Source organism: Danio rerio, chromosome 14, assembly GCF_049306965.1.
Source record: "Danio rerio strain Tuebingen ecotype United States chromosome 14, GRCz12tu, whole genome shotgun sequence".
In the NCBI taxonomy this organism is placed as follows: domain Eukaryota; kingdom Metazoa; phylum Chordata; class Actinopteri; order Cypriniformes; family Danionidae; genus Danio; species Danio rerio.
Window position 1 is genome coordinate 43,236,543 of NC_133189.1, and position 69,714 is coordinate 43,306,256.

Below are 69,714 nucleotides of genomic sequence, written 5' to 3' on the forward strand. Positions count from 1 at the left end.
TTCTTGCTTTTTCTAAGAAAAGGTTATTTGAAATTTTAGACCCTTTACTAGCATTTAATTTGCTTTTTAGTTAGTTAAATTAGTTTTTTTGATGGATGGATGGATGGATGGATGGATGGATGGATGGATAGATAGATAGATAGATAGATAGATAGATAGATAGATAGATAGATAGATAGATAGATAGATAGATAGATAGATAGATAGATAGATAGATAGATAGAAAGAAAGAAAGAAAGAAAGAAAGAAAGAAAGAAAGAAAGAAAGAAAGAAAGAAAGAAAGAAAGAAACCTGCCCTTTGGGTTATTCAATACTTTGAACTCAGATTGGGATCTATTTGATCAAAAAAAAAAAAAAACATGCTTATCCTGATCCCATCAGAAGGATTCAGTTGATTTTTTTTAACCAAAAAAAATAAAAAGTTTTATTTTTTAAGTGAATAATTACAAGCTTAAGGGTTACAGATGTCATTTAAAATCCTTCATATTTAAAGCCATATGAAGCATTTTATGTGTAATGAGATATGGTAAACAACAACAACAACAAAACAATATCAAAGCATTATTGTTTAGTTTAGTTTAACATTAGAACAAGCTAAAAAAAAATGTAAAAATGTTTATTTATTGCACAGTTTCTGTTTCTACCCATTAAAACAACAATGGCTGTTTGTGGCCACTGGGATTTTGCCTACCTGTCGTTCTTTGCTAAGCCAGTTAGCGACATATACTGTTGATTCCATTTAAAGCTGTGGTAAACAGGGTTTGGTAATTCCTGAAATTTGCTATTTGGATCACATTGATCCAACCTAACATTCCTTTAAAAATGTTATTAAAGTAAGATAGATCAGTTAATCCTGGATAGCAAAACATGGGATTTCCAAATCCGGACCAATTTGATCCAGATTAATTTTTTTTTGAAAAACTGGGCCCTGATGTATGAATAATTTCAGGCTTGACTTCATATAAAATTAATTTATGAAGTTGAACACTGTAAAAAATATCCGTAGAGCAGTTTTCCATATTATGTGATTCATGTATTTATTTTTTTTTTTTCATGTTTATTTGTGCTTTTGAATTGCATCGTGGGACCATGATCTTTCTTCTAACAAATTCTAACCTTAAGAAGTTTGAAAAATAGCGACTTTTATTAACATTTTTAATAGTTTAAAATAATATATTATCTGGGTCAGTGTCGAATATTAAATTACAAAAACCCTATGATAAATTGCAAGTATATGTTCAGTTTTTTTTTTTTCACTTTTTCTCTCTACATTATTTCTTATACATTATATTATTTTTAAACTACTAAAATGCTAATAAAAGTCACTTTGTGAAACTGTATTGAACTGTATTAAAAAATTTTATTTTCAACATCAAAAGTCAACAGAGCAGAGATCAGCATCCCATAATGCAATTCACAACCGTAAATAAACGAAAAATGGATTGTGAATCACAAAATATAGAAGCTGTTAATTAACAGATATTTTACAGTGTAGTACCCGACTGAGCCTATGTTATTAGTATGATTGTTATAATATCTTAGAATGTCATGATTGATCAACCAGAATCAAGTATTTCAGAGCAATAATTGGGTTTAAACTAGAGTGGACTGTCCAAAACTTACCTGAGATTTTGAACCACTCAGCAACATGTTTGAATTGTTCTTGAGGATTTTAGTGAAGAAAGAGTGGTCAGAACGGTCAATTATTTTAGCACCTGCTATTTTCCAGCAGCTTAGAGCTCTGCTGTGTTTTGTAGATACCAGGAGGAGACTTTTTCTCAGTTGAGTGGATCACTTGCTGCAGCCTGTTTATTGAGCTGGTGGAGACAAAGGGGAGCTAAACTGTGATGGAGGACACGAGGATGTGTTGGACTACTTGATGTGATGCTATTGAGAAATCAGAAATGAACAAAACTCTGAATCCATTGACTGTATAATACATGAATGTGCTCCACGCAGGTTTCTGCATCTCGTTTATATACACTATAAATACAGCTACGCTAATTATTCTCTTTATTCTCTATTTCCACCCGGGGATACTCATCCCGAGGCCCTCAGATAATGCAGTGCCACTGATTCGATCCAAGACCAGCAACAAGATGATCCCAAGGTTTCCATATCCTGGACCAGGCCATATCCTGAGCAGCTGGTGGTCATAGAGGAGTGAAGAGCATGAGACTGATTCCTGTGATGACCCAGGGACAGACGAGTCTTCGCTGAGGTCCAGCTTCCAGCCTCCGGTGCCTTGACAGCAGCTCTACACAAGATGTTTGGCCAGAGGAGCAGTGGCGTAGCGGACGGGCCCGCAGGGCACGCACCGCGGGGGGGCCCGGCGTGATTAGGGGGCCCCGCGTCGTCGCGATTTTCAATAATTGAAAATCCAGCAACCGCAATAATCAAACTCTTGGGAACAACTGTGGTCTGAACCAAAGTTCACCGTTCTGTTTTCTCTGAACACCTCTCAAGCGGTGGACTACTTCATTCTGATTGCTTGCCGCCGAACCGCATCATATCGTAGCTCAAAGTTGACTTGATTTGATTTCTCCTTGACGCTCACACACCGGAGAAGACGCGCCGCGCTGTTTCTCGCCGCCGGTTCTCATTGAAAATGAATGACTTCTGGCTACTTTGACGCTCTCGCCGCTTACGGTTTGTGCTCGCTCCTCAGTTTGTAAAGGCTTCCCAGCGTTGTAGCTCCACCCCGCCTGCCTTCCCCGCTCCTTAATTTGTGATCACTCTTTAATTTGTGATCGCGTCACCAATACCCCCCCCCCCCCCCCCACACACACACACACACACACACCCTCCCCCCATCATCAGGGTGCCCCGTCAGTGATCCTTGCAGGGGGGCCTCCGCATTTTGCGCTACGCCACTGCAGAGGAGAAATGGTCGTGTCCATCCAAACTTGTTTTTTTTTAATTATTCACTTTCGCCAATTAGTGAAGTTTTTTCCTCGCCACTGTCGCCACTGGCTTGCATTGTTCGGTATCTGTAGAGCTGTGCATCGATAGATTTGCTCTTCAGTGTTTGGACTCTCAGTAGTAACTATTAAACCACACTGAAGTGAGCTAAACTGAACTGAACTTAAACATTGAAAACTGAGCTACACTGTTTCAATTTACTATGATCTTCTATGTGAAGCTGCTTTGACAATCTACATTGTAAAAGCGCTATAGAAATAAAGGTGAATTGATTGAACTTCTGGGAGTTGTATTTCATATAGCGGCATATGTGCAGTTTTCCAGCGATCTGCACAGGCTAAAAAACAGTTATTAATAATAATTAATATTTAAACCTGCTACAAAACAAATAACATTTAATATTCATTATCTTTCTTTCCACATAAGAAAATGAGCTTCAGATGTAATTAGAAGAAATCAACTGCAATTCTTTGGCTTGTTTACATGCATATCATTTATCTTTTGGACCAAGAATTATTCATCAGTTCGCAGGCCTGTCCTAAAGCATTGCCTTTATTTATTTTTTGTTTGCTTGTGCTCCCTTAAACTGTAATTCTGTAGTCTTTGTGGCTTGTATTGTCCCACCAACAAAGGGGCTTAAGCTCAGTCCCTGTGGATGGACAGAGAAAAAGCGGAGACAGAAAATGTGGGAAGATATATGCAGCTATTGTCTGAGTATTTGTGCGCTCAGGCACTCTATTCCCACAAGACCAAAGCCCTTGCAGTGTGTTCTGTAATGTACACATCAATAAATAATGCATTGCAATGTTTGCACAAGCCCTGTTTAGTTCTTACTACAGACTACAGAGTCAATGGCAAGTCATTTAGTAATCCTAAACACCTTGGCTCTTTGAGATAATTGTTATTGTACCAGGCATTTTTATATACACAAACTTTTCTCTCTGTCCCAAAGTACCATTTGTGGTCTATTTGTTTACCATAGAACTTAAAAGGAAATAAAATGCTTTTTTTAATTTACAGAATATGTTTTTTTTATGTTACACGTTTTATTTCAAGTCCCAGCAGGAAGCAAAATGTTATTTTATTATTTATATTGATATTTATTTATTATACATGTTATTTCTATCTATCTATCTATCTATCTATCTATCTATCTATCTATCTATCTATCTATCTATCTATCTATCTATCTATCTATCTATCTATCCGTGAGCTAGTGTCCCACCAATGACCAATGGCAAGATACACCCATGTCGCACTGTTACCAGTGTGATATTGTGCTTATATGACAGTTCGACAGCATTATCATCTATATAAAAAAAGAAAATCAAGCACAGATTTTTTTAAAAATCCTTTTTTAAGCCATTCATTCACATCTGGAGCTGATGGTCAGAACAGCAGAAAACTTTACTTAAAAACACGTCACTTTAGAGTTAGTATTTTAATGATTCTCTAGCATAATGTCAAAAGTGATAACAAAACAGGTAATTTGCTCACATTTTAAGATTATAAGGCTGAGCGGCATGAAATGCCATCAGTCTACAGAGACTTCCCAGTATATCTCTGTTGCAATCAGAAGATCACAATAATTAACCCAGCAAAAGCCAAAGCAAAGCAAACAATAGCAGATTACTCTAATTACAGCACTATAACATACAAATAAGAAAGATCGACCCAGAATGTAACTTACCTGTTTTGAAATGATTTGATAAGCTGTAGTTTGAAACTCCAAAAGAGAACGCTGAGTTTTTCTTCCCTAAGGACTTATGTAGTCTCTGTTGTGATCTTGTGGCGCAACCATCTTTGCTCTGCTCAGTATGCTGTCTCCAAAAATATAAATATTTAAAGTATGCACTGTCCTTATAAATAAACTGCATAAATGCAATCTAAACAACTACATCCTCACCTAAAAAAAAGCCTCAAAATTACAATATGTTGTCCAACAGCAGCAATATATGTCGAATTGTAGAGTGTCTCTCTGCTTGTTGCTGGCTGTATGTGGGCAGGCAGAGTAATACACAAAGGGTAAAGAGGCTGTACGGGTGCTGATATTACTTAAATATCTCACGGCTATCAGCCAATCAGATTCGAGAACCAGACAGAACTTATGTATAATATATATATATATATATATATATATATATATATATATATATATATATATATATATAGTTAAAGTCAGAATTATTACCCCCCCCCCCCCCTTCGAATTTCTTTTTTCTTTTTAAAATATTTTCCAAATTATGTTTAACAGAGCAAGGAAATTTCCACAGTATGTCTGATAATATTTTTTTCTTCTGGAAAAAGTCTTTTTTGTTTTATTTCGGCTAGAATAAAAGCAGTTTTTAATTTTTCAAACATCATTTTAGGGACAAAATTATTAGCCCCTTGAAGCTATAGTTTTTATCGATAATCTACAGAACAAACCATCGTTATACAATAACTTGCCTAATTACCCTAACCTGTCTAATTAACTTAATTAACCTAGTTAAGCCTTTAAATGTCTCTTTAAGCTGTATAGAAATGTCTTGAAAAATATCTAGTAAAATATTATTTAGTATCATTGTGACAAAGATAAAATAAATCAGTTATTAGAGATGAGTTATTAAAACTATTATGTTCAGAAGAAAAGTGTTGAAAAAATCTGCTCTCCATTAAACAGAAATTGGGGGAAAAATAAACAAGCAGTCTAATAATTCAGGGGGGCTAATAATTCTGACTTCAAGTCTTCAACTGTGTGTATATATATATATATATATATATATATATATATATATATATATATATATATATATATATATATATATATATATATATAAAGAGAGAGAGAGAGAGAGAGAGAGAGAGAGTGAGAGAGAGAGAGTCACTCAGCTGTTATTGCTAAACTACTAAAAATATGTTGTTAGGCTGTATAGGCTCCAGTTTAAAGACCTTTTTCTACAGCTAGTATATTGTTACAACATGTTTAATTATTTTGTCTCTTACTGTTAAACGTCTGAAATTTCTCACTTTGAATGAACCACAATGCACTACTACATTAAGTACAAAAAAATAGCCTACTGTAACAATAGGAATTGTAAAGATTGCTAAAAACATTGTATGCCTACTGTATCCTATCATTTAAATGTATTCATTCATTCATTTTCTTTTTGGCTTAGTCCCTTTATTAATCAGGGGTTGCCACAGCAGAATGAACGCAGCAGATGCCCTTCCATCTGCAACCCAACCCTGGGAAACACAATTTAGCTTGCTCAATTTACTTATAGCGCATGTCTTTGGACTTATGGGGGAGCACCCAGAGGAAACCCATGCCAACAAGAAGAGAACATGCAAACTCCACACAGAAATGCCAAGTGACCCAGCTGAGGCTCGAACCAGCGACCTTCTTGCTGTGAAGTGACAGCTCTACCCACTGCGCCACCCTAATTTAAATTCTTTAGTATATATTTTTCACACTTTTAAAATTGTTCTCCATAAAAAATGGAAAAGCGATGTCCTGGACAAAACTGTAATAGCTAAATGGTTTGCTATGCTATTTTTTAGATTGTATTTCTATCAGATAATACGCATTCGTAAACCCTCTGTCATTTTCAAAAAATTCTCAATCTTAAAATTAGATTTGTGTGGAACTTATCTCCAAGAGTGGAAGGCAGCTGTATTAAAGGACAAGCCCCCATCACTAAAGCCAAGGGATTGAATCTCATCTTCTGCTTCATTTTGTTGTTCTCGAAGGATTTTAAATAATGTGCCTCAACCCATCGGCCTTTACCGTGTTCACCGGGATAAATTCCCGCCGCTGCCGCTCCTCATCACAAAGAAATCGCTTCAGATCCGAACACAGGCGGCACTGGCTTTCATTTGTAATTGGTTTTAAGCAGTTGGTCAAATTCAAGCGAGAGGTTATGTCTTACCAAGCCGACTGAGTGTCTTGTGAGACGGAGAAAAAAAGTCTTGTCTGAGAATTGCAGATTGATGCTACAAATAGGCTGCATGATCTTGGTTGGCAGACACAATGGCATAATTAATTATCGCCAACTTGAGCTGTGGATTTAAGTCTTCACATGATAAATGTCTTCATGTTTCTACAGATGATTATTTGAGCCTTGTTCCGATCACGTTTCTCAATCTGTAAATAAATTTGATGTGAGACTTGATTTGGTCCCAGTCCAGATCTCATTTAGTTTCATTGCACTCTAAAACCTTGCAAAAACATAAGGTGAGCAAAGTTTTACCGTCTAGCCTGATTTACTGTTTTTACTTTCTTCTGAAAGTCTCTTATTCTCACCAAAGATAGTAGTAAAATAGTATTATTTTTATGATAAATAATTATGTTACTATATTTGATAGGGGAGAGTGGGGAAGAAAGTAACATTTTTCATAAAAACCTAATTTTAAAAGATAAAGCTTTTAGCAGGAATATATTTTTGCTGTGGTTACTAAGAGTTCGGTACATTTAGCAAGTGTGAATGTGTCTTCTGAACTTGGGTGCACACTGGTAAACCGACCGAGTCTGCCTGAAAGAGGGGGTCTTGGGAATGAGTTCACGCAAACTCTGGTCCGGTTCACTTCTAACATGAGTACAATAGTATCAAATAACGAAAGTGAACCGCCATCGTTTTCATAACGTTCATTTGTGTGTGTGTGTGTGTGTGTGTGTGTGTGTACGTGTTTTTGTGACATATCAGGGCACAAATCTGCATAATGACATGGGTATGACACAGGTATTACAAAAGGAGGTGAAATATGAGGGCATTGGTGACGTCCTCATTTCTCAAAATTCTTATAAATTCCTCAGAATGAGTTTAATCAGAGAGAAAAGCTGCACACATTCTCCTGTGATGGTTGGGTTTAGGGGTGGAGTGGGATGAGGGCAATACAATATATACGGTTTGGACAGTATAAAATTAATGGAAACCTATGTAATGTCCCCACTTTTCACAAAAACAAACATGTGTCTGTGTGTGTGTGTGCGTGTGTGTGTGTGTGCGTGTGTGTGTGTGTGTGTGTGTGTGTGTGTGTGTGTGTGTGTGTGTGTGTGTGTGTGTGTGTGTGTGTGTGTGTGTCTGTGTATCACCTACCTTGGTGACAAGCGAGACTGACCCAGTGCAATAGTGATAATGTCTGCTTGCAGGGGCGCTGCTAGGGTGGGGAAAGGTAGGTCAATTCTGAAGGCCCACACATTTTTGAGGCCTTCAGAGATGTTATTTCGGGCCCACAACCACTCCACGACCACTCCACCACCCCCTCCGGTTCTGGGGTCACCACAGCGGGCACATGTATTACTCAGCGCATGCCCTTCCAGCTGTAACCCATCACTGGGAAACACCTATACACTCTAATTAACACTCATACATTAAGGACAATATAGCTTATTTCATTCACCTAAACCACGTCTTTGGGCTTGTGGGGGAGACCAGAGCAGGGGAAATCCAAACGAACATGGGGAAAAGGCTCTATTTATTTAATAAAAATGCTGCACAGTAAAATGCATTGTTTGTTATGTATTATATTTACTTTTATATCATTATTTGTATTCAGGTATGGTAAACAAGAACCAATTTTATTTCTAATACACAAAATGTATGTATTATGACGTGTACATGAGATACAGATAAGTTTAATACCTTGTAATATCAAAATCATAGAAAAAAGATCAAAATTAATTTGTCGATTTGTACCGGTCCAAAAACTATATTTGGGAGGAAAAAGGTAAGAACAAAGAAATACATTTTCAGTAAGCCCGAGGAAGGTGAATGAAAAGCTGGCAAAAGCCTGTCTATTCTTTGATAGTATTAATCATTAAAGGTGTTGCTACATTCCTCTATATGAAGTAAGTATATTGCCAATGTTATTATTGATGTTATGAGGTGACCTCTCCCCAGGCTGTGTTCAGTTTTGTGTGTCTCCACATTTGTAGCGGGCGGTTTTATCAGAGGCCAGTTCTGTGCTTCATGTCTGAAATAAGTTGCTCAAAGCACCGAGCACTGAGCCAATTTATGGAAAAACTCCCAGTCACAGGCCTCCATGGTTTTACACCAGATTTCACTCAGTTTTCATCATACTCCAGATTTTCGGGGATCATAATTTTTGAAAGGATTGAAATGATTTGATGAGAGGATTAGTGAACGGTGACAGTCAGCTGCTTGAACAGAGTCATTTATGTGCACATTGTAATCATATTCTCATGTGAATAGCAGCGAAAATGGCAATACAAGCATGCCGCTCAATCAAATCATAATAGTGAGATTTCACTGATTGACATGCTATTATTTCTTTGAGAGAGTATTGATTTTTTTTTGTTCATATTTTCATGCATTAGGCCATTCATTTAAAAAACAATAACATTTTGATTTGTGACTAAACATGATGTATTACACATGGCAAGTCTGTAGTCTATTATTATTATTATTATTTTATTTTTATTTATTTTTATTTTATTTATTTATTTATTTTTATTTTTTATTTTTTTATTTATTTTTATTTATTTTTTTTGTGGTCCGGAGGCTTCCACGGCACTTGTAATTGCAATGATATGAACAATAACAATGGCATGCATCAGTTTAACAGTATCAGTCTGAGTATCATTCGCTTTGGCTGCACTGAAAACAGTGTCTTTTCTACATGATGACAACAAAAAACCTATTTGAATGGGAGTTCAGCTACTGTTACACTGTAAAAAAATTAAGTCAGTTAACAAAATCAAAAAAAACATAATTCTTATTTCCTTTTGCTTTTTTTTCTTCACTTAACTTTTGAAAACATCAGCTGCACTGACCTTAAATTATTTGTCAGTAATACAGAAAGCATTTAGTTGGGTTAACATAAGATTATAGCAACACGGTGGCTCAGTAGGTACTGTAGTGCTGTCGCCTCACAGCAAGAAGGTCGCTGGTTCAAGCCTCGGTCGGGTCAGTTGCGTTTCTGTGTGGAGTTTGCATGTTCTATCCGCATTTGCTTGGGTTTCTTCCGGGTGCTCCAGTTTTCCTACAGTCCAAAGACATGCGGTACTGGTAAATTTTGAACTAAAATGTTAACATTTGTCTCTGTTTTAGTTTTAATAGAGCTATGTTTGTTTAAATTTTTTTGTTCACTCAACTTCCGACATTTTAGGTCAGTGCAGCTCATGTTTTCAAAAGTTGTGTACCTGTACACATCAGTGCCAATGGTAGAGCGTTCATGGTGACCCGAGTTTGATCCTTCCTTTCTCCTCTCCCCATGCTTTCCTGCCTACTATACTGTTCTATCCATTAAAGGTGAAAAAAATGTTGAGTACACAAGAAAAAACGGAAGAAAATAGGATTATGTTGTTGTTTTTTTGTTCACTTAACTTCAGGCATTCCAGTTCTGCAGATAAAAAATGTTCAGTTGGCACAACTTAAAACTTTTTGTTACAGAGTAGTTCACCTCTCCATTATTCAGTCATTTTCTTTTCGGCTTAGTCCCTTTATTAATCTGGGGTTGCCACAGTGGAATAAATCGCCAACTTATCCAGAACATTTTTGTTCAGTTTTACACAGCGGATGCCCTTCCAGCTGCAACCCATCTCTGTGAAACATCCATACACACTCATACTACCCAATTCACCAGTACCGCATGTCTTTGAACTGTGAGGCAAACCGGACCACCCAGAGGAAACCCACGCAAATGCAGGGAGAACATGCAAACTCCACACTGAAACGCCAACTGACCCAGCCGAGGCTCAAACCAGCGACCTTCTTGCTGTGAGGTGACAGTAGTACCTACTGCACTACTGCGTCGCCTTCACCTCTCCAGAAAACTAATAATCTTATGTGAACCCAACTAAATGTTTTCTGTACTACTGACAAATAATTTTAGGTCAGTGTAGCTGATGTTTTCAGAAAGTTAAGTGAACAAAAAAAAGCTAAGGGAAATAAGGATTATGTTTTTGGGGTTTTTTTTGTTAAACTGACTTAATTTTTTTACAGTGTATAGTGCTTGAGGGTCAAAGTAAAGTACATAAAGTAAAAGTATATGTAAAAAAAATATTAGCAAAAAATAGGCTTGGGCAGAAAGACTGAAACTATTGGTGTTTCATACAGTTTAGTATCACATCTTTCAAATTATTTATTTTATAAACATTGGACATAATAACATTGAAAACATTAATTTTTACAAACTTTCAAAAGTTTTAAACCTTTTACATTTTCAAACTGCTATGTTAAATGGTTGGCAATATATAAAACATTAAGATCAAAAAGGAAGTTTGCAGTGTTTATGCCAGTAACAGTTGCATGTTTACTTTGAAACTTTCCCATAGACAAACTACCTAGCATTGCAAATATTTAGACCTGATTTCTGGACTCTGCACCCCCAACCACTGCATACATAAGCTTTGAAAAGCAGATAACACATGCCAAAATAAAACATGTGACTTTCAGAAAATGTTATATTATTTTAATCAATAACTTGGTCTAGGCTATCTAGTGGCTGCACTATAACCTCACAGCAATATGGTCACTAGTTCGGGTCCCTGCTGAACCAGGAGGCCCTTCTGTCTGGAGTTTGCATGTTCTGTCTGTGTTCCTGTGGGTTTCCCCCAGGTGACATGGTGTAATTGTGAATTAAATAAATAAACTGGCCGTAGGGTATGGATATGTGTGTGAATGAGAGAGTTTATGGGTGTTTCCCAGCACTGGGGGTTGACAAGTTAGTGTACTCTCAGTGCTGGGTTGCCGATGGAAAGGCATCTGATGCATAAAAAATATGCCAGAGTAATTGGTGGTTCATTCTGCTGTGGCAACCCCTGATGGAGCAGTAATTAAGCCGATGGAAAGCGAATGAGTGAGTGAACTTTGTCTAAACTGGTAATCTGCTAATATAGAAAGAGCTGACCTAACATATTTAAAAGATCAAGTGAAAGGGTTCAATAGGTTTCAAAAGCATGCATGTGTTGAGTGCAAAAACCAAACAAACAAAATGAGTCTAACACAGACTCGTTGCGAATATGTGCCCAGGGCTACAATTTTTTTTTTTAGAAAACCGCAATTTGTTTTCATGCAGATGTTTGCGCAGGTGTTCACACAGCACCGAACATAAGCATAAAATCCACAAAAACATCTTAAATGTGTCTGTGATCCATAACCAAATTCCCCACACGCAGTGTCAGTTTGCTCAGTAGCTTCCCTTGTATGGTGTAGTATCTGGTATGTGGAGCAGGTCTGAGTCCAGCAATGGACAGTTCCGGAAACAAGGAATAAAAAAAGGGCGGTAAAGTCATAGCAAGACCTTGACCTGATAGCAAGGTCGCATATTATGCACAAGCTGGCAGGCTTCTCATGATCACACACAAGAAGAACAATTAAGTGGCACATATTCTATGAGAAAACATACCCCATTAACTTTATCGAGATTCTCAAAAATGTAGACAGTGGTGTGTGATTTGCATGTAGATGTAGTCAAGATGATCTAGTGAACATCAGAATGAGAAAAAAGAAAAGTGATTTAACTGACTTGGATACAAGAAAAGGGCATCTACTGCAATTTCCATGCTTAACCGTATCTTACAGAGCTTACAGGGAATGAATATCAGAGAAAAAATATCCAGTGAGCAGCAGTTGTGTGGGTTAAAATGTCTTGTTGATGATGGAGGTCAGAAAATAATGGTCAGACTGGTTTGAACTGATAGAAAGACAAAAATAAAAGAAAACTTGTTACAACCGAAGTCTGCACAGTACAAATCTGCAGTAACTGTGTGCTGCTATCATGTCAATAAGGACCAAAAACTATGAGAAATGTTTTCAATATATGCCATTAAAATGATGGCAGTTAATAGTAGACCTAATGTGGTCAGTGAGTGTATTTACTGTATTGATTAGTGTCACTTTCAGGTAGCCTGTCACCAGTGTTCTTTATTTATAGCTTTGTAAAGGTTTTATTAACCATTGTGTTTGACCAGGAAGTATAGAATATCAAATTTAAGACCTTCTGCAAAAAAAAAACGAAAGCACTTTTGTCAGAGATTATTGATTGTTTGAGCTTTTAAACATTAAACATTTCCCGTTAATCAGGTCACATGTCTAAAGGTTAGTGATAAAAGGGACAGCATTACAAACACACAGCAGTCAAGCCAAAACTGAAGCTGCAGGTTTGTACCGTTTCAGAGAGTTGTTTCACATCTGTTTTTCATGATTTATTTATGGCCTGCTTTTGATTCTCTTAAAGCCTACAGATAATAGAAGACTTGGAGCAAACTTTTTCTTTGTCAAGAAGAGCAAGGTATGTGATCACAACACTTACGTCATCCATTTTCTTTTTTGTTTGTTTCTACAGTCAGTACATCTCTAACATTTATTAATCTAATAAAGTTCATGTGTTTTTTTTCTAGATTAACATCATCATAATGTCCGTCATAAATGTGCTATTTTCATTTACTAACAATGCTTTATTGTAAAATGTTATCTAATGATCGTATCTTGTATCATCATATGCCTATTTTCTGCCAAAAACACTTTATTTTGTCATTTGTCAGTCATTTCTCGCTAGATCATGGGGATTCATCGGTGTACAGCAGTTGTGCTGCTGCTCCTTTGTGCTTCATTGTCCACTTACGGTCAACCAGCAGAAATAAGGCGCCGTTATGAGCATTTCCTCACCCAGCATGTCTATGGAGGCATAACTGAGCAGACATGTGACAGAGTCATGCGTCAGAGACGCATCACACGATTTCCAACTGGCAATGACTGCAAAGAAGTCAACACCTTCATTCAAGCAAATGGTAACCATGTTAGAACAGTTTGTACTGGGGGTGGAACTCGACAAACTGATAACAGAGACCTGTACATGAGCAACAATCAGTTCACTGTTATTACCTGTACACTGAGAAGTGGGGAAAGACACCCAAATTGCAGATACAGAGGCAAAGAGTCTAGTCGAAAGATTGTTGTGGCATGTGAGGGCGAGTGGCCAACACACTATGAAAGAGGTGTTATTGTTTAGTCATTGTAAGTTACTGTTCATCTCTACTCTTCTCAGTTTGTCTTGTCAATGCATAAATTACTTCATTGTTAATTCATTTATGTGCATCATGTGTCAATGAACAAGCAACTTAACATCCACAAAATTGTATGAGAATACGCCTTGGTGCCTGGATATGCAGTAAAGTAGTTTTTAAAGGGGACCTATTTTGCCCCTTTTTACAAGATGTAAAATAAGTCTCTGATGTACATATGTGTGTATGTGAAGATTCAGCTCAAATTACCTCACAAAGAATGTTTTATATTTCTTTGAAACTTCCCCTTAGGCTTTGATCCAAATTGTGCCGTTTTGGTGACTGTCGCTTTAAATTTAAAAGAGATTGTGCTGTTTTCAGAAGAGCTACGAATTCCTGTGTGTCAGTAAAGTGGCAGATTCTTCAAAAACAAGATTAACTTCCTATGCTAATCAGGGAGAGATTGTCAATAGTGGGAGGCACTTACCCCCTCTGATGGTATGTACTATGAGAGAATGTCAATCAAAGTGTTTCTGCTTTTATCAAATGTGACTATAAAAAATAAAATTAATAAAACTGTATGATTAGAAGCTGTTTTTTACTGTCACTACACAACTGCGTTTAAACCCCTTAAGAAAGAAAGAAAGAAAGAAAGAAAGAAAGAAAGAAAGAAAGAAATTATTCGCTTGATTAATTAAATAAAAATGAATGGTCCAGTTTCTCGACCTAATGCATGTCTGTCTGTAATATAAAAAATGTAAGAAAGTGCTCTGCAAGTCTTTTCGACTTGACTTGACTGTCATCTCACATCTTTCAGACTTTAAAACTGTGTGTGTTTATTTGGTTTATGAGGATAAATGTAAATAATAACATGGGTATTAATGTATGCATGTTTTATGAGCACATTTTCTTGTATCCTTAATAAGTGTTTGCTGAAATTAAAAATAAAAATGTTTCCATAGTAATGTTTCTCTCGGTGTTGAGCTAACGCAAGGGAATAGAATATAAAGAATAAAAATAATTTCAAAGTTTCCATAAGCAACAAACAAACGTGTGCGTGTGTTTGACTGTGTTTTACGTGTGCTACATATTATAAGTTTCATTAAGCTAAATATAAATTTTTGAAGGTGTTGTAAGCTAATGATGATTACATGTTATGTAAAAAAATACCGTTTTGTAATTATGCGATGATTCAGATAAGAATTTAACGCACCATTGATTTTTTATTTTGTAACAATTTAATTGTGTGATTTACCTTGATGTGGTCAACGATCGTGTTCGGCGTCTTTTATTTTGTAACAAAATAAAACTGAACTTCCTGTTTGTGTTCGGAAGGCCAACGCTGGCTTCACGTAGCCACTGAACGCGGATTCAGACAGACAGCTGCTGCTGCTCACCTCAAAACTAACCACAAATCTCACATATGAGCTTAACTGAAAACTAAAAGAGATAAATAGACCCGTTTCAGCCGAACGCTCCATTTAAAAGCTTTTGTTAGAGCGTTGTTAGCTCTGTATTCTTATAAAACACCGGTGAAGTTGCTAACAGCTGACTGCTAGCTAGAGCTAGTGGTCATAACATCCCGAAACAGCAGCAGCAGTAGCATCATCATCACCATCTCTCCAATTCATGCTGCCGACCACTGAATTGAATAAATCTTCCTTCATTTGGACCATGGTGCCTCTTCATAACTGCTATTAAAATCATAAAGTAGCACTTAAAAGCCTGCTGTAAGTATTAAAAGCCAGTTCTGATGAATGTCCATTGTCTGGTGTGTCCCCCCTTGAGCTGTTGTTCAGTTTTGTGTTGTTTTTGACAGCTGTGAAAATGATCATTGTGGGTTATGATAGTTTTGGTTAATGTAGGATGAAAGTGACACCCTGTTTCTCATATATGTTTAATATATGTTTTTATTCTTTACCCAGGAGTGAGTGATGATTGTGTGTTGATGCCTCAAACAAGAGGGTCAGGACAGAGGGAGTGAGTTTGTTACCGTCCCTTGGTGGATATCTCACTGTCCTGGACATGATGAGCCCACGGCGGAAGGTCACCAGGACTCATAGTTTGGGTGGAGGAACGTTAAGCTCTCTTGGACATGAGGAACCCAAAGACTACATCAATGAGCTCTCACATGAGGTGCTCTGCCACATATTCCGGTCAGCACAGCATCTTAACATCCCAATCAATGCTAAAAGTGTACATCCTATATTGCGCTGGGTGATATGACAGAAATATCAAATCATAATATACAGTGCTGAGCATAAATGACTACACCTCATTTTGAAAATGATTTTTTTTTTATCTATTTCTCAGTGGATATGGGTAATCAGCCAATCAGATTCGAGAACCAGACAGAACTGTTGTATAATATATATTTATTTATGTATAATATATATTTATTTATATATATATATATATTTATATATATATATATATATATATATATATATATATATATATATATATATATATGGGTGCATTTGAACAAAACCAATTTATTAAACAGATTTATTTGTTAAAACAATATTCTAGTCACAGAACATCTTTAGAAATGGAAAGATAATACATTTACATTCATGCAAAAAAATTACAAATTACAACCTTTCGACAAAATTGTTAATATTTTTTTGTTTCTCTTGATTTTTGCTATTGTTTCCTAATATATAAATTTGGGCTACTAATTTTTGGACTGTTATTGTAAGTTATTTTGTTAGATAAGCACCAGAGTTGGCTTCAGTACTGACTAATATAATGTATATGAACAAATATAATATTGTGAAGCATCCTATTTAAAATATTAATTTAAATTAGATATTTTGGGGAGTTTACTGTTTAGCACTGTAAGTCATCTCATATCCAGATCACAATATTATACCTTTTTTTTTTTTTTTTTTTTTGAAATTTCAATAATTAATAGCTTATATTTACTTAAATTATAGCTTAAAGTTACTGAATTATACATGCTCACATTTCCTTTTTATTTCGAACTTCAGGGAAATGTTTTAATAAACAATGTAGAAATAGAAAATAAAAAAAACTTCATAAACAAATGATAACAGGTTAAACATAAAAATATTGCAAAATAAAATGTAAAATAAAGTAAAAAATATGTGTTCAAGATTGCAACTCTTTCACAATCTTGTTATTTATGTTTCTTTCTACATACCCACAACTGCATGTAATATTGTGCACCTATGCAAATTATGATAAAGTATTACCAAAAACAATGTACTTTGTGAAAATGATAGAGTATAATATAAAACGATAGACTTTTTTATTTTTTCCATACAGTATACATATCAGCATATTGCACAGCCCTAATCCTAACCATTTCCTTATGTTAGCAATTCCATTTTTTGACATTATTGTCATAGTTAGATTCAAATTGTTGTAATTTTTCCTTGAATTATGATGCGTAAGTCCATCTCCCCACAGATACTTGCCCATGCAGGACATAATGTGCATGGAGTGTCTGTCAAGGAAGCTGCGGGAGGCGGTGACTCTGTATTTGCGGGTGGTGAAGGTGGTGGACCTTTGTGCTAGCCGGTGGTGGGAGTACATGCCCTCAGGTAGGCTGTGCTCTTAAATGGAAATTGTCACTACTAATATCATAGCTGGATTTCCAAAAAACTCATTTCAAGCAGGTTTTATTTATGGTATGTTCACATTTTATTTGCTATAAAAATGAAAAATTTTTGCCGTAATTCCCAGAAATTTGCAGACAATTTTGGGATTAAAAAAAAAAAGTATGTGTATATATATATATATATATATATATATATATATATATATATATATATATATATATATATATATATATATATATATATATATATAATATCTTATTTACCATTTTAGGTAGCATTCTATGTTAGGTGTGCAATCTGACACAATAGCCCCTTTCACACATACAGACCTTTCCCGAAATTGATTGGCAATTTTCCAGAAAGGTCGGAAAAAAGGTAAATTCATTTCAGCAGTTTTCTGGAAATAGAAGTTGTAACATTACCGGTGATTTGCCGGAATGCTGCTCTGTGTGAACGCAGAAGGAAGATTGCTGGAAAGAGCGCGTTCACATCTAGAACACACTGACGTGAGGCGTCTACATTAGCCAATCAGAACTATCAATCGTGTCAAACACACAGAGCGCCCAATGCATGCCACAGGATGCGTAATCCAATCTTTGCAGGTGAGACGTCATTTTTCGAGAGGCACTCAAATACATCACGTGCGTTTAAATGTACGTATTTTGTATTTTGCATTTAAATTAAGAAATTAGCATGATTGCATATTGAAATGGACTTTTTGTTGATTCTGTGAAAAACTCAGGAGTCTGGCTAGTGTGGTACACTTGAGTGTGAATAAATGTGAAAACAGAAAACTGAACAGCTGTCCCTTGTTTCACTTCCAAATAAACACTGCTATGGATGGACCAACGTATGAGGGCAACATGAAACAAAATATCTTAAGCAATCAAAACTGATGTCATAAGATGTGACCACAAATAGGACCGAATGCTGAAACGGGGGTACCATGTAGTTTTCATTCAGAGTTCTACACTGTGGTAAACAATTTGATTCCCATGTAAATCATAGGCCACGTGTTAAAAAAAAATAAATAAACTATTTGCATGTTTGAGTATTTCTTTGTCAAAAATTGCACACTATAAAAGATTATTTAATTCTAATTATTGATTTCAGTTGTATCTTTATATTTGTATTAAAAAATGACACCCTAACTAGTTGGTGCCAGATGGTTTCTCTGATATATAGTTTAAAGAGATTTAGCCCTTTTTATAATTTAACTTAAAATAATGTGCAATCCAAGCTATGACTCTGCTTCTGAAAGGTATCATACTTATGAACCTGATATAGTAAAACACTGACTGAGAGTCATTTTGAAAGTTTCTGTCAGACTTGATCACTCTATCATGTGTTTGTGTATTAAAAAAATTTCATTAGACTTTCAGTCAGGGCTTGGTGAGTGATCGAAGTTGACATTCAGAATCTATATTCAATCATAATTTTTCCAGGTCAATTTTTTCATGTACTTCCCCTACCGCATGTGGAGTCACGTGACCCTGTTCTGTTAAGGCTGATTTATATTTTGTGTCGAATTCACGGGTATGGTCTTTGTGAGCTTGCATACCCACCCACCTCTCAAAAAATGTTACTACAAGGCGCATGTTTGCATTACATTCACAGTGATTGGAAGCTGATCCAGGGATGATTTTCTATTACAATAAAATTATTATTTACATTACAATATTTGTTTTCCAGAAGATTCAAGAAATGCACTATTTAAAATATTGTTTACAGAATATACAAGAGTTTTTTTTTATTTAGAAGTAATACTGCTTATTTTCTACTTTTAATATGAAAAATATTAAAAATGTATAATTTTGTTTCCCAAAGTGCAAGTTATTTATTTTCAGTTTTATTTAAGAAAAGAGTGACTGTTGGTTTTAGGCAATGTCTGTTTTAATTTCAGTTTTTCAACACTGATGTTTATTGAATAATCATAGATAATAGATCAAGCAATTAAGTATTCATTCATTCAAAAATCTCTTACTTGTAATATGTGAGCATATTTACTGTACAAAACTTGTCAGTGAACTATAAGGGCAAAAAAATCTAAATGAATCAATAAAATAATAGTCCATTAACTGTAATAGAGTTAAAATGTTTAATTAATCAAGATTTTTATTTTAGGTCAAATTGCCCAGCCCTACTTTCAGTATAGTTAGTGTTACCATAACTATTGGATACTTAAGACTAAATTGATGCATATATCTATTGAACAAGATAGCCAGACTGAGTTTCGCCATGCAAATATATCAGTGTATTTCTGTATGAATGATGTAAAATTATGTGAATTATTTTTTAAATGGTAGTCCAAGTCTGTGAATCTAACACAACACCTAAAACCATAGTATGTATAGTTTAAGACACACCTACAACAGTGGCCAAATTAGTTGAAAATAGCTCTGAGCACAACACTTATCAGAAAAAGTATTTTTATCTACTTTTAATATTTGGTATGTTCACCTTCTTCAGCAATTAAAGCAGCACATCTCTCCATAATAGTTTCAGTATATTGCCTAAGAGCTTCAATATTAATGTTATCCAATGCCAAAGGCAACAGCAAAAAAAAAAGCCTAGCTTGCATGTTTGTTTGTAAAGAGAATACCCTAAATCTTCTCATGATGTCTTTATTCTATGGCATATAGAGCTTAATAATAACTAGGCAGATATTAAATTTGTATGATTGGTGCATAAAAAAGCAACTGAAATCTCTAAAAATATGTCAAGTCTTTTAATTATTATAGCCACCGCTGTAAATGCTATAGTTTAAACTGACATGTGTATATCTCAGGTTTCACAGACTCCAGTTTCCTCATGCTGATGAAGAAGATGCCTGATTTGGAGCAGCTGTATGGTCTTCATCCACGTTACTTAGAGAGAAGAAGGGTCAGAGGTTATGAGGCCTTCAGTATTCCCGGTGTTTTAGAAGCTCTGCAGGCCTGTCCCAACCTTATAGTGAGTCCATAGCCATTTCATTTTATGGAGAAGGTTGTCAGTTATCTTTGTTTTCAAAAATGAACCTGATATTTGCACTTCCAGGGTGTGGAGACGTCGCATTTGGAGCTGGTGGAGGCCGTATGGAACTACATGCCTCAGGTTCACATTTTAGGGAAGTTCAGGAACCGGAATGGGGCCTTTCCTATTCCCTCAGAGAATAAACTCACCATTCCAGCTGCAGCTAAAATCCAGACACTTCATCTTGTCGGTGAGTTTCAGATTGCTTTCAGTTGGCAACTATTTTCCATTAGTGCTGGGGAAAAAAATTGATTTGTTTTATTATCCTTTTGGATTTTTTAAGTGGTCATTTAGATATTCAAATATGTCACAAAAACATACAGTATACAAAAACAATGTATTCTGTTTTGTAGTTAAAAGGTGTAGTTAAAAAGTTTAGTGCAGTTCCGGTCAATCAACCAAGATTATTATTTTTTGTCTCTAAACCAGTCTTTCCCAACCCTGTTTCTGAAGGCACACCAACAGAACACATTTTCAACCTCTCCCAAATCAAACACATCTGAATCAACTAATCAGAACATTAAAATACACTCCAAATGCTGAAACTATTGGATCAGATAAGGGAGACATCCAAAATATCTGCTGTTAGTGTGCCTCCTGGAACAGGGTTGGGCTAAAAAAATTTAATATGTTTTATAATTGTTTTTATACCTCTAGAATTGATTTGATCTATTTAAAGTCTACATGTGTAAAAAAAAACAGGGGAACTTTTACTTCAAAAGACCCCTATATCTTATATAATGTATATTTATTTCCATTCATCTGATCAAATAGAGAGGTGAGTTCTGTTTAATAAAATGTTCACTGATCGTTTTAAAAATACATCAACAGCATTTTTATTAAATCTCAGTTTAAGTCAGTGAATGTAGAATTAATTCTTGAGCTTGAATTGAATTTTTTGTGGTACAGGTAAGATAGATCTTGAATTAAATTGGTAAATCTGAATCAATTTTTAGGCCTGTTTTCAATCGTACATCTTGTTTACATTGTAACAAACCATTCTGTTTTTTTCCCCACCATTTAGGTGTCAATGTGCCAGAGATCCCCTGTCTGTCCATGCTCCGGCACCTGTACCTGAAATGGGTGCGCCTCACTAAACCTCAGCCATTCAAAGACTTTCTCTGTGTTAACTTGCGCACGTTCGTCATGAGAAACTGCGCCGGTCCCACTAATTCTCTTAAGTATGTGCCTCTTGTCACCGGTTTGGCCTCTGCCCGCAACCTAGAGCAGCTGGAGCTGGTGAGGGTGCCCTTCTTAGGGGGACTGATTCAGCATGTGGTGGAAGATAGCTGGAGGTCAGGTACGAAGAATATTTTGTTAACTCTGTGTAAATACAACCCCAAATCAGAAAAAGCTGGGACAGTATGGAAAACGCAAATAAAAAAAAGAAAGTAGTGGTTTCTAAATTTACTTTATTTCATTGCACACTATGCAACAAACATTATGTAATGTGTTCCCCATGATTTTTATAGTTTTTCTTTTTTTTAATAAACACATATTCCAATTTAACGTACATATAAAGTTGTAACAGTAAAGCATTTACCACTTTGTAATGTTGCCATTCCTTTTCACAACACTTAAAATACGTTTAGGGACTGAAGAACCCAGGTGATGGAGTGTTTCAAGTGTAATTTTGTCCCATTCTTCCTGCAAACTAGTCTAAGGAAGGGCAACAGGTCTTCATTGTCACATTTTTTACTTTAAAATGCACCACACATTCTCTAATGGAAACAGGTCGGGACTGGAGACAGGCCAGTCAAGTTGGAATGTGTTGCAGATCTGAATGACAGCAAAGGATGTAGATTCAAAAGTTAAATTAATTTGTCCAGACAAAACATGAAATATTTTGTGTTCATATTGTCATACAAGTCAAAGTAAATTTGGAAATCACTACTTTCATGTTTTATTTGCTTTTTCCTTACTGTCCCAACCTTTTCTAATATGGGGTTGTGTGAGGCATATCACAGTTGCTGAATAAAAATTGTATTGTAGTCAAAACTGCAATTTAGAATTGTAAAAATTTCTCGATCTTACTCCCAAATGGTGATTGAGCTGTGTCTACTAAACTTAATAATCATTTAGTCATCTCAGTTTGCACCGTGCCTCTGCATTTGATGTAGACTTGATGTAAATCACCTTTGGAAAGTAACTTTAAGTCATCAGCAATTAAACAATTATTATGAGTGGCCCATTGAAATCATTCACTCAAACCAGTTTTTTAATAACCGTCAAATTATTTTAATTCTTTAAAATGGACTGAAGTGATTATATTTTTTATCATCTAATTCTAGAAGATTTTATGTCTTTTTAGAGTGGGAAGCCATGTGTTAGAGAAACAAATAATTGTCAATTTATCCAGAATCCTACAGCTCTTCTTTAATGTTGCTTTTTCAATTCCTTTTTTTTCACACTCAAATATTGTTTTGTCTTTAAATATTTCAAACAAGAAAAGTGTGTGTTAAGTCTGAGACACTTTTGCTCTTCTAGGGGGTTTTCGCAATTTGCACACAATTGTATTTGGTGCCTGTAAAAATGCACTTGAAGTGGATCTGGGTTACCTCATCATTACTGCTGCTCGCAGGTAAGTAGTTTAAAGAACATTATAAACGAAACATTTTCTGGTGCAAATCAGAGATGTTGACAGAATTTACTTTGGTTGTCCAGGTTGCATGAAGTTCGCATCCAGCCTTCCTTAACCAAAGATGGGGTTTTCTCCGCACTGAAGATGGCTGAACTGGAGTTCCCCCAGTTCGAGACTTTGCACCTTGGATATGTTGATGAGTTTCTGTTGCAATGTAAGTCATTTTTATTGTATATTTGAAAGATCACATTTTATCTTGAGACACTTTCCCTCACAGTACTAAAAAAATGATATGGAATATAAATATTTTTCTTGGTAAAAAATCGAAGTTAGAAATTCCACTATGGTGACAGCACTAGTGGGTCTCCAGGTGAATTGTATGAAAGTGTGGAAGATCACATTTTATCTTGTGATAGTTTTTTTTTTTTTCGCAGTATCGAAATCGGTATCGAATATCGTTATTTTGCTTGGAACCGTATCGAAGTTACAAATTCAAGATTCTTAACAACACTAGTGGGTCTTCAGATGAATTGTATGAAAGTGTGGAAGATCACATTTTATCTTATACTTTTCCTTACAGTATCAAAAATGGTATGGAATATTGATATTTTTCCTGGAATTTTATTGAAGTTACAAATTCCAGTATCTTGACAACACTAGGGGGTCTTCAGATGAGTTGTATGAAAGATCACATTTTATCTTGTGATGTTTTTACTCGCAGTATCGAAAACGGTATTGAATATCATTTCCCCATGTTATTGTATTAAAATTACAAATTCCAGTATCTTGATAACACTAGTGGGTCTTCATATCACTAGTGGGACTTTTACAATCGTGTGAAAGTGTGAAAGATCACAATTCTAGGTTGTTTTACTTTTCCTCATAGCATCGAAAATAATATCAAATATCAATATTTTTCTTGGTATCGTATCAAAGTTACAAATTCCAGTATTGTAACAACACTAGTGAGTCTTCAGATTAATTGTATAAAAGTGTGGACAATTACATTTTATCTTGTGATAGTTTTCAATGCTGTGAGGAAAAGTATCGAATACCGATTTTAATTTTTTTTCTTGGTATTGTATCGAAGTTACAAATTCCAGTATCCTGACAACACTAGTGGGTCATCAAGATGATTTGTGTGAAAGATTCATAAAGATTTACTTTGTGATGTTTTAATGAACTTTTCAAAGTAGTTTTTAAAGTTTTAGTGAAATGGGATTTTCAATACAGGTAAATATATCTCAGGTTTTGTTAAATATATTTCCATTAGTGTTTTGATGATTAACAGAAGGCAAAGGTTGGATTTGGAACTGCAGGAGTATTAGTAAATGATGACATATTTGTTTTGGGGAGGGGTAAGGGTGAATTAGCCCTTCAGTTAATTGCTATGTTGTTTCACACAGGTAACATGAGCCATGCAGAGCTAGTGAAATACGGTCTTGCTGATGTGATTGAGAATCCAGGAATCATCACAGACATTGGAATGAAGGCTGTTAATGAAGTGTTTACCTCCATCAAGTATCTGGTTATTTATAACTGCCCACATCTTCACAACCCACACAACTGGATCACAGGTAATGGGTTCATCATCATTTATGCATGTTTGTAAGCTGAGAATGATTGTACATTAGACTGTTTTATGTTTTATTAAAGAGTGACCATTTCCATCTGCAGTGTCTGAATTGTCTAGGGCCCTTATTTTTTTTTTCCCCCAAATCATTACTTTTTATAGCATTTCAGTATTTTTACTTTAAATTTTGTTCAAAAGATATACTTTTGGATATTTTTTTAAAAGCAAAGGCTTTACAAAAGTTTTTTTAATGATTACTTTATGGTTTAATTTAAATAATAAATTCTTTAAAATGTAAGAATCAAATTTTGGCAAACAAATTGTTACACAAGGTTTACTGTTGAAATGAAACGTTGGAGGAGCAGTGTGTAACAATTTTATGAAAAAAAGCCTTACTTGGTTCTTTGTGTACATTCGATTTCCATATAGTTAGCATTAATATTTACACACACTACAGCCTTTTGTACTTTTAAAACTTTTTCACAAATATTACTTCTATAAGGGGTTGAAACAGTGGTGTAGCAACAGTTTGTGAATATAATCAATTTCTAACGGAAGAAATGTATTTATCTTGTATGTATTTATTTTTTGTGACCACACTTCATTAAAATACTTTGATTGACTTTCTCCCTTTCGATATGTTATCAGAGGGGGAAAGCCCCACCCAATAGTGACAATCTCTCTCCTATTAGCATATGTTAATGTTAGGCTTGTTTTTGAAATGGCCATTATGCTGACGCACAGGCATTCGTAGCTCCACCTTCCTCTGAAAAGAGCACAATCTCATTTGAATTTAAAGCGATAATCACCAAAAGGGCATAATTAAGATCAAAGCCTAAAATGGGCAGTTTCAAAGAGTTATAATACATTAGTTGTTGGGTAATTTGAGCTGAAACTTCACATTCACTCTCTGGAGACATCAGAGATTTATTTTTACATCTTGTAAAAAAGGGGCAAAATAGGTGCCCTTTAATCTTAAATTTGTCTTATTTTTTTATGATAATAGCTTTCATAATCTTATTTTACAGTCTAGTTTTATTATGATGTATTTTAATTATAATAAAGGTAAACTTAACCCATGCAATTATACTACCAATACATTCCTTGGTAAATAAACTATAGAGTACATACTTGCTAAATAAAGTGAAACCATTTTTACATTTCTTTTTTTCTCAGTATTTTCCAAATTGCAGAAATCATATGTCTCTAAATGTTCTCCTAATGTCGATTAACATTTGATTTGAAGCATATTGAAGTTTTCGTAAATGTCTTTTCTGTTGCAGACCACTCTCGCTGGAGTCGGCTGGTGGACCTCACTCTGGTGCGCTGTCATGCTATCAAGCTGGAGTCATTCAGTCAGTTCATTGAGCTGCTTCCGAGTCTGGAATTCATCTCTCTGGACCAGATGTTTCGCGAACCTCCCAAGGTGAGCATGACACTATCGACCAATAAAAACAGTGGACAGTTATGTGCATTCTTTGTCAAGACACTGTCACTTTGATTACTTTTGTGTAAATAAACAATTCAGGATCTTTTTTTCAAAATAAACTCATCAATGCTACAAGAGTTGAAAAGTTGTAAGGTATGCTACTGTTTTGTTTGCCATAGGGATGTGCACGTGTGGGACTCAGTGCAGGCACTGGTATTGGCGTATCGTCTGCTCTCGTCAGTAATCAGAATTCCAACAATGATAATGACAACAATAATAACAACAATCACCAGAACAATAACGATGCAAACATTCCACCAAATAACAACGACAATCAGGTCGAAAATGTGCCTCAGCAGAACCACCGTGGCCCGGAAGGTACGTATTTACACTAATAATGAATTAATGTATTAAGAAAATTCAAATTGATCAAAAGGGGAAAACAGATGTAGGCACAATTTATACAAAGATAATTTAAATATAAAGATGTAAGTCACATTTCTAACATTTTTAAATGAATTAAAACACGTTACGGATGAGTTATGTGACATTTAAAACTGTATAAATGGTTGCAGAAAATTCTGCTTTATCATCACAGGAATAAATAGCAATTTTAAATATATTCAAGTAGATAACAGTTTATTTTAAATTGTAATAATTATTGCAAATATTGCAGTGTTTCTCTATATTTTATTATACACATGCAGCCCTTGTTATTATAGGAGACTGATCAAATAACCAATTAAAATGTTCCACCTGCATGTTTTTTATAATGTATGTATTTAATGTATGTCTAGTCTTTGATAATTATTTGGTTGCTTAAAGATATGAATTGACTTCTCGTGCCTTCCAGCAGAGATTCCAGTTGTGGAGGGCATGGTGGCAGAAAACATGGAGCCCGAGCCAGTTCTTGTGGCTGCCAATCCACAGGAGGAGAACCAGAGTTCCAGTCAGACTCCAAACCCTTCGCTTGAACAGGATGAAGAACAAGCTGGTCTGAAGAAATCATATAAACACTCAAAAAATAACATTTACTATTAGTTAAAACAGATTTTAAACTGAGCTTAAACAACACAATCCTTAGGGTTTAATTGTTTTATGTCCAATCCACTTAAATTTGTAACAATTAAGTAGTTAACTTAATTCCATCATGTTGTCGCATCACAAATCGATTATGTGGAACCCAGCATTTTTTCAGTGAATAATGCGAACAGGCAGGGTGTGTTTGTGATTTAAACCATTTACATCTGTCTTCTACAACTTCACTCAGGGCCTAGTGGCGTTCAGACATCAGTAAAGAAACCGTCTGTGGTGGTGTCGGACTCTGACAGTGAGGATGAGTACAGTCCAGTCAGAACTCCGGCTGCTGCACGCTCTCAAGGCCAGTACCCTGAGACAGAGGCCCAGGGCAAGAGCAGCACCGCTGGGACTCCACATGGTAATGAATGTTTAAAATCCTCATAATCAGAAATGGTTATTGCATACAGGCAACTCGGGGTTCTAGAATAACTTTTTGCACTGGTAGCATTTGTGCTCCACAATTTTTTTTTCTTTTTTTAGGTGCACCAGCACAAAAGTTTATTGCAGCCAAAATTTTGACCACATTGCATTTTTCATAACGCCCTTCACTATCTCTGATTTTTTTTAAACAACAACATGGGCCTAACGTGTGTCTGTTCTTCAACTTCAGTCACTGATACATTTTTTTATTAATTGCTCTCAAATGGCTTGTCGCACCGGTGCAACCTCAAAATTTTTTAGTTGCACCATTGAGAGATAGTGCTTACATGCAACCTAATTAGTCGCACTCTAGAGTCATGGCTAGTGTATAAGTAACAATAGAATGTTTTGAAATGATCCATGTTTCTTGTTTTCCTATGTACAATATGTGAGGTATTTACAGAGCGTTATAGCCGCTATACCATGTATAGTTTTTGTTGTTGTTTTTTTGTTTTTGCTGCTTATGGTCTTTTTCATTATACTTCTGTCCCATGTTTATTTCTGATAGAGAGGGAACCAATGTAATGTAATATTTATTTATATAGCGCACTTATAGTGTAAGTGCTTCACAATCATCAGTTGGGTCTCTCCACACCACCACCAGTGTGCAGCATCCACTTGGATGATGTGATGGCAGCCACAGGATAACGGCGCCAATGCGCTCACCACACACCAGCTATTAGTGGAGTGAAGAGACAATGATACAGCCAATTTGGTGGATGGGGATGATTGGGAGGCCATGATGGGAAAGGGCCGATGGAGGTACTTTGGCCAGGACACACCAGGGTTATAACCCTACTCTTTACGAGAAGTGCCATGGGATTTTTTAATGACCACAGAGAGTCAGGACCTCGGTTTAATGTCTTATACGAATAACGGACACAATGGGATTGTAAGCCCTATAATGAATGTACCTGTATAAATAACATTTTATATATATATATTTATATATATATATATATATATATATATATATATATATATATATATATATATATATATATATATATATATATATTTATAAAATGTAATGTTATAAATAATGCCATAAATAATGTTATTATACATATTTATATATTTTTATATATTTATTTATTTTTTTAATGGCTTTAGGTTTAGTTACATTGCTTGATTCAAATTGTATCATCTTTGTCTATATAAATATTAATGTATGTTGCTTCAGACCAGTATAATGCACCTTTGCTGATGTTTAAAATAGTAAAAATTGATTTTTCATAAATCTTTGTAGGAAAAGAAATCTTTATCTTTTATGCCCTGGCTTTAGATGGTGTCAAATATTTAGCATCCAAAAGTAGCACAGATTAATGTAAAAATGTAATTACATCAACAAAAAAATGTAAACATGTTTATTAATAACTTTCTTTTTTACCATTATTTAACTTTATAGTTAATATTTCTAATCATTCAGTAATCTTATTATTGTCAACATTTACAAATACTCTATTAAATCTAAAATCTGTTCACCTTTATCAGTTAAACCTGTTCTAACATAATGTTATACTATTAAATGAATGAGCTTTTACATAATTACTTTATATTCTAGAGCAGGGGTGTCCAAACTCAGTCCTGGGGGGGCCGATGTCCTGCATATTTTAGTTCCAACCCGAACCAGCTAATCAAGCTCTTTCATAGTATACGAGAAACTTCTAGGCAGGTGTGTTAAAGGAAGTTGGAGCTAAACTATGCAGGACACCGGCGCTCCAGTAACGAATGTGGACACCCATGTTCTAGAGGTTTCAATTATTTGATGTCCTTCAGCATTTTTATTTTTACGTTTTTATTATTAACTTAATTACATTAAAAGTAGCTTGTTTCTGATTTCGGGTGTTTTTTTTTTAAATATATATATTTTTATCAGAAGTAGACATTTCTACCTGTTTTTTTTTTTTACTTCCATAACCTGAATAAAATTATACACAGTACAAAAAAATCAGTTCTATAAATCACACTCCCTATTATGTACATGTGAATTAAATAAAGAATTAAATAATTATTAAAATAATAATAAATAAAATAAGAATTCAAATAAGTTTGGGGGGAAAAAACGAAATTATTAAATGATAAACTAATCTGATCTTAATATATGCTAATAATATATGTCATATCCCAACAGGTAAAGGGAAAACTCCGCTGCGCAGACGTGGACCCCAGCCTCAGGAGCTCAGCTGTGAGAAAGGCTGCCAGGTGACCAGCGAGCAGATCAAGGCTGATATGAAGGCGACCACTGAGACGGCTGAGCGTGGGGCCAAAGATAGAAACAGCGGATCTGCGCCTGCTTCAAACTACTCTGCTGGCAGCTGTGTTTGCTCCATCCGCTGGAGAGAGGACTCAGCCAATCAGGACGACCAGGGTGGAGCGGGAGACATGGTTAGGACCCGATGCACATGCAACAGGTCTCGTTCCAGCTCTGAAAACAGGACTCGCAGTGGCCATGGCCTGCCAACAGGGGGCGACAACCATAGAGCAGAGGAGATGGAGGACAGGCACTCAAATGCTTCAGCCAGGACTCCGAGCTCCTTTGAGGGGCATAACAACAGGACTGCAGGCCACTCTTCACATAGAGGCCCTACAGACGAGTTCCCCAGGAGACCCATCACTCGCGCCCGCAGCCGGCTGTCCTCTGTGCCTCTGGTTTGTGAGTCAGGTAAGAAGAGAGTAGAAGTTATACTACTTGTATTATGCATTAAAAGTAAAAACAAAAGAGGCATGCTTTTGAGTGTGTAACAGAAGAGTCCACATAAACAGGAAACTATGACCTTTTTTTTCGGATTGGGACGCTATTATACCCCAAGTCTAGGAGAAAGCAACACTGGTTATAATAAACTAAATAAGGTTGTCAGTGGTGGATTTCCCAAGGGAAACAAACAAAAAAATCTTATGCAAATTTTACAGGCCCCGGCAGTGGAACTCGTAGGCAGATTAAAAATGCCTAAATTATCAGGAGAAACAAAATCACATTGAGACTTCAGTGTCTTTCCCGAGGTGCAGCTTAGTAGCATCTGTTTATTAGCATTCATATTATAGCAAACATATCCTCACAAATCATGTTATGCAAAAATATCTTCACCAATCATGTTTCATTTAATCAAACGTAGAGATTTGTTCCCTTTGTTTGTTTTGTTTTTCTCTTTACAATGATTATTTCTTCAAATACTTATACACTCTGTACTCTCTTAACACATATTAATATTATACCTTCTGTATTTTAATCAGTAGGACACAGAATATGCTTTAAACATCCATCAACAAACCAATTTGTCAACCATCTATTTCAGTTTTCTTTCTCTGTAAATACCTCTATATATAACCTTTTACCATAAAACTACTAAGCTCACAGAACAATCATGCGTGTAATGCGTGGATGTAACACGGTGCGCACATGACAGTTGAAAAGTATCGCACACCATACGCACACATTTGCATGCTATTTAAAAATGGAACTATTCAGATGGTGCTCTGTGGCACAGCAGACATATGAACAGTGTCCTGAGTCGTGGCTGGGCGTCGCGGAAAGCCGCTGACTTGCGCCGCCGGTGTGTGTACTCTGAAAGAAACCTATGTTTAGAATTCATCTTTTGTTTTTTTGTTTTTTGTTTTTTTTTTACAGCACATCTACAAAGACAGACTCCCCTCTTTATTATCATACATATATAAGGCTGGATTTTATATTTGTGTGTGTTTGTGGATACAATACATGAACCGCCCCGTCTGAAAATATTGCACCAGATCTTACAGTCTGTCATAGCTTAAAAAAATAAAAATCATCTGTTGATTCATTTATTTGACAACATAAGCAGAACTGCCTACTAAGAACGGAAGAGAAGGCACAAACCAGAAAGAACAAAAACATCCTGTCGTATGGCAAACCAAAAAAAATAGTTCTATGAGTTATAAAATGCATGGTTCTGCATGGCGCATCGCCGAGCAGCCCTTTTGGTGTGTGTACCCCTTACACTTGACACCAATTACCAATGTTACTCTCATAAACCTTATACATTAACAAATATAACCAATATATCCAAATAATAAGTCATTTTCTGTTCAATTATCACATACTGAGTAAAACACATGTTATCTATTGAGGAGTAAGTTATAACAAACGTAACTTCAGCCAACTGTCATTTTACAGGTACTTTCATCTGAATCACTCTACTCAATTAACAACTGTAAATATGCAATTTACTTTAAAATCCATAGGGGATTTGTACTCACATGTTTTTACATTAATTAAAATAAACATATTCACTTTTTATGAAACATACCTGAATTATCAGGACATACAAAATCACATTGAGACTTCAGTCTTTCCCCAGGCGCTGCTTAGCAGCATCTGAAGTAAACACGAGTATGGCCATGGTAACCCACAGCGCATACTGTCTGAACCGATGATGTTATTTTGTTTCAAACACAGTCATTAGTAGTGATCAAAAAGAGCATAGAATCACCAAGACAAACTCTAGTGCGATTTGGGGAAACTACTAGATGGCGAGGCAGGCATTTTTGAAAGAAAATTCCAATAGAACAACAGAATATTATAAGTTTGTAAAATAAACTATAAAAAGTGCTGATGATTGTAATAGTAAGTGTTGTATTGTCGTCTTTCAGGTTGTATCAGCTTTAATGTGTTTTTAAATAAATAAGTAAAAAACAAAGCAGCTGCTTGCCATCGCGGCAGCAATAAGATCCAATAGACAGCCGATCGCTTTCACTCCAAAATGGCGGAATCCGGGGCTGTTGCTGGGCGCTGCTATTGCGTTGAAACGCTCTATTGAGTGTCGCCTCTTGGTAATTATAAGCTCTTTGGTGATAGTATATGACTTTTAACAGTATATAAGTTAATAAATAGATGCATTAAAAACAAAACAAACATTATTATTTTGGATAAACAAAAAATCCTCATCAGTCGACAACAAATGCTCAGTTGAGAGTAATTGAATAGATTTTTTGTAGATAAAAGTAGCAATTTAAGTGAGAATCTGCAAAATAAATAAACTAAATAACCTGTAAGTCTTTAAGGACAATACAGAAAGCTTACCTTCCTACCTAAACATAAAGTCAAAAGTAATCAAATTTAATAGACAGGCCACCCCTACAAACTCAAATTCTCAAAAAGTTGCAAGCATACATTGACATTTGTACTAGAATACAGTTTGGTCTTTGGCTGGAGAGGTGGGGAAATCGAGGAGCTCTCTACTCCTAGCAACCCGTGCACTACAAATGAGCTTCTCGAACTCTGCCGGAAGTTCCCTTTAGAGCCCACTGCAACCAGCAGCCAATCAGAGCCTGGACCACATTAAAATGGGAGGCTATGGGATAACACAAAACAACACAAGAAGGCGGTACAAAGAAAAAGACACATGCAATGCACAACAAAAATAAATAAATAAACTGTAGTCGTAACAGACACAATTTCTAGAGACGAAGTAACGGCCAAAGTCAAATCTCATTTGAGAGGAGATTTAGAATCAAGGTTGTGGCAAATGCCGTCAACAGAGATAGTCATTTCTAGTTTAACGTAACCTTTTGTTTGTTTGTTTGTTTGTTTGTTTGTTTGTTTGTTTGTTTAATTGTTGTGCTCAAATAATTCAACAGAAATCAAATGTTTCAATTAATTGTTGTACATGAATCAGATTTTTAAAAATGTAAATAGTCACTCGAAGATAGAGGACAATACACAAGACATCAACGAGCAAATCAAGAGTTAAGCTGAACTTGCCTTTGTCATGTATTCAGCATTGCACACCATCGTGTTATTATTGTTTGTTTTTATTGTAATAAGTTCATCACAAAATGTGTAATGTAATATATATATATATATATATATATATATATATATATATATATATATATATATATATATATATATATATATATATATATATATTTTAATATGATTGAAGTATTTTTTTCTATTTTTCAATAATAATAAATTAGGAAGTTACCTTGGCAGCTTTAATTGGTATATTACTGGGTTCATACGGTCATGCAAAACCTGGAAATGTCATGGAATTTTGACATGGCATTTTCCAGGCCTGGAAAAGTTTTGCAAAAAACAGAAGAAACCCACAAAGTTTGGAAAAACAAATATCTGTACAATTGAAAATAGGTTATTTACTACTTTTCTGTCCTTGGCCAATCACATACTCTCACATTATTAGTGCGGTGTAAGCATTATCTAAATCAACTTTACATAGATATTAATTTAAACTGAACTAAATAGATTGTTGCGTGTTTTACGATATGCTGTTATAAATTTGAACATGCAATGTTTTTCTTGTACCACACATATGTAGACATTGCATGAAACATTAGGTCATGAAAATTTACTTGAAAATCTGGGCAAATATCATGGAAAAGTCATGGAATTTTGGTAGTAACAATGTGTATGAACACTAATATTTACTTTTGGCCCACCCCCTCAATCAAGTTTGGTTTTTGGCCCTTTATAAGAAATAGTTTGGGCACCCCTGTACTAGAAAAACACAATATTAAATGGGAAACAGTGGTCGTAGCTTGTTTTTGCTTTTGCTAGCTGATTGGATATAGTAAAGTAAGCATTTCTATCAGAAAGAGTGGAAGAATGATTTCAGAGGTGTTATACAAGCTAAGACACCTCCTCCTTACCATTTCTGTTTGTTGTCATAGTGCTGTCTAAATGGACCGTTTGAAGGGTGTGGTTAAGTATGTTAGGCACGCCCAATACTGACATAATCTGAGAATTGAACTGAAAATAAACAGGAAGTGCACTTTGTGAGATTTCAGTGAAAGATTACAAGGGCAAACCATGTTTTTCTTAATTATATGCACAGGTTCACCACAAAACTAGCAATGAGCTAACAAAATCAAGAAGTAATTTTTTATCTCATCTGTACTTTAAGCTTTGGGAGATTCTACTTTATCACAAACAGACTGTTCTGTTGCTTAGTTACGTGTCAATCATCTCTTCACATCCTCCACATTTCTTTTCTGATTAGTATCCTGCCTTGTTAGAAACAAAGTAGCAGGTAAATTCACCATTTGCAGGTCTTTCATGCAAAGAAATCTCCTCATGATTGCGTAATTATACATTTAAAAGTTAATAATGACCAAACATGTCTATATTATGAAAATTCGCAATGTTGGTGCAGATGAAATATAATGCGAATGACATTAAATGTTTTTCATCAGGTTAAATATTAATACAGTTAATCACTTTACCTAAACCTTCCCTTTTAATCCTGGCTCTCATGCATCAGTTTTTTGGGAAGTTGGGGTTAACACTTTATACCTGTGATTGTAGTTACTATCAAATTCACATCCAGTGAACACAGGTCTGCTCTTCCCAGTTTTGTAAGTCTAGTTTAAACACTATTTGAAACACTAATAATTTTACGAAAACTATTTATTTAGGCAGCATAGTATGCAAATTGAAATGCAGCAAAATCAATTGAGCAATGGAAAAAGGCACAGTTGGGCAAAGGCTAACCCTTGTGGTGTACCATTTGTGCATAGCATAAAAGCAGATGGAGGAATGCAGGGGGTCTGGATTACTCCACTGCTAGTATACTAAGGCAGCTACAGTGTAGTATATCTGAAATGTATTATTATGATGTTGAGATTAAATGACCAAGATTGCTTTTATTTGATAAATATAGCAATAATAGAAAAAATGTGGACATTTTACAATAATTATTAATTTTAGGTTGATTGGGGTGATCTCTTTAGGGGATTGCATCTGGATAAAATGTCTTCTGCCTAAACTCGCTTAAAATGCTGACAGTCAAATAGAAGTGCCAATGACGAACATCAGCTTTATTTTAATTAAACTTTGCCGTACCCCCCAAAAAACATGTGTTTTGAAATGTTTCAAAAGTTTTAATCCCCACTATTGTGGATATGCATATTGTGATCTTGAGGCTGAAACAATGTATTATTAGCCTTAGTTTTAATTATGCTCAAAATAGTTTGCACTCATTATCATACCATTGGAAATAGTATTACTTTTGCGGAAACCATTATCTTATATTTACAAATACAGAGCTTTTTAATTGATTTTTGGTTCAGATTTTTTGAAGTTCTAGTTTGTTTATATTATTCCTCTTCACCTTTTTGATTTGTCCAGAACTGCCCAAAGCAAAGCCTCGGACCGCAGTGAAAAGGAAACGTATGGCAGACAAATCCACCAGTACCAGTGACCCGGTGACTGAAGATGATCACGTGCAGGTGGGTTTGTAGTCTTCTCTCACTTATCTTGATGTTTCTTTAAAGGTTTGTCACATCATTATCATTCTGTCATTTTTTTACTCACTCTCATTTTGTCTCAGAATTATTTTTAAAATGTCTTTCTCTCTATTTAATGCTTATTCAGCCCAAAAATGTTGCACCTTACAATAATGTATTAAATATATTAACTAGCATGAATGAACTTTACATTTGTTGGTTCTCTATTGTAAGTTTTTGTTGTCAACTCGCATTGCATTGCAACTAAATTTAACAATCATAAATTTGGATTTTATTTTAGCATCAATAAATGTTGAACAATGATTGATACATTTGGTATTGGTAATGTTAGTAATTATATTAACTAACATTTACTAATGAAACCCTATTGTAAAGTGTGACCAATAAGTTCGTAAACCTAAAATAGAGATTTAAATATATGTATATACACTATTTGACAAAAGTCTCGTCGCCTATCCAAGTTTTAGGAACAACAAATAATAACTTGACTTCAGGTTCATCATTTGGTATCAGAAGTGGCATATATAAAAGGCAAAGGCTTCTAGATTAGGCTTTATTTTACCAAAAAAATATGATCATGCCTTGATTTGTAATTATTTAATAAGGACAGTACGGTCTGAATTTGCTTAGAAAAAAGTCACTTAACAGAAATATTGTCCAGTATAAAATATAAAGTCATGGTGCAGTGAAAAAGAATGAATATTGTGTATGATTTCTGTGAGAATCTTGGGTCCATGCAGGTTCCAATAGCTCTTCTGCAGTGTTTGTGATGGTTGGGATGCAGTTCCACAGATGATTCATCAGAAAGTCTACCTTCTTTTCCAAATAATCAACTAGAAGTCAAGTTATTATATGTTGCTCTTACAACTGGGATCGATGACAAGACTTAAATTTAAACACTCAAACATTGATCTGTGAACATACTTCAACTTGTGAAAACCAATGAAGTTTATTATTGTCACATCAGTGTGTTTAATCTTCCACAATAACACATCAGGTTTGTTCTTAAGCGTTAAGCTGGTACAGATGAGTTTCTGCTTCTGCCAGCTTATTATTGTATATATGTGAATGAAAGCCATGAATAAATTAGAAAATTAGAATTAAACCATGTATTATTTGATCTCATTGAAAAACGTTTGAAGCATCAGAGTTTTGAGTATATTAATGTCTGTAAGATTACAAATAAATGTCTTAATTAGTGTTCCAAAGATAAACAAAACCTAATAGGTCTGACATAATATGAGGGTGAGTAAACAAAGTTTTTAGCTTTTGGTACTATTACCTACTGTTTCCACTATTATTATTTCTCAACACAGGTGCTCAGCCTTAAATCTAAAAACCTGGTGGGAATTACTCTGACAAACTGTGGCATCACAGACCTGGTCCTGAAGGAATGTCCCAAAATGATGTTTGTCCATGGTGAGTTTATGAGAGGAGAGCACACCGACATATTAAATACAAGTTCCTGTAGTAATATGAAATTTGATATAATTTTTTTTTTGTTTTGTTCGTTTTTTTTCCAGCAACACGTTGTCGAGTGCTGAAACACTTGGTGGTGGAAAGTGCCCCCATAGTGAACCGCTTTGACTATGCACAATGCAAAAAGCTGGACATGGAGCAGGTGCTGGACCAGATCTTGCGGATGCCCCCGGAGAGAAACCGTATCATCTACATGAGGCCAATGCAGCAGGTCAGCATTATTCTATAGGAGAACAGAGAGGCTGCAACAATCAATGGGTTGTTAAATGTTGTGTTGATGTAAGATCTTAAAAGCATAGTTCGCCCTAAAATGAAACTTCTGTCATCAATTACTCCTCATCCAGACTCGTTTGTTACTTTTGTCTGTTGAACTCCAAAGGAGAATGTTGGAAAAACAGTCATTGACTTCTATTGTGTGCATTTTTTTTCTCCTACAGTACTGTGGATGTCATTGGCTGTTTTCCAACATTCTTCAAAATATCTTGTTTTGTTTAACGTAAGAAATAAATTAGTTTAGAACGAGTTGAGTGAGTAAATGGTGAATATTTTTATTTTAAATAAATCAAAGATTTGAAAACTCTGTCATAATTTACTTTCCCTTTAATTGTTTCAAACCTTTTGAGTTTCTTTCTCCCGTTGAACACATAAGAAGATATTGTGAAGAAAGCTGAAAACCTGCAACCATTGACTACTGTAGTATTTTTTTATCGTACAATGGAAATCAATGGTTACAGGTTTTTAAATACTGTCTTTTGTGTTTAATGTTATAATTTTTTATAACCACTTGAGGGGGAGTAAATAGGGAGCACATTTTCATTTTTTGGGAAAATTTTTTTTTTCTTTAAGGCATGTTTTGCGACATTTATGTGCTTTGCAAACTTCGACAATTATGTTATTATGACTTATTGGACATTTATTTTTTAATTGTTGTGATAAAATATACATCCTTTTAAAGGCTTATCATTAGTAGGATTTTTGCAAAGAAATTTATTTTTAAAAAAAATTTTTTTTGCAAAAAAAAAAAAAAAAACACTGATAATTTCAGCTTTTTTCCTTCAGTGGTCCTTGGAGTATCTGGACACTTAAACTATTATCCTAACTGTACATCAAATCAAAACAGACCGATGTCCTCTTTTAAGCAGATTTTCAATGTCTTCAGTTGATTGTAGATTTTTAATTAGTGCCCTGATGGTGGAAATATGATTTTTTTTTTGCTTACAGCTCCTTTTTATTTTGTGAAGCTCAAATATCCATCACTGCACTTCAGATCTGTGTCCTTTGGTTTTACTCATTTGATGGATGAAAATGGAATTGAATTTTGGAATATATATATATATATATATATATATATATATATTAAGGGTGGAGCCGAACCCGAATACGGTATTCGGAAAGGCACGAATAGCGTGTTTTTACGAATACTTATTTCGAACAAATACTTGAAAAATTATTTGTATTCGGGAGCAAGAAAAACACTATATCAAAAAGCAGCGTTTCCTCATGAGACCACAGTGCATACCCGCGTGAGTGAGTGAGTGAGTGAGTGAGAGAGAGAGAGAGAGAGAGAGCGAGTGAGACGCTCAGTCGGAGGGCGGGGCGGAGGTGTCTGGCACAATCTTCTCCACAGATACAGACAGAGAAGGCTCGGCTGAGCGAAAAAAATTCTTATCTGCATCACTATTTTTGTTAAATAGATTTTTGTACCTTAATTGGGTTCCAGATGCAGTTTATAAGCTTGTAGCGGAGTTTGATCGGGATCGGGAAGTTTGCAACCAGGTGCTCTTTTTACGCAACGTTAGCTCTGTTAGCGCGGTAATTTAAACAATAGACTGTTGACAGAGTAACATTTACGTTCGTTTATAAAGGTTAAAATGATGCTTGTGCTGTTGTGTCGAATAGTATGCACTTATGGGAGTTATATGGTACGTCTACATTACTGTCTTTTGCAGACAGCAAGATATATGCTATAGGCTAGTTAACCTTAGCATAGCTTCCCGTCACTTTTTATTAACTTGAAACTCCTCAAATACATTTGGGCACCCGAATAGAAAAAGAGTGAGACTGCTTCTGAGCCATTTCTTGGTCCTCCACCAGTCAAAAAAGAAAAAAAAAAATTCTTTGTGGAAGAATTGTACAGTCAGTGGAGCTGCAGATAAAACAAACTGATACTGTAACGTTATAATGTGTGCAAAAGTGAAATCGGCAGAGACATTAAACATCTGTCAACATCTATGCATAATCATTCATTTCTTTTCGGCTAAGTTCCTTTATCAATCTGGAGTTGCCACAGTGGAATGAACCACCAATTTATCCAGCATATGATTTACGCAGTGGCTGCCCTTCCAGCTGCTACCCAGCACTGAGAAACATCCATACACTCTCTTTCACACACACACAATAGGGACAATTTAGCTTACCCAATTCACCTGTATTGCATGTGTTTGGACTGTGGGGGAAACCGGAGCACCCGGAGGAAACCCACGCCAACATGGGGAGAACCCAGTCATGGCTCGAACCAGCAACCTTCTTGCTGTGAGGCAACAGTGGTACTCACTGTGCCACTGCGCAACCTTCTATGTAATGTATTTCCACATGCACTAAAAGCATCCTCTCCTGATACTGTCTGTGAACCCCCCACAAGCATCAATCCCCTCAATCAGCACAGCTATGTTCTGCTAAATCCTCCACAAGCACCAAACCATCAACACAGCCACATTCTGCCCCAGCAAGTCAGTTTCAAACATAAAAAACAAAAAAAAACAAACAAACTTTGTGTCTGTTTTGTGGCAGGCAGATGACAATAGCAGGGCTGTATCTTTTAGTATTATATAGAATACTTTTGTTCTGCCAGATCTCCCAGGCAGGGTTTGTTTAGATTAATTTAGTTAATATTAGTTTTTGGAATTCTGTGCATTGGAAAGAAGTTCTTTCAGAAGAAGAACAGTTTTTTGAAGTATTATTTGTTTTTATTCTGTCTATTCAGTGTCCTTCAACACGAACGGTGGTGGTGGGGTTCATAATATTCACAATCGTATTTTATTAGTTGTTGGTTTAACCATGGATGAGATAATGGCTTCTATGTTATTTTCTTTTCAATGACATTTCTTATCACATGTTCAAAAACAACAACCAATATTGCATGTCTATAATTTATATAATGGGTAAAATTAAACAATACTTTCACTATAATGTAAATTAGAAGTGTAATAGAAAAATTATAGATTTTTGCGCCATTTTGAATTTTACTCGAATACAAATACAAATACTTTCCCCCCCCTCAACAAATACAAATACCGGCTGCTCTGCACATCCCTAATATATATATATATATATATATATATATATATATATATATATATATATATATATATATATACACACACACACACACACACACACACACACAGCGAGTACACATACATTATGTAAATTGAAAAAAATTTTTGGATGTGCATAATTGCAATTAATCAACTGACGCCACTAATTATTCGAATTTATTTGATGTTGATTTTGTTTAGTTTTTTTAGAATTCAGTAATTTTTTTAAACCACATGCAACTATTTTCCAGCAAATGTGTCATAGCTTAATACATATAATTTAATAATTATGTATAATACTTTTTGAGCCCTGTAAAAGCGTTTGGGATATTTAAGGCACAGTTTGTTGCATTTATGCTGTTTTCAACATTCCTCTCCAGATTGACTCTTTGGCTTTGGAGAAAAAGCTTTTCAGTGGTCCGTATCCATACCACATTGCCATTATCCACGAGTTCAGCAACCCACCCAATGTCAGGAATAAGGTGCGCGTTCGTAGCTGGATGGACACCATTGCCAACATTAGTCAGTGAGTGAACTGCATCATTCATAATACAATACACAACACTAAAAGGTTTCTTTACACTTTATTTATTTAAGAGGGGGAAAATTCATGTTGACTTTCCATGCCTGTCCTGCTTTGTATACAATCAATGAAGAGACCACTTCACATTTCTCTGGATTTATGATTTATAGTTATGTGTTTGAGTATAATATAATTTTTGTTTTATTCTGCAAACATCTCATGACATTTTCTTCCCAGTATAAAATACATGTTTTCATTTAGAGCTGTTTTTGTTTGTAATAAAATAATAATAAAAAAAGTTCTTCTTTATGTCTTTTAACTCATTATTTGTATTTGAAATTTGTAGGAAATGTTATCAGATTTGTTAATTAATTATAGAATTAAAACGTTATGATTTTTTACACAAGCCATACTCAATAAATCCAGTGAATATGTCTTTTAAGTTGTCTTTAAATTTTTATTTTTCATAGTTTTCATATGAAAAGCTTACATATTTTATTTCATCTTGTTGCATAGATTTAAAAATATATTTGTTTAGTGTTTTAGATGCATATTACAATCTCTATAAAGCTGTATTTTTGCAAAGTTGTAATAATTTCTAGTTTTTCAGTAGCGTACTTCTTTAGACTTATAATAATTCACAAAAAATGTACCTTTCCAAATCTGCTTCCTGCTTTGTCCACCAGATGGCACTGTTTTCTTACCATGGTTAACTCACCAAGCTGCTTTTTGTTTATCCTTTCACAAGAGAACTCATCAAGTATGAATTCTTTCCGGAGGCCACACGAACGGAAGAGGATGTGAAGAAGTATCCCAGCTATCCCTGGGGCAGAGACATCTACACATTAGAGGGTGAGAGGAAACAGAGCCCTTAGAGACCAGATCCAAACCCCCCTCACTCATTTCCTCTGGAAACATGGTCATACTGAAGAGTGTGAGAGAGAGCGAGAAATTTACAGTCATATTTACATTGCCCAAATCCCTTACATGGGGTTATTTATCTAAAAGGGATAGTTCACCCAAAACTGAACATTCCTTCATCATTTACTCACCCTTTACTTGTTCTAAACTTATTTAAGTTTCTTTCTTCAGGTGGCATGGTGGCTCAGTGGTTAGCAATGTTGTATCCCAGCAAAAAGGTTACTGGTTCGAGCCCGGCTGGGCCAGTTGTTGTTTCTATGTGGAGTTTGCATGCTCTCCCAGTGTTGGCGTGGGCTTCCTCTGGATGCTCCTGTTTCCTCCACAGTCCAAAAACATGCGCTTTAAGAGAATTTAATAAGCTAAATTGGCCGTATTGTATGAGTGTGTGTGAATGCGAGAGTGTGTGGGTGTTTCCCAGTACTGGGTTGCAGCTGGAAGAGCATTCGCTGTGTAAAACATGCCGGAATCATTGGCGCTTCATTCTGCTGTGGCGACCTATGATCAATAATGGGACTAAGCCAGGCATGTTTAAACTCTGTCTTGGAGGGCCGGTGTCCTGAAGGGGTTAGTTCCTATCCCAATCAGACACACCTGGGCTAGCTAATTAAGCTCTTTCTAGGCTATCTAAAAACATCCTTGCAGGTGTGTTGAGGCAAGTTGGAGCTAAAATCTGCAGGACACCGGCCCTCCGTGACCGAGTTTGTCCACCCCTGGACTAAGCCGAAGAAAAATGAATGAGGTTTCTTTCTTCTGTTGAAAGCATAAGAATATATTTTCAAGAAAGCTTGAAACCTGTACCCATTGACATTTGTAGTATTTGTTGTTCTATATTAGTCAGTGGTTGCAATTTTCAGCTTTCTTCAAACATCTTCTTTTGTGTTCAACAGAATATAGAAACTCATAAATGTTTGGAACCACTGACTAACTAGTGATAAATGTACAGTTTTGGGTGAACTCTTTAAGGCAAGACAATGCAGGTGAATATGGTAAAAAAAAATAATGCTGGGCAATTTTTTTTTTGCGATTAATCATATGCAAAACAAAAGTTTGTTTTGACATATTTTAAGTGTATGTACTGTGTATATTTATTGTGTAATACACACATCCATGCGTATATTGCAAAAATGTGTATAGATATAGATATAAAATGTGTATGTCATACAAATAATACATACATTTTAATGTCTATGTAACAAAATTGTTTTGCATAGTTTTTTTTTTTTCTGTATGTTTGCATCACATATACATAATAAGCATATAAAATACACACATATATTGTTAAAACAAACTTTTGTTTTAGATGTGATCAAGCTTTGCCTAGCACTAAAAACATATTAGAGTCAAGGGTTTTACAGAGTGGATTTTGGAAATCTTTTGTTTTCACTCATCAATTCAGAAAATACTGGGTGGGGGAAAAAACATTTTTGTAGAATAAAACGTTTCTCTTTAGGCAAATGATGTATAAACATAAGCCTCTGTAAAAATCTTCAGAGTACATATATGAATAATTGGAAGGTTTAGTTTAAGCTAAAACAGAGATTTAAAAAAAAAAACTTGTTTTAAAACAAAAATAGATATTTAAAAATAGAATTTAAATAGAATTAAATATAAATTTAAATATTTTTTATAGAATTAAAAATAAATGTAAAAATATTTTGTGGTTAAAATGTACTGATTCTATTTGGTGAAGTATGACAAAAGCATTTAAAAGTATATTTTGAATTTGTTTGTTCTTTACTCTAGACTATGAAAATACTTAAAGTTGCTGTGAAGTGCTTTGAAATGTGCATTGTTATTTAATGTTTGACGTAATCTTAACCAAAACACGAAGAGAGGGTGGGACAGTAGCTCCTCCCCTTTTATAAAAACAGCCAATAGGGTTTTGTTTTATCACAGCTCTTCCAGTGAGAGTGATTGAGCTCAGCTGCATCAAATGAAAAGCAAATTTGAATTGTCTTAAAGGGGGCGGGGCATGTCAGATACTAGAAAGCATTTGATTGGTCATGATTTGATGAGAAACTGAAGTATGAGGTGACGTGAAAAAAAAAAAGTTGATCCATTTTGGCGTAATTGAAAAACTACAAGCTTTACATGTTTATATCAGTTTTATATCTTCTAAATGTGAATTTTGTCACTGTTTTAGAGTGCACTAGCTTATAGATATCCTAAAAATGAACAATACTGATGCTAAAAATATATATATATTTAAATTTTATGGGACCTTGAAACTCAAAAAAACAGAAAATCTGTTTTTACCTGCTGTGTCTTGCTTTAATGGATGAGAAAAGTTGCAGGCTCCATAATGTCAAATCGGCCTGTAAGGATGTGCAGGATGCTTTTCAGTCTAATGGAATAAAAATAGTAATAACATTCAACCTTTCCCACACTCCCTGTGCTTTAGGGGTCGTGGATGGGGCGCCGTATTCGATGATCACTGATTTCCCATGGCTTCGCTCTTTACGCACAGCAGAGCCCAACACTTACGCTCGATACGACTTTGAAGATGATGAAAGCAGTAAGTGATGCAATGTCTGTCAGGAAATAATAATGGTCAGGTGTTAATCTTTAACACATTGATGTTAAATGATGGATGAAGTCTTGCTCAGTAGTTTAGCATGAATCTTTGTTATTAACAGTTTAGCACTGATCTTCATTATAGTTAAGCTAAAATGTAAAGTTATCATTGTTTACTTCTTTAAAAAAGTGCATAAAAAGAGCTTAATCTATTTTATTTTCAACTTTATGCTTGTAATTTTTTTAGTTAGTCAACAAAAATCTAATTATATAAATTGCTCAGCATATATATATATATATATATATATATATATATATATATATATATATATATATATATATATATATATATATATATATATGTATATATATATATATGTATATATGTATATATATATATATGTATATATGTATGTATATATATGTATATGTATAAGTACACCCCTCACTAATCTATCTTTTAAATTCATATTTTAATAGGAAGCATACATTAGATTGGTCAGTACTGAAGACAAATCTAGAGGTCCAAAACTGGTACACCCAAATTTTTATGTTATAGAAAAATATTAAATTCAAAAAAATTAAGAATTTAGTAGAAATTTTGTTGGTTGTAAGGGTTTGTATTTTTCTTATATATATATATATATATATATATATATATATATATATATATATATATATATATATATATATATATATTGCTTGAATTTAATTACATTGTCTCCCTATTTCTAAATGTTTGGTGACCAAAATATTATTTTATTACATATATCTGTTTAATAAAACTCAGGGTTCATACGGTCAATAAAAACCTGGAAAAGTCATGGAATTTTGACATGGCATTTTCCAAATTTGGAAAAGTTTCAGAAAAAAAGAAAAACCCACAAATTTTTGGAAAAGTCATGGAAAACAAAAATCTGTTTACTTAAATATAGGTTAGTTGTCATAATTTCTATACTGTTATTTGCCAATCACATACTCTCATATTATTAGTGTGGTGTAAGCATTATTTAAATCAATTTTACATAGAAATATATATAAATTGAAACTAAATAGATTGCTGCGTGTTTTACAATGTGCTGTAATTTGAACATGCAATGTTTTTCTTTTACCACGCATATACAGACATTGCATGAAACATAAGGTCATGAAAATTGACTTGAAAGTCTGGGAAAAGTCTTTAGTAGTAAAAAATGTGTTTGAACTCTGAAATCTGTTTTGTTTAAACACACCAAAACACATTGCCTATATTCACTAACAAATGGATAATAATAATTTCAAAACGGGGTCTGCTCAATTATTATGAGCACTGTATGAACTTGAGGGTCCTTGCTAAATAAGTATTACTTATTTTAAAAATTGAGTTGTTACTGGCCTCAATGTTTTAAGTAGCCTTATGCATACCGCTATTGACAAATCATTTAATCAAGGGTCCACTTCAAAGTTCTTAGTTCCTCTGTGAATTTAAACCTAAAACATAATGTTGGTTTTGCTATTCTCATTCATTTAGAGCACAAAAGGGTTTTTTAATATTTTAATAATTGTGTTAAAGTATTGCCAAATTGCTTTCTTCACTTTTTTTTAAAACTAATATAAACATACTGTATCTGAAAACATTCAGTTCCGTTCTCTATTAGTACCTGTAGGTAGATTTGTTCATAAAAAATAAAATAAAAGGCATACATAAATAACATTTACAATAATAATATAGGCTGGGACAAAAATTAAAAGTTGAAGCAAGGTGTACAAGGACAATGAAACCAAAAATAAAGGAATTTGTGGAACTATACATTTTTTACATTGAGCCAAACAAAAAAAAAAAAAGAATACTGTGATTTAAATTTTTTTCCTTTTTTGTCAAACATCATTTGGGAAATATTTAATTGATTATTTTTTTTACTGTTAACAAAAACAACACTCTTTAACATGCTTCTTCCCATCAGCCACCATCTATGCCCCGCGGCGTAAAGGCCAGCTCTCTGCTGACATCTGCATGGAGACTATCGGTGAGGAGATCTCAGAGCGACGGCAGACATGTAAGGGCGTTTTCCAGCGCGTGGTGGTTGTCTTCATCCACTACTGCGACGTTCGAGGAGAACCAGTGGAGGACGACTACATCTAGGTCTGAATCGCTACTCATTCGTAAGACCTGGAGACGCTGGAGAAAAAAAAAAGAGATGCCAGGCTCTGAGGAACAGAGATGCAGGCAGGCATTTGACATGAAACGGAAAGAAAGGCTGTTGTCTTTTTTTTTTTTTAGGAGTTCATTCTAGATTAATGAACTATAGAGTTAATGGCGTCATCAAGCTGCTTTGCTGGCGAATGATGAATGGCAGCACACGGACAGTAAGGAAGGGTGAAAGTGTTAGCAGTTGCTATATTTGTGCACATTGGTAAAAACATGACAGAAGGCATATGAAATCACTTGTTTAGTTTTTGTTGGAGACCGAAGAAGTAATTTTTTTTTTTCAAATCCAAGCAGAGTTTTTTTGGCCATTTACTCTGTGTGTGTCTTCACCATTATTGGGTTTTCAGAGACATTTAGTTTGAGCATTTTCATATATTACTTTTTTCCCCCTTACATAGGTTGGCTTTTCACTATTAACCACACTGTGAGTCAGTTTAACCCAGAACCTGGTGAAGAGATTAAATATTGCTTTGCCCATGAGAGGAACGTGGTGAATAAATACACCTCATTTTTCTCCCCGTGGTCTTTATAGAGCTTAAAAATTGTGGGACGAAGAATTACTGAGAGTATTTTATGCACAACTTTTTCTTTTTTTAAATGTATTTTCCTCTAAGTTGAACCCACATTTGTTTTATTGAACTCCAGTAGAATAGTTTTAAATCCAAAGCACGGTGGATAAAGTTGTCAGGCGTATCCCTTATTCATCTTCTGATGACTTGACCACATTCTCTTCTCTCCTTACAAACTCGCTCTTCATATGGTTAAGCATCTTCAAAATGATAACCTACACCAGAGGTTTGTTAGTTTGTTACACCATTGCAAGTTTCTGAACTGTTTCTTTCCTTCTCCTTTACTAGACCTTCACTTCATTGCTTGACCCGACAAATTGGAGTAAAATAAACTGCACAATGCGTTTTAACTGCCTGCTTGGTGCAGAATAGCTTTCACTAGATTGTGTTTGTGATGAGCGGTAAGGAAAACTAGTCTAATTTGGAGAGGATTGTAAGTCCAGGAGCGATTGTTGCTTGAAAACCTCCTCCTAGCTGCTCTACTTTGTCTTTTCTGGGTGACCCACTCTGTCATGTTTAAAAGCCAAGAAACACCATGGATTAAATCTGCATCCACACCGAGCACTGCAGAAGCACGTGTACAAAGTCTCTGTACAGATATTCTGTATTTAAATGATCTTCTGAGATTTGTTTTATATGTTTATATAAAAGAATAAATATTTCATTAAGACTCTCGGTTGGGTTAGTTTTTTTTTGTGCGCGTGGTTATGTATGTATGTATGTATGTTGTATGTATGTATGTATGTATGTATGTATGTATATAATGTGTGTGCGTGCGTGTGTGTGTGTAGCATGGTTGTTGTTGCAAGATAGTCTGCCTAGAAGAAGTATTTCAGAAACTGCTGATCTACTGGGATTTTCACACATAACCATCTGTAGGGTTTATTGTAAATTATCTGGAAAAAGAGAAAAAATCCAGTGAGCGGCAGTTCAGTGGGGGCAAATGCCTTGTTGAGGTCAGAGGAGAATGGCCAGACTGGTTGGAGCTGATGGAAAGGCAACAGCAACTCAATTACCCACTTTTTACAACCGAATGCAGAAGAGCATCTCTGAACGCACAACCTTTTGAACCTTGAAGTGGATGGGCTACAGCAGCAGAAGACAACAACGGGTGCCACTCCTGTCAGCTAAGCACAGGAAACTGAGGCTACAATTGGCACAGGCTCACCAATATTAGACAATAGAAGATTGAAAAAAAAAGCTGCCTGGTCTGATGAGTCTCAATTTCTGCTGCGACATTCAGATGGTAGAGTCACAATTTAACCCCAACAACATGAAAGCATGGATCTATCCTGCCTTGTATTAATAGTTCAGGCCTGGGGTGGTGGAGTAATGGTGTGGGGGATATTTTCTTGCCACACTTTGGGCCCATTCGTACCAATTGAGCATTGTCCATGCATTTATGACCACATTGTACCCATTTTCTAATGGCTACTTTCAGCAGGATAATGTGCGAAACATCTGGTTTCCTAAACACAACAGTGAGTTCACTGACTCTGGACTCAAATGGCCTCCACAGTAACCATACTTAATCCAATAGAGCACCTTTGGGATGTGGTGGAATGGGAGATTTGCATCATGGATGTGCAGCCAACAAATCTACAGCTACTGTGTGATGCTGTTTTGACAATATAGGCCAAAATCTCTGAGGAATATTTCCAGTACCTTGTTAAATCTATGCCACAAAGGATTAAGGCATTTCTGAAAGCAAAAGTGGGTCCAGTCCGGTACTAGTAAGGTGTACCTAATAAAGTGGCAGGTGAGTGTATGCATTTACTCCTTTAATATACACTTGATTCTCCCTGAAAGACTTCAAAACAAGGTGTGTGGGAGGGTCAGTCTTTTAATTAGTGAGAAATTGTAAGCTCTGATTTATTTCTTTAATAATATTTATCATTTGAATGATAGAAAATCTAAATACAAACGTGAACGCCAATATTGTAAATACCAATGTGAATGCATGATATTTATTCACAGTCTATATGGATCGCGCCCTGCAGTTTATGCAGGAAAAAATTCAGTCAGCTGATCTCTGTGATGCTGTGTGTTTACACAAGACACTTTTTTTTTTATAAAATAGGTGTTTGTATTTACATGAAGTCTGAAGGTAAAATAAAATTAAACTCATAGTTTGTATTTTAATGGACACCTATGCACATGGAAGTTCATTAAGTTCACCGGCATATGGCAAGATTTTGTTAGATTTAATTTAAATACAATGAGCATGCATGTATTACACCAGGGGTGTCCAAACCCAGTCCTGGAGGGCCGGTGTCCTGCTGAGTTTAGCTTCAACTTGCCTTAACACACCTGCCAGAAACTTTCTAGCAGGGCCGGAGTGGGACTCTTTTTCAGCCCTGGAGTTTCAAGCCTCAGACCGGCCCACCTCAGTTCACCACTGACTATATTAAAATAAGGTCATTTCCAATTCAGTTTCTAATTACACTATCACATCTTTTTTTTTGAGAAAACTGCACTTTTAGAACTTCAAATGTTCAACAACCCTTACAGTATTATGTCTTAACAATAAAAATGAAAAAAAAAAAAACAATTGTTATTCAGACAAGGACTGAACCCAGGTTGGCCACGTCATAATCTAACGTACTAACCACTGTACCACAACAGCTGCACGTTTAATGGCGACTTATCTACTTATATCATCATTAACCTGCATCCTGCTCACGAGGCTACGAGAAAAAAGATAAAAAGAGCAGAGCTGCGGTAAAATAACGAATAAGAAGGCTGTGGTCAAGTAAATAAGTAAATTATTTTTAAAAAGTGTGACTGCTGAGAGCAACCGATTCTGGAACTAGGGACACCGGCCCTCGCGGCCAAAAAACGGACCGGCCCACCGGGAATTCTCCCGGTCCTCCCGATTAGCCAATCCGGGCCTGCTTTCTAGTATACCTTGTAAGAGCTTGATTAGTTGGTTCTGGTGTGTTTTATTAGGGTTGGAGCTAAACTCTCCAGGACACTGGCCCTCCAGGACCGAGTTTGGACACCCTTGTATCACACAAACTAACCAAAAAATATGGGAATCATGCTAGACTATTACACTGTTCATCGTTATTACATAATTTAAAATATTACCGAAACATACAGGAAGGATGCCAGACTCTGGAGATCTCCCAGATTCAATTTGCAAATGGATGCATGAGATGGTTATAAGGTGAATCACTCACCCAATCTATTTGTTCAAACACATAAGATAAGTAAGTCATTGAATTACTCACTCAACAGATTAACTCCATTACCGACTCATTCAGGAAGGAACAGCATTATTGTGTTCTAACATGCTCAATTGTGGGACTTTTATCATTGGCGGAGTAAAAAGGCAAACAACGTTATCCATATAATGTAAGTAGTACTTGATATAAACATTCTTTTTTTACTGGAGTTTGTGTTCATAAAAGTAGCATAACTTGCAATTATGTTGTTGGAATGACATTACTACAGTTGATCCATTAGCAGAATCTTAGCTTGCTGTTGGATAACCTTTCTGTTGTCTTGACCCATTTGCTGTGTAGGAATGTGGACTTTTTCCACTGTGGAAGAGTTCACATACCGAATTCACATACTCTTGAGTAGGTTGTTCTTTTGAGTTAGCAATAATTTTGACTGTTCGAAAATGATTTTTTATATAGCATAAGTGTCTGTAGCATAAATGTAATCCAGACATACTGCATTCAACATGTGTCAGTTGTATCTCTTTATTGCCATTAACAAATCCTCTCCCGTGAACTCATGGGATAGTCAAATGTCCATGAGAGACGCTCTTAAGAATCTCAGGAAGTATTTTCTCATTCATGTACTTTTTTCTTTAATTTTACACTCCTTTTGTGTTTTTCACCAACTAAAGGAAATATGTAATGTAATTCATGATGAAATATTCTTAATATGTATTTTTTGAAGGTATTTAATTGTTTTGCTTTGTTTTTATTGATCACAAAACTGGTGTCTGTTCATTGCGGTACAGCAGCCTACAACTATATAATAACAGAAATGCTATGTTGTTTTACATCACAGACTCCAAAAAGGTTGAAAATGCATATACAACTCTTACCACTCTGGGAATGTGAAGCCAAAATCTCCCACATTTGGCTGCGTTGTCTTGCACCGACGATGTAATTTGGAGCCAATTCTGCATAGAAATGATCATGTGATGAAGCCACTTCCCAACCAAACACCTGCAGACCCAATCGTAAGTACACAATCATGACACCACGCTCCATTTCTGTACAATTAATTAACTATAAGCAAAACAAATATTTAAACATAACCTTAGTGTGCTATAAAAATGCTACCAAAATGCAAAAAAAAAAAAAAAATCTTTTTTTTTTTTTTATTTAGGCAGAATTAAAATCTTACTATGTATTAATGTCCTATTCTGCAGCCAGCCACTAGGGGGAGACCAAAATGTTTTGGCGTCCAAAACCGCCTACTACTCAGTAGGTACTGCATTTGGATTTAAACCTACTACTCAGCCATTATTAATGTACGTTCTATACAATATGAATGTGAGTAGTATGAATGGAACTCTGATGTTCTACATCCACCATTTTGTCATGATCACGTGACCTACCCTTTGTGAGTTGTGTTGCTTCACTCCCGTTCATGAATTCTCTCTCTCGGCATAATGGGATGCGCACTTCAGAATCTCGCCAGAAGTACAGTAATAAGTCATCCGGGAACTTCTCGCATTCTATGAATTCGTACATACTACTCGGCTCGCATACTGATTTTATGGTACTATATAGTATGGAAGAATGCGGTTTCGGAAACAGCCAAAGTGTTTTACACAGTGCTGCACGTGTCTAATTATGCGAGCAAAGTATCAGTCCATTTTTCAGTTGGTCTGCATTGTAGTGTAGCAGTCTCTTGTACCCAAAGTACATCAAATCTATTTTTATATCTATTTCCGTACTCAGGCATGGGGTTGCGTTCAATAACCCACATTGCAGAAGGGAGTTTGTCCACATGCCTCGCTGTTGTAAATGACCTTTTCTGGATTTAATCTTGTCACGTTGTTTAAAGTTTGTCAGTGACACCGCGGAGGTGTTTAATGTTTCAAATCATTTGTCGCTTAACACTGTATAAGCAGGAAGAGGAGAGATTTGTGATCATGTTCTGGGTTCCTGTCTGAAAATTCTGTCCCAAACCTGTAACATTTCCCAATGAAATTCAGACAGTTTCACCAACAGAAATCCATCTCCGGCTTTTCTTCTTTGGTTGTTGTTGTTTTAGAACACAACATGTTGATCTGTTTCAGCTGTGCTGAGCCAAACATGAAAGGAAGTAAATATGAGTGTGTGGTTTGCGCTGATGTGTTTTTCTAGCAGAGGAGTTTTGTATGCTTAATGATACAGCAATTCATCTGAAGTTCCTGTTTTGTTTTTTGTAAAGCAGTACGAAAAATAAAAATATTAAAATACTGAAAGAGACTGATCAACCATAAACTGCAAGAAAAGAATTACATTTAATAATCTTGTTTAATTATAAAGTGAAACAGTTGAAATCCATGGTTTAACCAAAATTCTGCCTTATGCATTTTTTACATGATCTGTTTTATGATTTAAATTAAATAAATGCTGTCTAATCAAATGTATAGATAAATCATTAATAGTGTAATCTTTCTTTTAAAATGTACTCGAATAGAAAAAGTTATACATTTATAAGTAAATAATATTTTTAATATTTTGTTTTACTTCTGCACAGTAGAACTGTACAAATCAAAACATAAAAACATATCAAAACATATGCTGTTTGTTTGACATATAAAAAAATTCATATAAAAATACATATCATTAATAAAACTACTTTTTTAAGAAGAAAATTTTAGCATTCAGCAATAACATATTTGAACTATAAGTTTAACCTGTCGTTTATTTGGGTGGGTTGGGTTTATCATATTCATGTTTTCCTCGGGGGATTTTTGGTTAAAAAAAATCTTTGAAGATGACCTACTGCACTCAATTAGACTTTTGCTGCTTGTTCAAACTTTCTTGTTTAAAATGAGCTGAAATAATAACTTAATTGTTTTATTTTCAATCCACTTAAATTTGTAAAAGCAATTCAGTTACCTTTGGAATTGCATGGAACTCACAATTTCACACAATTTCCACACAAACCACTGCATTTTGTCCTGTGTGTGAGCCACAAGGCTGTTATAATTGTGACAAAAACTCTTTTACTGATTCGTTTTGACATAATCAGGTCAGCTATTTTATATTTAAAAATGTATTAAATTAATTTATTTCCTCAAATTTTTACACACAATACCCATAATGACATGATAGTGGCATCATATTCAAAAAGACTTGAGGCTGTAATTACTGCCAAAGGTGCATCAACACAGTATTAAGCAGAGGCTGTGAATACTGATGTGCATGTGATATTTCAGGTTTTTTAATTTTAATAAATTTGCAACAATTCAAAAAAAATCTTTTTTCACGTTGTCATTATGGGCTATTGTGTGTAGAATTTTGAGGAATGAAATTAATTTTAATCCATTTTGGAATAAGGCTGTAACATAAAAATATGTGAAAAAAGTGAAGCGCTATGAATACTTTCTGAATGCACTGTAGCAGGTTTTGCAAAAAGGTAAAAAAAATGTTTTTCATACTTTAAATTTTTGACTAGACATCAGTATTTTTAAATTCTCCAATAATATTTACATCTTAATAGTGTGATCTGTCTGGACTCCTGCTTTTACTTTTATCTGCTTGTGTTCTGAATGCTCACTTTCACTTGTGTCATCTTGTGCTTTAAATGGTCTCCTGTTTGTGTTCACAGTTCATATAAACATCATTTCCTCTCATTTGAGGCACTGCAGAGTCCCTCAGGCATCTTTGTTCAGAAAATAATCCTCCCAAAACTTCAGACAAGACAGTCATTTTTACACTCTTTACATTGATCATCCTGCCCGTGGTTTGACAGTATACAGACTGGTTGCATCTGGTCTCGCTGAGTTTAATTTCCTGATTACGTTTTTTCCTAGGAGAAGAAGTCTCATTCCAGCTAATTAAACTCCAAGCAGTTTTTAGCATTATTTGTTTTCCAGCCCCTCTCATTCCTTCCCTTCCTCGGTTAAGGGCAAAAGATGCAAGCTGTTGATGACGTAATGCATTCTCAATGGGAGGACAAACATCTCAGGGGTTAATGCACCATGTTGAAATGTTAAGAGTCAAAGCCTTATAAAGAAAAAAAACTCCTCCAAGCTGAGAGCTTTATCATCCTCAGAGCGTTTGCAGATAGCGAGAAAAAAAGGAAGTATAGCTCAGCTAGGCTTTTTCTGTAAATATAGACTGTGCAGTGGGATAAAAGTCAGACCACATGAAAAATCATTTATAGCAGGATGAGGGTCCAAGATGAAAAGCGGTTTTCAGGCATCAAAATTATAAAGATGTAAAATACAACTCTTTGTGTTTCCCGTTTAAATCCATTTTTTCTTCCTGCTTGAAAAAAACTCAAATTAACATTTTTGGTTTATTTTGTGTTCTAAAAACTTGTCAGACAAATTTAGTCCTTATTATCTGAAGACACATTAAAAGTCTCTATTTAAGAATATTAATGCAGCCTCAAAATGCTAATTAGTTCCCATTTTAAACCTTTATACATCATTGTTCCTCATCACAAGGTTTTACTTAGCAAGACATTTTTAATGATTTAATATAAGATTCAGCATGACCAGTTATTCTTTTATATATTTATATAACATAAGTTCTGGGTCAGAAGGATTTTTAAATGTTTTAAAATAATCCTGCTCAAGGCTCCATTTATTTATTCAAGAATACGGTAAAAAGTTATTGCACTATAAAATAATGTTCAAAAGTACATCATTTAATTTAATAATTTATTCCAGGGATTTCAATGATGAATTTTCAGCTTCATTACTTCAGTCTTCAGCGTCGAATGATCCTTCAAAAATCAGTCTAATATTATTCTCATTTATACCTAATATATCACTGTAATTATTATTGTTAGTAGTAGTACTATTATTATTAATTTTATTATTATTAATGGTAATAGTAATAAAAGCAACTTTTGACCGTGTGTGGTTGAAGTCCGAATTATTAGCCCCCCTGTTTATTTTTTTTCCCCAATTTCTTTTAAACAGAGAGAAGGGGTTTTTTTAACACATTTGTAAACATACCAGTTTTAATAACTCATTTCTAATAACTAGTTTATTTTATTTTTGTCATGATGACAGTAAATAATATTTGACTAGATATTTTTCAAGACACTTCTATACAGCCTAAAGTGGCATTTAAAGGCGGTCACACTTTACAATAAGGTTCATTAGTTAATGTTAGGTAATGCATTTACTAACATGAACAAACAATGAGCAATACATTTACTACAGTATTTATTCATGTTAATAAACGTTAGTTAATGAAAACACAGTTGTTCATTGTTAGTTCATGTTAGTAAATGGATTAACTAATGAACCTTATTGTAAAGTGTTACCGGCTTAACTAGGTTAACTAGGCAGGTTAGGGTAATTAGGCGAGTTATTGTTTAATGAGGGTTCATGTAGACTATCAAAAAATAGCTTAAGAGGCTAATAATATTGACCTTAAAATGGTTTTAAAAAATTAATAACTTCTTTTATTATAGCCTAAGTAAAACAAATAAGACTTTCTCCAAAAGCAAAAATATTATCAGACATGCTGTGAAAATTTCCTTGCTCTGTTAAACATCATTTGGAAAATATTTAAAAAGAAATTTCTGATATTGATATTTGCAAAAAAAAAAATTTATTAAAAACATCAGTTCTTGATAATTTTAAAATCAATGGCTTGACCTTTTTCATTTTTAATAAGCAAATACACATTAATTATGCTTGCTAGTATATTTTATTCTCTACTTTAGTTCTACTTATTTGTAATGTTATATGATAAACTGTATTTTCTCACTCTCAAAACAGTTTCATTTTCAATTTCAACAAGTTCAAATGCAATTTGAAAGTGCAAATAAATGGAAAATGCCCATGGATCACAAGCTACTTTAAATTAACAGATTTTAACAGTGTGTTTAAGTTCAGTAATGAAAAAATACAATTTAACTAACTGACATATTACCTTTTATTGCCCTTAAAGTGAAATGATAGTTTCTAGAAACCTGATAAAAGAATAAATGTCAAGAGGTGTTTGCATCCTAAATGGGTATAGTTCACCAAAAAAACTAAAAATTCCTCACCATTTTTTATGAACATCTTTCTTCTGCTGAACACAAAACAAGATCATCTGAAGAACGTTTGGAAACCAGCAGCCATTGACATCTATAGCAGGAACAAAAATAGGGAAGTCAATGGCAACTTGTTTTGTTTTTGGTCCATTGTGTTCAACAGAAGAAAGAAACACAAACATGTTTGAAACAACTTGAGTGTGAGTAAACCATGACATGATCTTCATATTTTGGGTGAACTCGCCCTTTAAGTCTTCACTTGTAATCCAGCTTTACATTTTACAACAAATATGATTTCCAGTCTACTGCTTCAGCTCAGATAATAATCTCACAACCACTGCTACCCTTTTGAATCCATCGTACATGGAAACTCTTAAAACCCAGAGCTATCAGACGTAGTGTAAACAGGGCCGCAGGACTACATGTAAAGAATGAGAGCGCCACACTGTTCTCCATCAAACTCAAAGCCTCGCTCCAGCTGTCAGACTCTGCGAATCTATTGTTCCCCCTTTGCTGATACATCCTGCCATGTGTGCGAGCATGGCTTTTGTCATTTACCTCGCTGGCTACGTGCTAAAGGATGTGCTGAAACTGCTCTGGTTGGACGTAAGTACAACCAGATGTGACAGGCCAGTTAAATTAGACACCTTGGCTGGCTCTCTTCCTTCAGGGCATGTAAAGGTAAAGCAAATGAATCTTGAGCGTGTAGAGATAATCCGGCGTCTGTCCTGAGCCGTGATCTACTGCCAGTTATTCCTGCAGTACAGAGAGGTCGTTCAGAGGACACCGCTCCAATCGATAAACATTTATTCTCTTGGACTTAAAGGATTAGTTCAATTCCATAATTAAAAATTATGCTGATAATTTATTCACCCACCTTTGTCATACAAAATGTTGATGTCTTCTTCAGTTAAAAAGAAATTAAGCTTTGCGGGATTTTTCTTCATTCTTGTACAGTTGCTCAATGGTTTGATCTTCCTAACTGGAGTTTAAATGCTGCTTTAAAGGGATAGTTCACCCCAAATTGAAAATTCTCTCACAATTTACTCCCTCATTTCTTTCATCTGTTGAACAGAAATATAAAGATATTTTGAAGAATGCTGAAAACCTGTAACCATTGACTTCAATGGTATTTTTTTCTACTGTGGAAGTCAGTGGTCTTTAAAATATCTAAAATCTATATTTATAATGGAACTCACTCAAAAAAATTATGGTTTTTGCTAGATCGGATGGATTTGGTTGTGGCTGGAAGTTAATGAGAATTATTATTTATTAAATTATTTATTACAATTTCCCATTAATTGTATTTTATTAACGTCTACCCCAACCCTAAACCAACCGTCACAGTAAGGTAAAAACAGTAGTTGCACCGAGTATTATTTATGCACTCAAAAAAAAAATTTGTTGAATGAACATGATTTAATCGTGGCACCCTTTAGGCATCTAATCCAATCAAGTAAACCTGAACTGCTTTGAACACGTTGTATGAACACAAAGCACATTTGTAGATAAAACATGGTTTCAATATGTCAGTCTAACTTCTTTGCAACTAATTGACTCAAAATGTTTGTATTGTGTTATTCTAATTAAAATGATTCTAATTTACTCAATGTAACACTAAAGCTTTACATTAACAAAATTATGCCTTGTTAAATCAGCTAGTAAATTTCTTGTTCAATATTGTTGTTTAAATTACATTTTTTAAATGACAATACTATGAAGAAAGATTTAAAATTAAGTAATTCAACACAAAAAGGACAGAAACATGTTTTATATATATATATATATATATATATATATATATATATATATATATATATATATATATATATATCTTTTATTATAGCCTTTAGCAGGCACCAATCACATTTAAACAAATTTCTTCTTTAATATTCTGATACAAAATGTTATATAATATCCAAAATTGTAATATGTAATATAAAATGTATAAGAAACATTTAGCCAACAAAATAATCTTGGCTCTTAAGAAAACTGATCCCCAAGCAATACCTGTAGGACTTTAACATAATTTTTTTACCAATTGAGTTTTAACAGCTTTCTTCACTTTGGTACTCCTATTCAAAATGTAAAAGTATAAAATGTATAGGAAACATATAGCCAACAACATAACATGCATAACATTCAAGCTTTTGGGAAAACCAATTCCCAAACTGTGCCGAAAACACGCGGTGATGCTTCTTCTTGTTGTTTTGGTATGGTCACATCCAAACGCACTACCGCCACCTACTGATATGCGCGACGTGACTCTCCAGAGTGAGAGTTGTCGATTTGAAGCGTCTCAGTTTCATTGAATCAACATGTTCTGATCAAATTCATTTGATTATTTCTTGATTCAGTTTCAAATAACATGAATTAATCATTTAACATACGTGAACTTGATTTGTTCTTTTTAATCTGACAATTTTTTATTTTGTAAATCCAATACATGCCTAGTTGATTTTTTTGAGTGTGCTATCTATTAAATTACCTAATAAATTGTTTTTTTTTTAATGTCTACCCCTTACCCTAAACCCTACCCGCACAGTACTGTAAAAATATAAATTATTATTATACAGTGTCATAAAAAAATGCTGTTATACTAATGTGTATATCGCACACCACATATCCGGTCTTGACTTACCAAAAATTGTTTCTGCTGCTTTTTTTAAAACTAGTTCAAATGAGCCGAAACAACACAACTTTTGAGATTTTTGGGGGACAACTTAATTGATTTATGTTCAATCCACTCAAATTTGTGGATAAAAACTTACTTAATCTATTTGTTTTGGCACAACATGAAGGACTTTTGTGGAACCCAGCATTTCCTTACAGTGCTCATAAAGGTTTGGAACCACTTAAGGGTGAGTAAATAGTGTGTAAATATAAAGGTCTAGGACAAATGGTCTTTCTTAGCATATTTTTCAAATTATGTATCTTAGATGAGCTTATTTATTTATTTAAGAGACACACATTTGTGGTTAAGAACATACAATTTTTTTAATGACAAATGACCAATCATCGAGTAGCATGGTGGCTCAGTGGTTAGCGCTGTCGCCTCACAGCAAGAAGGCTGCTGGTTCGAGTCTTGGCTGGGCCAGTTGGCATTTCTGTGTGGAGTTTGCATGTTCTCCCCCTGTTGGCGTAGGTTTCCTCCGACTGCTCCGGTTTCCCCCACAGTCCAAAGACCTGCACAATATATAGGTGAATTGAATAAGCTAAATTGGTCGTAGTCTGTGAGTGCATGTGTGAATGTGAGAGTGTGTGGGTGTTTCCTGTTACTGGGTTGCGGCCGTAAGGCTATCCGCTACTTAAAAAATATGCCGGAATAGTTTGTGGTTCATTCCGCTGTGGCAGCCCTTGATAAATAAGGAACTAAGCTGAAGGAAAATAAATGAATGGCCAATCATTTGGCTACAAAAGACCCTTATTCATTAACTTTGAACATGAAGCTGCACTTAAGGTGCATAGCTAGGGAGCATCAGTGAAGTCCATTATGTGGATAAAAAAATGTGTGGAGTGTTTAACTCAAAATCCTTAAATTCTATTTAACTGAAAAGGAAAAGCAATTAAGATCTTCAATGACAAGGTAATAAGTTATCAGCAAAATGTCATTCTGGATATAAACTACTTTAAAAGCACAATATATCTAATATCATTTCATTAAAATATCCAAAAAACATTACTATAGAGTGAAATATTTTGCCGGCTTATGTACTTGTTTCGAAATATGTATTTTATTTAATGACATGAATCGTGTGCATTGCATTCATGTTAATGACGTCCCATGCTCTAAATTTACAGTTTTTTTTTAAATAAAGTAACACCAAAGGCGCTTTAATATGCTGTGTGTTTATTAGACTGTACAGAGCAGCATTATAACAGAACCCTAAAATGTATTTAAAATGATAAAACAGTGCTGCTTCTTCCCGACATGATTCAAAGAGCCAGTCAGAAGTAGTCTTACTTTCTTTTTTTAAGTCATTGAATACGTAGTTCATCCACACTCATCACTGTGTCATCAAACTACCCCTTTGTTAATTGTGAATTTACACCCTCTAGTATAGTGAACATTAAATACTGCACCTTTTAGAAATGTTAATGGTATAAATGTCCATTTAGGTAACTTTAAGGTGTGTATTTTGAAGTTTTATTTTCCTGTGATGTTATTCAATGCTCTTTTGTGTCATTTCTGAGTCACGGGTAATGCACTTGATTCCATAAAGCGCCACGGAAGCATCAGAGGATACAAAAATAAAAGAATAAAAGGGCACATTATGATATTGAGACTTGCACTCATCTATTTTGAGTCAATGACCTGCTGTATCCTCTGCAGAATGGTTCATCTGATCCAGCTGAAATATTTCATGTTTGCAGTAGGCTCTGTGCCATCTCTGCTGATAAAGGGATGCTTTTGGAAATACAAGATTCTACAAAATAAAAAAACTTTCTGACCTTTGTAAGCAACTGAACGTCCTTATAAAAACTGATTCCAGTTTATCCATGTGGGAGTGTATTTTCATTAAAGAGCAACTACAATGCTGAAATGTTTGTGAAATGATGATTTGTGAGCAGAAGCAAAGATGCAGTGTTTTTGTGTATCTCTTTAAATGCAAATGAGCTGCGGCTCCCCTTTACAGAAGAAGGCGGAGCATTTACTGCATGTCTCACATAGCAGATTGCAAAGGCATCCTTTAAATAAAAAAAATCAAAAAGTATACGTTTTTGAATAATTGGCCTTGGTGTATGTGTGTGAATGCAAGAGTGTATGGATCTTTCCCAGTCCTGGGTTAAGGCTGGAAGGGGATCCGCTGCTTAAAATATATGCTGGATAAGTTGGCGGTTCATTCCACTGTGGCGACCCTTGAATAATAAAGGGACTAAGCCGAAAAACAAGATTATTTTGCTTACCCCATTGGCAGATTATTTTGCTTGATTTCAGGAAAAACTCACTTCATTTTGGCATATCATTTCTAAAAACAAGACCATATGTTTTGCTTGTCTAGAAACTGCTTCTTGATTTAAGAACTTTTAGATATTTGGACTAGAAATAAGACAAAAAATCTAAGTAAGAAAAGCATTTGTTTGCAATGTGGCAAAACGAAAGTTTATTTCATAACAGAAAGTCTTGATGGAATATAAATAATTGAATCAGGCTTCAGTTGAGTTGCAAAACTTTATTGTAAGAAACTTTTCAGATTATGTTTTAACTGACTAAAATTATAATGGCGGATACAAATTTTTGGTATGTTGAGTCCAAACATGGGAGGATTGTCACAAAAAAAATCTGGAAGACCATGCATCCCCTGCATAAAACATATGCCGGAACATTTGGCAGTTCATTCCACTGTGGCGAATGAAAATGAAAGAAGGAATTCTGAGATGGAAATTTCAGCCACGTTTGCCTCCAAGTGTAAATAGAATACATTCATTGCAAAGAAAATAAAATGTTCAGATTTTAGTGTAAAACAAATCTATTTGCAATAATAGGAACTATCTATAATTAAAACTAATTAACTCAGTTTTAAAATTCAAAGCATTTCTATGATGTTTTTATCGCCAGCAACTTACAGCTTGTAGAACTGCACACTTAACAACATACAAAGGCATGAACATGATTCAGTGTACAGTATACATACATACATACATACACATATATATATTAAATGCAAAGCTCTTTTTCATTATTTAATTAGAAGTTACAAATAAGCATGATAAATACCTTTGTAGTTGTATACAATGTCAACACAAATTTCTTTGTGATGTTGATATGAGATTTTTTCCAGGCCTGGTCTGTATTTTCAATTTAATACATTCTTTAATATACACAACTTAATATAAGCTGAATTTATTTCCGAATTGTGAATTATAATACATTTTGCACTTAAAAAACATATTATCCATGTCTAAACATTATGTACAACAAATAGTTTAAGATGAGTCACATGCTGAAGTCCTACAGAACAAAACCTTAGCAAGCCTTAGCAAAGTCCACTAATTAAAGACACCGGTACATATTTTTCATGGAAATGGACTGTAAAATTGGTCTCAGATTTTCCAATACAATTGTTTCAAGATGTTACCTGTATCGTTAACTTAAAAGTTCAGAATCAGTCCGTCACAGTTTGTTAACACAAGCGAGAGCCCCCCAAAATACACATTAATGTAAACAGCCGTGCAGATTGTATTCATCTTTGTATATTTGAGCTGTGTACAAGTCTCAGCGAGTCATCCATCACTGGAACTAAACATGCTATTCTGTTTGGGGTCAATGTCTGTGGCAGAAAACAGCTTTAATACACAAACCTGTGTCTGAATATATAATAGAAAGATCACAACTTACATTTTCCTAAGGTTTTACCTCCATTATTATAGCTTTATCTGGGAAACTTGTGAATAAGTTTGCACAGTAGCTTCAATGTTGTACTTGTGATACAGAGCAATCGGGTTTGAGTTCAGTTCACCTAATAAGATTAAAGTATATCTGGGCCAAGCAAGAAGAGCGCTTCAAAGTCCTTGTTGAGGCCCAGCACGAGGACCGCGAGCTTGTCCGGAGTCTGCTGGATCGGGAGATTTAGCCCGCAGCAACATCGGCCACCCACCCTCCCATTACGCTACACAAAATGGGGCCACTTGATGACCCGGAAGTGTTCTTCCACTTGTTTGAGAAAATGTGTGGGTGGCAGCGGGCCGATTGGCCGGTGAGAATCATCCCGCTGCAGTCAGGAGAAGCCCAGACTGCTGCACAGCAGCTACCGGCCGAGGATCTCCTGAACTATGCTTACCTGAAGCGAGCCATACTTCAGTGGGCCGGCCGAAATTCAGAGGAACAACGCCAGCACTTCCGGTCGCTGAAGCTGGAAAAAAACCCTTCGTATTTGCCTAGCAGCTACGTGACGCCTGCCGCAGATAGCTGGTGCAGGATGACCAAACCATCACCCAGGTCATAGATACCGTGGTACTGGAGAAGTTTATCGCCCACCTTCCCTCTCAAACATCGGAGTGGGTCCAGTGCCGCCGGCCAGACGATCTGGAAACGGTTATCCAACTGGCGGAGGATCACCTGATAGCGAGGTCCAGGGTCGGCGAAGTAACCCCTCTCTCTCTCCCCCCTGTCCCTCCTCTTTCTCACTCTCCTCCCACTCCCAGACCCATATTGAGGGGACCGCCTATTCTGACACCCAGGAGGCGAATCCCAGGCCCAGACCCACAGCTCGTCATGCCTTGCTGGGGCGCTTATCAGGACAGAGACAGGGAGGCACGAACCATGGGCGATTGTCAATTGCTGACAGGTCGCTCTCCGGCCCAATCGGTTGGTCCTGTTGGCCCCGGTTGTGTGTAACGGGAAGTCCACACTGAACACACTTTTTGCGTTGAGAGGTGCCTAATTTGAATGGTTTACTAATGGCCGGGATCGTGGTTTAATCGCCTGCTGTGTCTCCCATTTTTGCGTTTTTGACATTACGTATTACGTCATTCACGTCTTTTTCATTCTCCAATTAAAGGAAAGCACAGGCGGAGTTTCCATTGAGGTGCCTGCAGTGTTTGTGTTGTCAAGACAACAACATAGACTTTTGAAGATGGAGGAGAGAATCCAGTGTAACCTGGTGCTGTATGACTTACATATCCTGAATATCACAATATTATTAATTATTAAAATTATATTAATATCAACAGCAACACTCTCGCACAATACGCAGCAGATCCATTCTTGCCTAGCGACAAAAAAAGGGCACTGCGCTTCTTTTTTTCTTGTTAACAAAAAAGGCAGTGTGGTGCGCCTCGCGTTTTTGGAATGTATATGCACGTTCGGTGTGATCGGCCCCTAAGTCAATCTCTTCCTTTATTTTAAGTGCTGTATTTATAGGCCCCCATTATAATCTAGCAGTGTTTGCTTTGCTTTGGCTTTTTTGGGGTTAACTATTGTGATGATATTGATTTATCAACTGCAACAGAGAAATACTGGAAAATCTCTGTGCACTCTGTAGGCATTTCATGAAGGAATTGCTGGAGAAAGTAGTTCTTTGTACAAAAAGGGTTTTTGTGACTCTCCGTGTTTGACTCCCTTTTTAATTATGCCCTTGAACTATTGTATGAATGCAAAATCACACTCATAGCAGGGCGATATGGCTGTATATCGTCACTGGTGGGGCATGTTTGCTGGTGGGGCAACGCACACCCCCACTAGTGTCGATATTCAGTCATATCGCACTGCTACTTTGGCTCAAGAAAAATTTGAAAAGAGGACATTATGCTTTTCCTGAAGTCTATTTTTATTTTTACTTAAATGCCTGATTTATGTACTTTGTCCATGGCTGCATTAATCAAACAATAGGTATTGGGGGTAGGCTATTTGTTTTGCTTACAGCTAACATACATTTTTTCCTATTAAACCTGCTTTGCTTTTTAACATCACCCTAAAGAGAGCAAAACCCCAACACACTTTCAGAGTCCTCATTCAGACAACGTAAAATAACAAAATCTAGCAAGTAGGGAAATTACACTTGTATGACGATCTCTATTTGAAGGAAAAAGAGCTCATCAGCCGGGCCATTAGCGCTCCGAGCTGCCAAGCCAAGAGGCACAAGCTGGCTGCTGTTTTTACAAGCCCCCGTTTCTCCTGATGTAAACAGAGAATCTTCCCCAAACATTGCCTTTTTAAGGCTTCTCGACGAGAGCTAGGGGGCGACCTCTTCTGCCACTCGCTCAAGCTAATGAAGGGCTCGCCGAACAATGGCTCACATGGCTCCTCCACTTCAGTCTTGTCTAAATTTAGTCTTTCCAGAGCAGAGACGGTCCCTCTAAACATTAGTCTTTTACAGGATAAGGGCGAATAGGGGATCCTACCCTGATGGACATTTCGCAGACAGATCCCACCTCCCCCTTACTCTCTCTTTAGCCATACCAATCTGCCTGTTTGACCTTTGTGGCTCAGGAAAATACATGTGGCGGAGAGCGTGGCGCAAGGTCAAGGCTTTGTCTCGCTTTCCTTTATAATCACCCTTATCTCTCTTCTCAGCAGATGTCTAGGTCTATTGATGCTGAGACACGGTGTGAATGAATGTCTGGTTTGTGAAATATCCATTTTCACAAAGGGTCATTTTTGCACTTCAAAAATTGCATTTGCTGTTTGTTCAAACTGCCTATTTAAAATGAGCTGAAACAACACAATTCCTGAGCATTCATTTGCAACAACTTAAAAAGTTTTATGTTCAATCCAGTTAAATTTGTAAAAATTCATAAGATAACTTAATTTCTTTTGTTGTCTTAACACAAATCGAGTGTGTGGAACCCAGCATTTTTTACAGTGTGTCCAAAACTTGCAGTGTTGCATATATAAAAACACACTTGAAATATTTACCTTTTTCATGGTAATAGTTATATCTGAGTAGATTTTCTGAGCAAACGTCAGCAGCGCATGTTTTTTCGCCGTCCATGTTAACAGAGCGAGGCGTGGGTCTATTTTTGTCACGCTGCTCACGCTCAATTAAAGTGACAATGCATTTATAATGACCAAAACGCATTGAATCACAGAAAAAAGAAGCTATTTTACCAAATACATGCGTTAATAATATCAACTGACTTGTATATAGTCAATCAAATGAACTTAAATGATTAAAAACTGCAACAAACATTTATTTAGGCCCAAACTACAAAACCAAATGTGAAAAATTTTAGTATCAGTTTTGCTTGAGTTGCACGCTAGTGTTGCAGGAGAGGGGAAATAGAATTATTACAGGAGTTGTTGTCCGTATTGTGGGTAGTGTAGTACGACACGCATGCTGGATGATGTGAGCTCGTTGTGTGCTGTGCAGCTAAAGCAGAGGAAGAAAGTTTTATTCGGCTTTGTTTTACGTTCACTCAAGTTGCACTGTGAACTTGACAATACTAAAATAAGTAAAAGAAGTGCCTGCATTAATTACTTCTGTCCGTCCTTTGCACAAGCTGTTACTCTGCTGCTGGACATTACTGAAGCGGAGAAAGTAACAGTTTGATCATGTATAAATATCATTATAACTATATTGTATACATATTATTATAACTAGGCCTACAACATACTGACAATCAAAAACCAAATGATATGATGTCACAGGCAATTGTCTTCTGAGTGCACCAGACATGAATGACGCTCCTCATTGAGCTTGACAAGCATACAGTACTGTATGATCTACATACTTTCTAAAATAAAGACTTGCAGGTTAAAGAAACAGCATAGGAGGAGGTTGCCGCAGGCCTTAGTGCAGATAAAAAGTTTTTTTTTTTTTTTTTTTTAAAGGTGTATTTGTATATATAGAGAGAGATATGTAGCTAGATAGAATAGACAGAGATAGATTGATCTCTGCAGCAGCTGTCGAAGAGCTGCGCGCTGCAGACGCAGCTGGTGTCAAACGCCTGCGTGCTGCTTCTGTTCGACATATGCGCTGCTCACGCACTGCTTTCGCTTGCGGTGTGAAACAGGCGTAAGATTATTTGGAGTGAGTAGAAGCATAATGTTAACTTTTTTTACAAAGCAACAATACAGTCTATTTTAAGTTATGGAAGTAACTTGATAAGAGTGGCAGGAAATATTATGGGAATTTAGACTCTTTGTTAGCAAGATATCTTTGAGTTGTGCATAATTCAAAAAAGCCAACAAGATTTTGTCTGATTCTTCACTTGTGTTGTTTTTAGACTGTGAGCTGATGAATTCTGGTTGAATATATAGGACTGTATATTAACAATCTTGGCGCAAAGTCTAAAGTGCATGGCGCAAAAGCATTAAGGCTGTGTCCGAATCCACTTTTGCTATTTTTAAGGATGGAAAAATATGTGGATAACCTGAATGCTTCACTAGCGACATCAGATAAACAAACCATCTGCAGCGCAAAGATAAAGAACCAGCCTCCAGCCTACTTTCTCTTTACTTTACTTTTACTCTTTACTCCTTTACTTTCATGGAGAAGGAAACAGAGATGTATAAACTTCACTGAAGACATCCATTAGCCTACATATTTAATTTTGTTTGTTAAGCACTAAGATTTGTATGAAATATTTCTCTATTTCTAAATTCAGTTCTAATTTCCAGAAAACCAATAAATGAGCAATAATAATAAAGTGTGTACAAACAACTGAGTTACAAACACACGTCCGGTTCTTATGCCCCTTATGGTGACGCAAACGTCTCTAAAACCTGACAGGTGGACAAATCTAAACTTGTTTTTATTAAAACAAATATAAATATGCTTATAATAAATAATACTGCTAATAATAATAACAGTATACTAATGCAAAGTGTCATGAATAAACTGAAAAAGCCCCCTGAGATGAGGCATGGAGGCAGTGGTTTTTATATTTATGTAGAAAATAAAGATGTTTGTAACATTTTACTCCTTTAATTCTTTTCATATGTACAGATATTTATGTATTGCTGTACATCCTGTGTGTATTGAGCAATGTGTAAGTGTTTGGACCTGCATAGGTGCATAACGAACTGCGCTGGACTTTAGAGCATTTTAGTTGGTCTATGGCACGGTCTATTTCAGTTCCTCAAAATAGCAACGCGCCAACAATTCGCCTTAACACACCTTCTTTATAGATCGGCACACCTATGAGTCCACAAAATGTCGCAAATGGATTTGTTATTTATACAACATAGTGCAAAATGTAAATGTTAGACTTGCACTGGTCTGAAAATAGCAACAAATCACGCCAAACACATCTTGCCTTATTGCGCTGAGTGTATGATAGAGCACATAGGATCCCATTATGGAAGTATAATAGATATAAACATTCTTTTGTTCCTTTTTCAAATAAATGAATCAATAAGCAATTAGGGTAGGAGGGGTAGAAAGAATAAGATCACTGTATTGGTTGTCATAACAGAGGACAGCAGGTGCACATTGCATTTTTAATTAATCTTTTAATGGAATTGTATTTATGTTAGGAGGTGTTTTAGGATGAGATTTTTATTGTGTATGTCATATGTTTTATTGTGTATGTCATATGTTTTATTGTGTATGTCATATGTTTTATTGTGTATGTCATATGTTTTATTGTGTATGTCATATGTTTTTTGTGGGTGTCCAGCAGATGTACAGCAGAACATTTTTTTCTGAAACAAATCTCTCCTATAGGGAGACAATGCATTTTACCTTAATTAAAATATGAATGTGTTGATCAAGCAGAGTTTATACACTGTATCAAATTATTCTTGTTGCTTTTATTTTTTAATTGAATTCAATTAACATTCCTAGTCATCTTATCTTGCGTCAAACTGACTAAAAATGTTAAGTTAAACTTTTTTTAAAATAAGCAACAAATGCATTTGTTGACATGTTTTTTTCATACATATTTTACAGTCTCTGTTTTACTTTAAAGTTAGAATATTTAGGATAATTGCAATTTAACTAACAATTATGGCATTTTGTAAAATTGCTTGTATTTCAAGTTACACTCAAAATAAAGATTTTTGATGTTTGTTCAAATTACTGAGTTTAAATGAGCTGAATCAACACAATTATTGAGGTTTTTGGGAGGACAACTTAATTGTTTTATGTTTAATCCACTTAAATGTGTAAAAGCAATTAAGTTGCTTAATCGGTTTATGTTGGAACAACATGAAGGAATTGTGTGTCATACTCTACAACACTGTTTTTCGACCACGTTCCTGGAGGACCACCAGCACTGCATGTCTCCTTTGTCTGATACACCCATTACAGGTCTTTCAGTCTCTGCTAGTGAGCTGATGATCTGAATCAGGTGTGTTGGGTTAAGGAGACCTGGAAAATGTGCAAAGCTGGTGGTCCTTAAGGAATGTGGTTGAGAAACCCATGCCCTAGAGCAGGGGTGCTCAATCCTGTTCCTGGAGAGCCACCTTCCTGCAGATTTCAGTTGCTAACTTGCTACCCATATCAAACACACCTGCCTGTAATTATCACGTGGTGTTCAGGTCCTGATTAATTGGTTCAGGTGTGTTTGATATGGGTAGCAACTGAAATCTGCAGGAAGGTGGCTCTCCAGGAACAGGATTGAGCACCCCTGCCCTACAACATAATTTTAAAAAGAAATCAAGCACTTAATGAATCAAACTTGCTGCAGTTTTAAATCTTTTTTAATTAACCAAGATTAGATTAAATGTTGAGGTTTAACACAAAAACAAATTCACCAAAAATAGAACAGCGGTGCCCAAACTTTTTCTAATGAAAGGCCAAAAACCAAACTTGATTGAAGGTGGTGGGCCAAAGGTAA

General features: G+C 35.3%; 2 protein-coding genes across 4 annotated transcripts; both read left to right on the forward strand.

The window, feature by feature from the left end:
* The first annotated feature begins 13,002 nt into the window (after window positions 1-13,002).
* On the forward strand, window positions 13,003-14,460 carry rnasel3 (ribonuclease like 3). The gene is given in 3 exon segments (NM_001099453.1): window positions 13,003-13,027; window positions 13,105-13,158; window positions 13,412-14,460. A coding segment is annotated over 1 exon segment (450 nt). The 5' UTR covers window positions 13,003-13,027; window positions 13,105-13,158; window positions 13,412-13,428; the 3' UTR covers window positions 13,879-14,460.
* Window positions 14,461-15,187: 727 nt separating this feature from the next.
* fbxo38 (F-box protein 38) lies at window positions 15,188-47,974 on the forward strand. 3 transcript variants are annotated; one of them, NM_001433086.1, is given in 21 exon segments: window positions 15,188-15,600; window positions 15,796-16,026; window positions 17,306-17,439; window positions 20,246-20,409; window positions 20,494-20,659; window positions 21,494-21,769; window positions 22,957-23,050; window positions 23,134-23,264; window positions 24,457-24,627; window positions 25,907-26,049; window positions 26,232-26,430; window positions 26,906-27,046; window positions 27,323-27,490; window positions 29,687-30,217; window positions 35,675-35,775; window positions 37,110-37,212; window positions 37,317-37,483; window positions 40,970-41,115; window positions 41,861-41,964; window positions 44,435-44,548; window positions 46,491-47,974. In NM_001433086.1, coding segments are annotated over 20 exon segments (3,363 nt in total). In that variant the 5' UTR covers window positions 15,188-15,600; window positions 15,796-15,895; the 3' UTR covers window positions 46,670-47,974.
* Window positions 47,975-69,714: the final 21,740 nt, after the last annotated feature.

What these genes read in the sequence shown, in the direction of transcription:
- fbxo38 (XM_005169601.6), top strand. Translation starts at nt 15,896, where the DNA reads ATGATGAGCCCACGGCGGAAGGTCACCAGGACTCATAGTTTGGGTGGA. An exon ending in GTGCTCTGCCACATATTCCG is followed by an intron (nt 16,027 to 17,305) that starts GTCAGCACAGCA and finishes ATCTCCCCACAG; the next exon opens with ATACTTGCCCATGCAGGACA. An exon ending in ACATGAGGCCAATGCAGCAG is followed by an intron (nt 37,484 to 40,969) that starts GTCAGCATTATT and finishes ATTCCTCTCCAG; the next exon opens with ATTGACTCTTTGGCTTTGGA.